Here is a 72,089-nt window from a genome sequence, read left to right as displayed (position 1 = left end):
GTTGCTCTGTTAGTGCCATGCCTGACACTGAACTGCTAAGAATTTTGTTGAATGCCAAAGTTATAACCTGGATGCAATCTCAGGCCAGAGTCTATTGAAACCAATGCTAAGCCACGAGATGCGTGCTTCACAACCAAATTTACTACTCTGAGCTCAATAACAGTGAAAGATTGTGTGTGTCTAGACATGTGCAAAGCTCCATGCCACACACAATTAATTTTTAGTGGATCAGAGATTAAATAGCACAACTCATGCTTTCTTAACATTAAGCGGGTTTCCAAATGTAGTGTCTGTGCCATTCTAAATGGTGGTTGTGGGCCCTGCAGGAGTTATATCACACTTGAAATGAAATCTAAATGATATGTGATAGCCTTGCCTCACAGTGCCAGGAATGAAGACACTGCATATTACAGGATGTTGTTTTACTGTGGCCTTAATTTGCAGATGGCAAAAACTGAATTCAGTTGCAAATTTAAGTACGCCAGTAAATCTCATGTATCCACAACAGTTTTCATCGTTAATGTTAGAATGACCTTTGAGTCATCTGTAAAGTGATGTATCGGGTGAACATTTTGCCTATAATTCTCCAGACACACACTTTACTGTTTTTCTATCCAATGCTTTCAACAGAACAAAACTTTGATTGTTCAAAAACTCTATTTATTTAATAACAGTTACAATTTATGTATGTCTCTTAGCAGCAAAGTAATGCATAGTAACATTTTCATCCTTGTCAAATTGATTGTTATCGGCTTACCTAAATCCTGAAATTCCTTGATGATGTTTGCTTATGTGGCCTATGAAGAAGTATGCACACCTGAGCAGCTTTACAGGGCATCACCATTAATTTCCCAGGTGATGCGTAGTGAGAAACTGACAGCTTCAAGATTACTCCATGATTTAACTTTGGATTACAGCAGTAATACAGTCTCAGCTTTGATTACAGCCGATTCCTTTCATTCTTATTTCCTATTCACCAGTTGAAAGGTGAGAGCCTGTAGGAAAAACAATAAGGGTTCACACCAATGTGATCCAATTTATTAGCAGCTTCCTCAGACAAACATTTCAAGATAGAATATGGTAAAAACCCTCTTCTAAGATGGTTCCAGATGAAAAAAAAATCACCTTGATCACCAGAAAACAAATATCTCCAATCACATAAGAAAGCTTTCAAAAATAATTAGTTTGAAAACTACAAGCACGATTGATATGAATGTGAGAACAAACTATAAACCTTCCAAAGTTAGACACTTGCAGGCTAATTCTCAAATCTGTACACCAAGAAAAGAAAGAAGAAAGGAAGGATTTGCAAGAACTTAATGTTCTTTATGACCACAGGATGTCTCAAAGTGCTTTACAGCTAGTGAACTACATTTGAGATGTTGTCCAAACAGATTGCAGAAAGTTTGGTAACTGCAGTAGAGGTTCAGACTGAGGACATGCAAGACCTCATGCTATCATGGGACAAGTGTTTAAAGCGACCTGCAGGGTACCACAGCTATTCAGGAGCCTGTCCTCTGACAGATTAGCAGGATTGGGAAGACATAATCTAGAAGATGGCCAGTGGCTTCATTGAACATGAACGAGGCTATATTCTCTCTCTGGATGTCAGCATATGTAATCCCAACCACCAGCACTCAGCTATTACCTGACAGCAAATCAGGCCATGTTGCAGTCATTCATTCTGAGGTAGTACAGTCAGAAGATGAGCATTTTTGTCCAAGAGATATTCAAGGTCGTCATCTAAGGCTGTCTGCAGTCTGAGCTTGTGAAAGTTACCAACCGTTTACAAGCAAGCCCATGGTAAAACATTTTATAGGAGCACATGGACTGGCAGAGGTGCTAAAGAATTGTACAAGATTGATTAGTTTTAGCTTTTGAGAAAAATGGCACATGTTCATATATAAATTTGATTTGAAATGTTTAAGTTATGTTGATTTTAATTTACCAATGCAGCCAAGGGTACAATGTACAGGTGCCAAAGGAGGGGTCAGATACGCAGGGCTGTAAATGAATGAGAAAATGGGTTTAAGGTTGTTAATTACAGCTATGAATTATTCTCTCACAGCCCAGGCAGGAAGGGGTTGTATAAGCTGCAATCACAATTCCTCTTCTACATCCTCAAGTTCCTATTCCTCAAGCTCTCACTGATATTTGGTGACAACAGCTGTTCTATCCTGATGGCACAGTTGTGCGGCTCAGTCACTCAACTGAGTGCTGTAGGTCATCTCAACATAATCCAAACCTTGGCATCATTGCATCACTGAGGTAATATTATGCTCTTTCATATCTTGTGTGGCATGGTATTCATGTTATGTGTATGTGCATGGGAACTCAGTGACATTGCCAATGGGCAGCTTTTTCTCCCCAGTAGTCACCTATGTAATAGCTGAAATATAGCTGCTTCAGCCGAATCACAGAATAAAGGCACAATGGCCACTGCTACTGATCTGTATAATTTGCTGCCTAAAGCCACACATTGGCTGAGCAAGGAGGGAATGTAACACCTTTTAATTCTGGCACGTAACACAAGAGGTATGAAGCACATATCATCGGAATGGATGCATTTATATAATTCTCATTCTTTTGTTTCATGAACTCTTCTATCCTGCTGAACTGACCTGAAAGTAAGGAGAATAGATAATGTAGTACAAGTAAGGAGAATAGATAATGTAGTTGCAAGGACAACTGGTGAATTCCAGGATATCCACGGAGTGGTGAGTTGTTCCGGGATAAGATACGGATGCAATTGGATAGGGGATAGTAGGTAATGACGTGAATTTGGTAGGGTACAGCAAGCACATTGTGTCTCATGGTGAAAACCTCTCCAAAAAAAATCCAACACTGACTGACGGTTCAAGTCCCACCACTAAGGCTTTGACAGAAAATCCAGACTATTAAGGAGGGTACCACAGCTATCCAGGAACTTATCCTTTAACAGATTAGTAGAATTGGGAAGACATTAACTATGAGGATGTAAGTGACATTAATGTGTGAGCACTGCATTGTCAGGGATTCTGGCTTTCAGATTATATATGACAAGACTTTGTCCGTTCTGACATGTGGACATAAAAGGATCCCATGGCATGTTTCGAAGAAAAGCAAAGGAATGATCCTCATGTCTATGCCATTAATTAATCCTCAACCAATATCACTGAAAGAGATTCTTTGATCAATGTTGCTGCTTTAGGATTTCGCTCTGCCTAAGTTGTCCACTTTTCTTGTATTGTAACCACACTCAAAGTAACACTTTAAATGATTCTGAATTTATGAAAGATCCTATATAAATTATTCTGCTAAAGCTCATGCCATTCTAACCTACTTCAGCTAATTGGATTGAAGCTCCTTTACCAGTTTTTGTTTATTTCTTGTTCATGTTTCTGTCACATTTTGACCCTGTTAGGACATTTCCTCTTTTCAGATGGGAGACAAAGGATGAGGAAACTTATTCCTGAGCAACTACACTTTTAATTTCAGACACATATTATAAACATAAGATAATCACACATTCATAAATTAACACGAGTAAATCATATATAATACTTGAAAGTAATAAAAATAAAAGAGTCTCTCATTCCTGGATGTCAAATGTATGCTTTCCTTGTGTTTGTCTATTGAGTGATCACAGATTATAATGGAGACATGCAGTGACAGTAAGTTGTGGCAGCAGGAATTAGGCTATTAGTTTAGCAAAAATGGCAACAGTCCCTTTGTCATGTTTTTTTTGGAAGCACAATTCAGCTGAACATCTTAATCTTGCAAATTTTGGTTTGACACTGATTCCTAATGTGTATACTAACTCATGGCATTGGATGTCAAAAGCAAAGATTTCACTGGAAGTGTCTAATAAATATTGCTGCCAACAAAAAATTTAAATATATTTCACTGGCATCGTACGTATTCTGGTTCTCCATTTTATAAACAGTCACAATTGTAACCACAGATCAAGTGTAATTGTTGTCCCATGTGTCAAATGTCATCCAGACTTGTAAGTAATGATTCAATATCAGTGGGAATCTGCACAGTTGTGGATGACCACAAATTTTCAGCATTGATTTACACTATGCATCATTTTATATGCAGACAAAAGGAAAAATCTTATGTATATATCAGAATGTTAGTTAAAAAGATGTGTTCTGTTGGACATCAACAACATGGAAAGTTATATTAATGATAGCTACAGACTTACTACTCAAGTCATGTTCTATATTGTATGTTCCAAGGTTAGAATTATTCTAAGATGAGAGCTTAAACCTATGCTTAATTTGTATTTTAGTGAGAAACAATGGTCTTATTGATGATGGAGGTTCATTATTGCAGATTTTTTTAAAGGACACAAGCATTTTAATTTTTTAAATAAAAACACAATTAATCAAATCACTGAAACTGGGAAACAGAACAAGGTAGTCTAAAGCATTTAACAATGCTTAAAAACCAGTAATTATCCAGTTAATCTAAAGACATATTATAAAAATAAAACAAAGTATTTTCCATGCAGGAATGCTGGATTTCAAGTCAGGAGCTAAAAAGAGGACGTTCACCTTGATGTAATGCTGCAGAGATGCCGATGGATTTGAATTTGTCTTTAGATTAGTTGGATTAGTTACTGTTTTTAATTTATTGTCAAATTTTACACCACATTGCATTAATTGCAAGCAATCAGATACAGTGGAAAGTAAGCAACTTTTCAACTTTACATTAAAGCATTGTGCAAAATCATAAACTTTATCAAAAAGGATGTTGAAAAATGAGAAATGGTGATGAAAATCTGCAACATCACAACTTACTTCATTGCTTTTGGAAACTAAAACAATTTGCATGTCTCTTGAAGATGTTTTGTTTTACATAGAATGACCGCAGGAGCTATCCAAATCTCCCCCCTCCCCACTGCATCCCAAAACCAGCCCAGCTCACCCCCGCCTGCCTAACCTGTTCTTCCTCTCATCTATCCCCTCGTCCCACCTCAAGCCGCACCTCCATTTCCTAACTACTAACCTCATCCCGCCCCCTTGATCTGTCCGTCCTCCCTGGACTGACCTATCCTCTCCCTACCTCTCCACCGAAACTCTCCTCTCCACCTATCTTCTCCTCCATTCCTCTTCGGCCCGCATCCTCCCTCTCCCTATTTATTTCAGAATCCTCTCCCCATCCCCCTTTTCTGATGAAGGGTCTAGGCCCAAAACGTCAGCTTTTGTTCTCCTAAGATGCTGCTTGGCCTGCTGTGTTCATCCAGTTCCACACTTTGTTACCACCATCCTTACATTCTGCTTAGGTTATTCAGCTTTTGAACAAATGGGTAGAGAATGACTGGCTTAAGCTATATCTATAAGTATTTGATTGCAATATAGACCTCGTGAATAGTGCTGGACCCCGATTGATATATTTGACTAAACTCCTGTTTATTTCGACAAAATTGGGCTGGAAATTGCATCAGACATCAGGTCACCTTCCGCCATTTCAGAAACGAAACAGTTGACCAAGTGCTGAAAATCAGCCCAATTGTCTTCCCCACGTATGTTAAAAATCTTCACAATTAAGTATTCAAAAGATGACCAATCATCTTATCTTCTACTATAACCACCAGTGTTTTTGTTCAATTCAAAGTGCATTCAATTTTTGACTGAACAACTCAAAAGATAAATTAAACTTTTTTTTACATGTTTTGACTTTGAAGTCCTATTAAAGTAATTTCAAAAAAATGACCTTGAGAACAAAATGAACTCTTATGGTTTTAGCGACAAAGTTGCACTGTAAAAGGTGAAAGGTGATAGTGATGGGCAATGGAGCACTTCCCACACCAATCAGTCAGTGTCAGCATTATACTAATGTTTATGTATACATTACACACCTTTCAACACACATTACTCAATAATTTGATTATTATGCCATAATCTTTTGACTTTTCTGTTTTTGTCTTCTCTTGACAGATGCAGCAGCAGAAATGACCACACCCTGGTGTTCTCTAACAAAATCATCAACCACTTCCAAACCAGTTGTAACTTCACAGATTCTGATCAGAACTAGTTACTGACACTGTAGTTACCATTTCTCTTGAGCAATTGCATGAGGGACAGATGAAGAAGAAAACAACAGAGAAGGAAATAAGAAATAACAAGGTGTAGAGCTGGATGAACACAGCAGGCCAAGCAGCATCAGAGGAGCAGGAAAGCTGACGTTTTGAGTTCTGGATCCTTCTTCAAAAATGGGGAAGGGGGAAGGGGATTCTGAAATAAATAGAGAGAGAGGGGGAGGCAAATGAAAGGTGGATAGGGAAGCAGATAGGTGGAGAGGAGATGGACAGGTCAAAGAAGAGGGGATGGAGCTAGTAAAGGTGAGTGTAGGTGGGGAGTTAGGATGGGCGTTGGTCAGCCAAGGGAAGGCGGACAGTTCAAGGAGGTGGTGTTGATGCTGGTATGTAGAAGGGAGTGGGGATTGAGGTGAGAGGAGCAGATAGATGGGAGAAAAGACGGACAGGTAAAGGAGGCGGGGACAAGTTGGGCTGGTTTTGGGATGAGGTCAGGATGGGGACAAACTGGGCTGGTTTTGGGATGAGGTCAGGATGGGGACAAACTGGGCTGGTTTTGGGATGAGGTCGGGGTTGGGACAAACTGGGCTGGTTTTGGGATGAGGTCAGGATGGGGACAAACTGGGCTGGTTTTGGGATGAGGTCGGGGTTGGGAAGATTTTGAAGCTTGTGAAGTCCATGTTGATACCATTGGGCTTCAGGGTTCCCAAGTGAAATATGAGGTGCTGTTCCTGCAACCTTCAGGTGGCATTGTTGAGGCACTGGAGGAGGCTCAGGATGGACATGTTGTCCAAGGAGTGGGAGGGGAAGTTAAAGTGGTTTGTGACTGGGACGTGCAGTCATTTGTCGCGAACCAAGCGTAGGAGTTCGACAAAGCAGTCTCAAAGCCTCTGCCTTGTTCCCCCAGTGTAGAGGAGGCCACATCAGGAACAGCAGATACAATATAGCACATTAGCACATGTGCAGGTGAACATCTGTTTCATGTGGAAGGTTTTCTTGGGGCCTGGGATGGGGGCGACGGGGGAGGTGTGGGGGCAAGTGTAGCACTTCCTGCGGTTGCAGGGAAAAGTGCCAGGGGTGGAGGGGGTAGTGGAGAATGTGGAGCGGACAAAGGAGTCACGGATAGAGCGGTCCCTCCGGAAGGCAGCTAAGCGTGGGGAGAGAAAATGTCCTTGGTAGTGGGGTCAGATTGCAGGTGGTGGAAGTGGTAGAGAAGGGAATAAGCTGCTTATAAAGTGTGGACAAGGAGTGGGAGATGGTGTCTCAGCAGGAGAGACTGTTTAGGTCCACTCACGTGTTCCCAGGAGCACTCCTCTTACTTCAAAGTAAGCCCGGAATTATGTGACCATCTCTTTACGAAACACGTGCTAACAGAAATGTTCCACCTCTTCCAAACAGACCTGTAACATTAAAGTAGGATAAAAACAATGCTGTCAGTAGATATGATGGTGACTGTGGCCCTGAACATCAAAGTACTGGGATCCTCCTAGGCTGGAGAAGGTGTCACATGCAACATCTCTCAACTTGCCAAGTACTATGCCATAAAAGAGGTCACCAATATTTTTTCAGGCCAGGAAAGCTGAGTTTATAATGTTCTCATTAACCAGAGATAAACAGGTGGTCCATGCACATAACATCGTGAAAACATTAGCAATTTTGTGTGTGCCAAACCTAAATGGTGCACTATAATGCAACTTCACAAATTCCCTCTCCATAAAAGTGAGGTTAGTTTGCCGTGTTCATTCAAGTAAATGTCTGCTATCGGAAGGGATCTTATGATGCTTTAATTCAGTACTAGTCTGCTGACCAATCAGTATCTGAGCCACTTTGTTGAATGAGAGAGCCATGATTGGGCACCAAGAGCTATCTGCTGACCACCCAGTACTTGAACTGGGTACTCAATCCAACCACACCTTTCTGGGTGAGTGTGTAATCAAAGAGCAGACCAGTGACATGCTGAAGCAATGCTTCCATTTCTCGGACCTCTCTGGAGAAACTCTGCAATACTCAGTACAGCATTTCTCGGACCTCTCTGGAGAAACTCTGCAATACTCACTACAGCATGTATTGTGAATTTCCTTGTCACTATAAAAGCTGATTCCATCATGGGTACAGTGAGCAGCTTCTGAGTGAGAAGAAGGAAATGACGAAGGAAGAGGAGGTGAAGGAAATGGAGAAAGAAAGGAAGTAGTGAGCAGCAGTGGACAAACTGGAGTAGTTGGAGGGGAAAGGGCAAGACAACCTGTAAATGCCTTTATTGATCAAGCTGACCTTGATTGCTTCATTCAACTACTGTTCCCATGTATAGAAGCATAAATTCCCATTGTACAACAAATACCTACTTTACAAACCCCCTGCCATTGACCATCATAATGTAATGTTGGTTGCTGGTAGATTACTGATCTTCAGTCAGTAGTCCTGAGGCATATGTATTTTTATAAACTGAAAGGGACTCAAGAAAGACAAGAAATAAATAAAATGACAACATTTGGAATAGGCTGCCAAATGTTCTTGGGAAATGCAATGTCATTAAGGTGACCAGGCATTGCTGAGCTACCTCCAGGGTTAAATACTGTCTGGAGAGCTCTAATCTTTTGTTTATCTTAATAATATATATCTGCTTAGTTTTTCACATTTTCAACGCAGTCATTTTATTAAAAGTCAAAGAGCTTCCCTTCATCTTCTTAAATGCTCTGTAAAATCTCAGTGATTAGTAATCACGAAGGACACAATTTTATCACGAAACTCAACAGCATTATTGCCAAAAACTCAAACTTGAAAATAATACACACAGTGATTTAAATCATACTGTTATCCCCCTAGTTAGTCAGGCTGAGTTGACTGCAGGCTGATGGGATTTTATCTGACAGAGACTGGTCCACTTTCATTGGACCTCCTCTGGTCGATTGTCTCAAGGGGCCACGCTGAAGAGAATTTTTAGCCAGATTTTGTGCTTCATATAATGGCATCCACTTTCATGCTCAACCCCTCGGAAGCACCATTGGCCATTTCTGATTGGTTTCTGGTAGTACTTCATATTCATACACTCATGGCATGTGGGCATCACTGTCTGGGCCAGTGTTTGTTGTCCCTCACCAAAAGGTCTCGAGGAGGTGAACTCCTTCTTAAACCACTACAGTCCATGTTGTGTAGGACATCAGCTCCTGAGAAATGAAATGTTGTTATTGTAGTGTTTGTACTGAAGTCAACCAGGTGGACATCATAGAATATGAGTTCCCTGATTGACGTTGTTAATCTGGTCCAATCAGGAGGCCCTGGCTGACAGATATAAACATGGGTGTCAGACATCCTGTCCACTCTGAAAGTTGGCTTTGAGGAAACTGGATCAGTGTCAAGGACTTTCCACGTGTAAATGAAGGGTGATTAAGTGATCGTCTTTGTGGAGTCAATACAGTGATGGTGAGAGAAAAGCAGGCTCCTGAAGAAATTCACTCGCAACAGTCATCTTTGAGTTAAGGTAAGTATTTAAGATGTCTTGCCGTTATTGGGAAGGTTGACTTGTACAGTCCTTCTGTTGAAGACTGGGCCTAGTATTTGGAAGGAATGCATTATTTTCTCCAGGCAAATGATGATGGGGGGCAAACAAAAAGCAGTGAGTAATTCCCCTGATAGCTTGTGGACCCACAGCTTTTTCGGTTGTTGAGATCCTAAAATTCCCTGAGGTACCAGAAAGTAAAACTGTTCAATAGTTGACAAATTTAGTTGAGGAATATTACAACCCCAAGCCTCCTCTAATTTTGAGATGCTATTGTCTTTACTTGGCAATTCGAGAACCAGGGGAGACAACTGGCAGGAGCATGAGAATTTGACTTAATCCATAATGAGATCCTGAGAGACCGTTTGGTCTGTGGGATTAACGATGTGACCATGCAAATGTACCTACCAGCTGACCCCCAAGTGGACTTCAAACAAACACGAGATCTGGCTTTATCATTCAAAAACACAGCAAGTGAAGCTAATGAGTTGCAGGGTGTTCCGATAAAAGTGGACACTCTTGCTGTCGGACTGAACTTGGGGACACCACTTAAGTGAAAGCAATTGCATAGCCTCACTCAGGACATATCCTGAACAGTTGGACTCTAGGTCAGCCCACTGCAAAACCCTAAAACAGCCTCTGCAAACAGTTAACATTTTCTTCGGGATCTGTGCTGGCGAGGGATTGTTGTACTCGTTGTCGGTATACAGACTCGAAACAGCAACAGTTTCACTAGACTTAAACTGAGTAAGAGAATTCATAGGCCGGCAGCCAGGGGAGGGCACAGTCTGGAAAATCCACCTATGTATGATTTGGAACAGTTAATTTGCTTCGCAACCTCCAAATCAGAAGCAATCAAAATAAACATCTGGTTAAATTGTCACCCAAGTCTAACGGACGTCAATAGCAGCCTGGCCGCTTCAGTGATTGCAGAAGCAATCTTTAACAATATTCGCTCTGGACTCCAACGCTTAAGCTTGTGAAAACCTCAGCTAGACTGGCAACCTATGCTGGAGAACCTTTACAGATTAAGGATACAACTTTTGATCCAGTTTCTCATGAGAAGCAGCAGCTGGTTCAGATTGTAGGAAAAGCTCAGGCCCAAGCTTGATGGGCTGAAATTGATTGAGAAAGATTCCCCCATACTGGCTCAACATGTTTTGATTTTAAAACAGCTGTTTGAGCAGAGCCATGACAAAATACTCAGAAGTTCTTCAGGACTTTCTCGGGACTATCAAAGGAGCCAAGGCCACCTTGCCTGTTGAGCAGGCAGCAATCCCATGATTCTGCAAGGCCCACCCTGTGCTACTTGCCTTGTGAGCAAGAATAGAGGCTGAGATCAGGAGGCCGGAAAACAAACGAATCATCAATTCAGTCCAGCTTGCTGAATGGGCAGCATTGGTCACACTGATTGTGAAGCCCAATGGGTCAGTTTGCCTTTGAGGGGAATTTGAACAAATTGTAATCCACTTTTCACAGCTGGATAAATATCCAATCCATTGCATAGAGGAATTATATGCAAAGTTGGCATGAGGGGCTGTCATTCACAAAGCTAGACATGAGCCACAAAAACAGAAGTTGCTGGAAAAGCTCAACAGGTCTGGCAGCATCAGTGAAGAAAAAAATCAGAGTTAATGTTTCAGATCTGGTGACCCTTCCTCAGAACAGACATGAACCATTTGTACTTGTAATTGTGATTAGATGAGGACTCCCAGAAATATGCTACAATTAACATTCATAAGGATTTGCACCAATATACAAGACTGCCATTTGGGCTACTGTCAGCCTGTGTTCTTTTTCAGCGATGAGGGAGAACATTTTACAAGGTCTAGCCCAGGTCACCATTTATCCGGATGATGTGTGAATAACAGGGAAGAACAATAAGGAGCACTTAGAGAACTTGGACATACGCCACAGAGACAAAACAATGTGTATTCCAGACACCTCAAATGACCAACTTGGGGTACAGAGTTGACAAGACCATGTTACAACCATTGGATGATAAAGGGAGGGCGATCAAAGGTGCCCTCATCTGTACCTGGGCTTAGTTCTTTCCTTGGGCTAGTGAATTTTGGCAGAAAGTTCATACATAACCTGGGATCCATCCTGGCACCTTAGCAACAACTCTTAAAAAAGAACCTTGGAAATGATTGCATAACCAATCCATAGCTTTCAGGGAAGTGAAGACACAGCTATCATCATCTGAGGTGTTAGCACGATATGGCCCCAAGCAAGATCTGATCTTGACATGTGATGCCTTCCTATATGGCACCAATGTGGTATTAGCTCATAAGTAGCTCCATTGTAAGGAATGGCCAATAGCATATGCATCCAAGGCATTTGCTAGTGCAGAGCACTAATACACCCAGATAGAGAAGGAAGGTTTGGCGGTCATTTTTGGGGTCAGGAATTCCATCAATACCTTTACAGACATAAATTTGTAATACTAATGGACAAAAAACCCCTCCTAAGTCTACTTAAAGAGGGCAAGACAGTGTTGTCCATGCATTCAAGCCAAATTCAGCAGTGGGCTTTTATAATAAGTGTGTATAATTGCAAATTAGAGCATATGCAGATGTATTGAGCTACTTCCCGCTGGCAGATACACAACTGATGATACCACCACTGGAAGAGTCCGTAGTGGTTTTAAATTTTTTGGGCACAGCTGACAATGTTAGACTTTGGATGCAGAAAAGTCCGGCCCTGGCAAAACTGCAGCAGCTAGCAATAATGGGGAAAATCAAAGGAATATGAAAATCAAATTCTGTCACAACCAGAATTGAAACCTTTTTGGACCCAGAGAGACCAGATTGCACTAGAGGACAGTGTATTATTAAGGGAAGCAAGAGTGATTGTCCTGAGCAAACGTTGCCACCAGATATTAGCTGAACTCCACCAGGGTCATTTAGGAATGAAGACTTTGGTGAAAAGTTATGTCTGGTGGCCAGGGTTGGATGCAGACGTAGCTGCACTTGTGCGGGCGGTGCCCAGAGTACCAACAAGGACAAAAATGACCTCCGTAGTTTCTGCTACAAGTCAACTAAACAGGTCCTCCCATGGGCTTGATGTTCTTCATCATTGAGGATGCCCACTCAACGTGGCTGACCGTGCATAGAGTTCATTTGCCAAACACAGGGATGAAGAAGGAAAACCTGCATGTATCTTTTGCAATACATGACTCCCAGACATGTTTGTCACAGATAACAGGCTATCACTTACTATCAGAAAATTTGAGTATTTCCTAAAGTTGAATGGTATTCGTCATATAAGGTCAGCTCTATATCATTCATTATCCAATGATTTGATAGAAAGGACTGTCCAGACTTTGAAGACAGACTTAAAGAAGTAGCCTACAGCTTCACTTGATACCAAACTGTCCCAGTTCCGACTTGATTATAGGACCATCCCTCACGCAACCACAGAGATAGCTCCAGTAGAGTTGCCAATTGGCGAGTAGGCTCACATCAGGTTAAATCTGATCTTGCCGGGTTCTGGTGAAAGGTCACTTGACCCAAAATGTTAACTCTGATTTGTCTCCACAGATGCTGCCAAATATACTGAGCTTTTCCAGCAATCTGTTTTTGTTTCTGATCTTCCTCGCCCTAGTTGGGGTAAAGGGTGAAATGGTATCAGAAACACCAATGGCAGATATAAGTCTCTGCTAAGAGAGAGTGTTTACTTTTGGGGGTAAAGTTTGGTGTAGGGACCATGGGAATGGCCCTGCATGGTTAAGAGGCACAGTCAATGTGAGGTCAAGTCCAGTGACATCCAAAGCTTGGGTAGGTTCAACAGTCCTGATCAAGCATGTGGACCATATAAGAGCTGCAAACTCGCAAATGGTGCAGGAGCAAAATTTACCCAAGCTCCTCGACTGCTTTCCCAACTGCTCAGAACCTGTGAATTCTCTCTCTTCATCAAGCATTGCAAGGACTTCAGAATCTGAGATGGACACTGTGGATGTCACCACCTTGATGCTTTTGCCACCTGAAGGGGAGAATGAATTTCTTCCAAGGTGTTCTGAGCTCAAGACGTGAGCTGCTGTGTGTTGCAAGCCGCCCATATCAGAGGCAGAGTTGGAGGTACCTGACCAGGTGCTAAAACACTCCAGGAGGAGCTACAGAGAAACAACCAGCTTATGTCCTCACACTCAGAGATGGAGGGGTGTAGTGGTTGTGACAAGTCAGCCAGGTGGACTCATAGAATATGAATTCCCTCATTGGGGCTGTTAATCTGATCCAATTTAGGGAGCCCTGGCTGATGGATATAAACAGGAGCATCAGAGGTTCTATTCGCTTTCAGACCAGGCTCTAAGGAAGCTGGATCAGTGTCAAGGTTTTCCAAATACAAATAAATGATTTGTCCATGGGATATCTGCTTCTGTGGCGTCATTACAGTTATGTTTGATATACAATTTTTTTGAGGATGGTTCAGAAGTTAATAACTGAAAGCATTGACAGATATTTTTAAAATTGCAATACACGGGAAATGCAAAGTCAAAAGCTGGATAAAGCACATATTTGAATCATAGCCCTAAAAATATTAAAACTGTACTCCTAGATTTGTAAGGTTAACTCTTAAGCAGTTAAAATTTGATCAAATGGACTGTGCATGTCAAAGTCAGATATATTGATATTAATAATATTTGTGCAGCAGAAGTGAAAGTATATAAAGCAGGAAAATTGTAAAGGAACCTTCGGAACAGAATTACTAACAAGGAATGGATGGAAGAAACATTTCCCATAATCACTAATGATGTGATCAAAAATACCATCAGGGTTCAATAGGCTAGTTATTCTAATGAGCTTGCAGTGGTGTCAAGCAGTTATTGCTTTGTACTGATGCTGACTAGATTTATTATTATTATTTCAAGGCACTTTTATCAACTTTAACAGAGATGGTACTGCCTGAACAATGTTTCAAGATATTTTAGCTTTGCTATTTTAGATTGCTGCAATCTAACTTCAACTGAGTGCAAAACAAAGGGTAGACTATAAAGCTCAGCCCCACCACAACAGTGAACTAGAGGGCAGAGGGGCATATCATTGAGTGTGTGGTGACCTTACTGACTTCCCTACTCTACCCAATTGTGTCAAAGCCAGGAAGGTATGCAGACTCCCTCGCTGCCCAGGCACCATGACTCAACTGAGCTGGAAGGTTAGTTTTCAGACGTTTCGTCACCTTTTTTTTTATTTGAAAAAATATACTTTATTCATAAGATGTACAAAAAATAAAACATATTTATACACCTACCCAGTCATGCAAGTCGCTCCGGGTTACCCAGTGGGTACATACATCAACTAAAGGGGAAAAAAAAACAAAGCAAAGAAAATACCCCAGCAGTCGTCACCCCGCACAGTCCCAGTTCGCCCCCTGGCCAGTTGGGGAAGGCACCAGCTGGGCCCAGTTACCAGATAGGGCCCCTTTTTCTATTCTGGACGAGGGGGCTCATACGGTGGTCTTTCCCCACCGCGCCTTGGCGGCGGCTGCCCCAAGCTTTAGCGCGTTCCTCAGCACGTAGTCCTGGACCTTGGAGTGCGCCAGTCTGCGACATTCGGTCGGGGTCAGTTCTTTCAGCTGGCAGACCAGCAAGTTGCGGGCAGACCAAAGAGTGTCTTTCACCGCATTGATGGTCCTCCAGGTGCAGTTGATGTTGGTCTCGGTGTGCGTCCCGGGAAACAGCCCGTAGAGCACGGAGTCCCGCGTCACGGAGCTGCTCGGGACGAACCTCGACAAATACCACTGCATCCCCCTCCAGACCTCCTGCGCATAGGCACACTCCAGAAGGAGGTGATCGACAGTCTCGCTCCCCCCCGCAGCCACCTCGAGGGCAGCGTGCGGTGACGCAGAGATTCCGGGCATGCATAAAAGATCTCACTGGCAGAGCCCCTCTCACCACCAGCCAAGCAATGTCCTTGTGCTTGTTTGAAAGTTCTGGCGATGAGGCATTCTGCCAAACGACTTTGGCAGTCTGTGTGGGGAACCATACGACGGGATCCACCCTCTCCTTTTCCTGAAGGGTCTCGAGAATACTACGTGCTGACCACTGCCTGACGGCCTTGTGGTCAAAGGTCTTTCGTTTCAAAAATTTGTCCACGAAGGACAGGTGGTACGGGATGGTCCAACTACTTGGAGCATTCCGCGGCAACGAGGCCAGGCCCATCCTTCGCAACACCGGGGACAGGTAGAACCTCGGTAAGTAGTGACACTTGGTGTTTGCGTACTGAGGATCTACGCACAACTTGATGCAGCCGCACACAAAGTTAGCCGTCAGGGCGAGGGTGGCGTTCGGTACGCCCTTTCCCCCATTTCCCAGGTCATTGTACATGGTGTCCCTGCGGACCCCGTCCATCCTCGACCCCCAATGAAGTGGAAGATGGCCCAGGTGACCACAGTGGCGCAGGCCCAGGGAATAGGCCAGGCCCGCACCACATACAACAGTACCGAAAGCCCCTCGCACCTGACAACCAGGTTCTTGCCCGCGATGGAGAGGGACCGGAGCGTCCAGCTTCTGCTTCAGTTTGGTGATACGCTCCTGCCAAGTCTTAGTGCATGCCCCAGCTCCACCAAACCAAACACCCAGCACCTTCAGGTAGTCTGTCCTGACGGTGAAGGGGATGAAGGAGCGGTCGTCCCAGTTCCCGAAGAACATGACCTCGCTCTTACCCCTATTGACTTTGGCACCCGAGGCCAGTTCAAACTGGCCGCAGATGTCCAACAGCCTACTCACCGACCGACGATCGGTGCAGAAGACGGCGATGTCGTCCATGTACAGGGAGGTCTTGACTTGAAGGCCTCCGCTGCCTGGGATAGTCACGCACTTCAGGCTCACGTCCTTCCTGATGGATGCGGCGAAGGGCTCCACACAGCACACGAACAAGGCAGGAGAGAGCGGGCAGCCCTGCTTGACTCCAGATCTGATGGGAAAACTGTCCGATTCCCACCCGTTGATCAAGACTGCGCTAATGATGTTGGTGTAGAGCAGCCGGCTCCAATTGCGGATGCCCTCCCCGAACCCCAATTTGGAGAGGACGTCCCTCATGTAAGCATGAGAGACCCTGTCGAAGGCCTTCTCCTGGTCTAGGCTGACGAGGCAGGTGTCCACCCGCCTGTCCTGTACGTAGGCGATCGTATCCCTGATGAGCGCGAGGCTCTCAGCGATTTTTCTGCCTGGCACAGCACAGGTTTGGTCAGGGTGAATCACCGACTCCAGGGCAGACCTGACCCGGTTGGCTATGACCTTGGCCAGGATTTTGTAGTCCACGTTCAATAGTGAAATGGGACGCCAATTCTTAATTTCTTCCCTCCCCCTTCCTCTTGTAAATGAGGGTGATGATGCCCTTCCTCATGGACTTGCATATTTCCCCTGCCCGAAGCACACTATCGTACACCTCCAGCAGGCCCTGGCCGACCAGGTCCCACAGAGCGGAATACAGCTCAACCGGTAAGCCGTCGCTCCCAGGAGTCTTATTCCTCTCCAAGGACTTGAGGGCTCTGGTCAGCTCGTCCAGGGATATCGGCTGGTCCAGCCACTCCCTCGTGCCATCGTCTAAGACCACCATGATAGACGACAGGAACGACTTGGAGGCCGTGCTGTCCATGGGCTTCGTGTCGTACTAACGGCATAGAAGGATCTGCTGATCCTCAAAATGTCGGGCCGAGACGACGTCACCGAGCCGTCGTCCTCCTTCAGCCGGCTAAGCGCAGAGCTCTCTTTGTGCACCTTCAGAAAGAAGAAACGCGAGCACATCTCGTCCTGCTCCATGGAGCGGACCCTGGACCGGAAGATTATCCTGGAGGCCTCCGTGGCGAAGAGCGAGGCTTGCTGGCCCCTCACCTCGCGGAGGTCATCCGTGACATCGACCCCCATCAACTGCAGAAGGAGCAGGTTCTACACCCTTTTCTGGAGTCGCGACAGCTTTCCCCGCCTCTCTCTCACCTTCCGAACACCCTTGAGGACAAAGAACCTCTTGATGTTCTCCTTCACCGTCTCCCACCAGTCGCCCGGAGACTCAAAGAGGGGTTTCACGGTTCTCCAACCGGCGTACTCCCTCTTAAGCTCCTCGACGTTCTCTGGGGTCAACAGAGTTGTGTTGAGCTTCCATGTCCCCTTGCCGGCCGGCTGGTCGTCCTGTAAGTGACAGTCGGCCAGCAGGAGGCAGTGGTCAGAGAAGAACACCGGCTCGATGCCGGTGGACCTGACCGAGAACGCCCGTGACACAAACAGGAAGTCTATCCTTGAGTGAATAGACCCGTCTGGCCGCGACCAGGTGTACCTCCGCTGTGCTCCGTCTGCAGAGGTGCTAAAGATGTCGAGCAGCTTGGCGTCCTTCACCGTGCCCATCAGGAATCTGGACGTGACGTCTAGTTGACTCCCTCCATCCGCTGTCCCCACGCCGGATCTTCCGTCTGCATCGATGACACAGTTGAAGTCTCCGCCTAGGATGACCGGCCTGGACGTAGCCAGCAGGGGTTGAAGCCGCTGCAGGACGGCCAACTGCTCACTCCGTACCGCTGGGGCGTACACGTTGATCAGCCTCAGGGGAGCGTTCCTGTAGGTGACGTCAGCCACTAGGAGGTGCCCCCCCACCACCTCCTGAACTTGAGAGATGGTGAAGTTGCGCCCCTGCAGCAGAATAGCCAGGCCCGAGGAGCGACAGTCGTTACCCCCCGACCAGATCGAAGGCCCATAGGTCCAGGCGCCGAACCATTTCCCGTACCTGCTGAGGTGCGGTATCCCGCACTCCTGCAGAAACAGGAGGTCCGCCTTGATGGTGGTCAGGTAGGCCAACGTGGACACACATCTTGCAGTGGACTTGACGCTGCGCACGTTAATACTCGCAACTCGTACCCCCATTGTGGGCAGTGACTGCAGTACCCTCCCCAAGTCCAAGGTCCAGCCCCTCCATCTGTCCCTTCGTGCCCATTGCCTGGGCTAACTGCTGGATGCTCTCCAGGCTCAGGAAACCGTCCGTGCTGCCTTCCAGGTGGCATCCCCCCGTTGGGGGTACAGAGGCAGGAGAGTCCAGCTCTGGGTCAGGCTGGGGACACGCTGTTTCCTCCTTCCTGCCTGGAAGTTCCGGGGGACCCTCCAGTGCCCCAGCGGCACGTGACTGGGTGTCAGAGGGAGCCTCAGGACGCCTCCCGTCACCTGGAAGTGGGGTGCTGCTTTCCTTCTCCCATGAGATCTTTAGCTTCTGCTTTGGGCGGGCCCTCTCTGAATCTCCCTCGTTGGAAGAGCTCTTATAGCCCCCCTGTAGCTGCTTCTTCCCGCCTGATGGTTGCGGTTCCAGGGCCCGCCGACGCACCTTCCTCCTCACTTTCCGGAACGTCGTCCAATCCCCTGGGTGGCCTGTTGCCGCCTCCATCGACTCTGGGTTGTCGGGTGGGAGAGGAGCCTGCCGGGGCACTTTGCTGGCCTCGGGGCCCATCCTACTGGGCCGGGCCCTCCTGCACGACCTGGCCCTCCTGCACATTAGTGGGGTCCTTGCAGGGCCCTGATGCCTTCCTCTCCTCCGGGGGGGCTGGCCCCGCATTGCCCCTGCCAGCGACCTGGGCGTAGGTGGTCCCACACCGCGGGCATGCCCTATAGAGGTGACCCGCTTCCCCGCAAAGGTTGCAGCTTTTCTCTTGTGGGCAATCCTTTGCAAGGTGTCCCTCCTCCCTGCAGTTCCTGCAGATGGTGGCTTTGCAGTCGGCCGCCACGTGACCTGGCCTACCACAGGCATGGCAGACTTTAGGTTGCCCTGCATAGGTCAGGTAGCCCTTGCTCCCGCCGATCGCGAAGCTGGATGGTGGGTGTACGATGTTCCCATCCGCGCCCATCCTCAGTGTCACCTTGACCTGCCTCTTACTGGTCTAGATGCCAAAGGGGTCCATGATGTCGGTTAGGTCCCCATCCACCTTCACGTACCTTCCAAGGAAGGTCAGGACATCAACTGCTGGCACATGCGGGTTGTACATGTGTACAGTCACCATACGGCTCCTCTGTGCTGCCATCACGAACAGCGGGACAGCGGTCAATACAGAGAGGGGGCCCTCACCTCCTTTCTCCTTGAAAACCTCCAGGAAGCGCTCGCAAAGCTTGGCACTCCTGAAGGTCACATCATAAAAACCTCCTCTGGGGAAATCCTGCAGGCAGTAAATGTCTGCAGCAGCGAACCCACAACAGTCCAACAGGACCATCTTCACAAAGAAGGTGCGGTCCACAGGTGCATCTTCATCCACCTTCTTCACAGAAACACGGATGGTGTTCCGGACCCCCTGACCTGGGGCACGAGCACTTGCCGCAGCCATCGTTGCAGGTTGGCTGCTCCCCTGAACCAGCGTTCGGCCGAAGCCAGCATTAAGATCCACTGGTCACAAGGGTGCACAGCCAACCCGACGTCTTTCTTCCACCTCCAACACAGTCGCGCTCTCCTCTTCTCGGTCCACAGAAGAGTCGGTCTTTATTTTGTTCCAGATGTAAGCTGGTTCACTGAGCTGGAAGGTTTGTTCCTAGACGTTTTGCCACCATTCTAGGTAACATCAACAGTGAGCCACTGATGAAGCACTGGTGTTATGTCCTGCTTTCTATTTATCTGTTTAGGTTTCCTTGGGTTGGTGATGTCATTTGCTGCATTGGTGATGTCATTTCCTGTTCTTTTTCTCAGAGGATGGTAGATGGGCTCCAAATCAATGTGTTTGTTGATGGAGTTCCAGTTGGAATGCCATGCTTCTAGGAATTCTCGTGCGTGTCTCTGCTTGGCTTGTCCTAGGATGGATGTGTTGTCCCAATCAAAGTGGTGTCCTTCCTCATCTGTATGTAAGGATACGAGTGAAAGTGGGTCATGTCGTTTTGTGGCTAGTTGATGTTCATGTATCCTGGTGGCTAGCTTTCTGCCTGTTTGTCCAATGTAGTGTTCATCACAGCTCTTGCAAGGTATTTTGTAGATGACGTTCATTTTGCTTGTTGTCTGTATAGATAGTCCATCTACCATCCTCTGAGAAAAAGAACAGGAAATGACATCACCAATGCAGGAAACTACATCACCAACCCAAGGAAACCTAAACAGATAAATAGAAAGCGGGACATAACACCAGCACTTCACCAGAGGCTCACTGATGATATTACCTAGAATGGTGACGAAACACCTGAAAACTAACCTTCCAGCTCAACGAGCAAACTCACATCCAGGACCTCAATCTGAGCTACAAATCTTCTCAAAACTTGCTACCATTACTCAACCAATGGATAGTGGAATTGTTGGCTAATGGGAAGCTTGAAAAGCCAATCCTTGTCAAGTTTATTCGGGCCCTCAGTGTGGATCCCTCATTCAAAGGTGCTTTATTCCTCAATTCAACAGACCTTAATCCCAGAGAAGGCCCTACAGCGGGAACATAAGTATCTATTGGTTATTTAACACAGCATTCCCAAAGACAGGAGATGTGGAATTGTTTCCTGGATGAAACCCTCCACTCTGATATGTTAAAAAGACTCTGGCAGTTAAATAATGAATCAGAAACCCAGTTTTGCAGAGAAACACCTCTCCATGCAGCTCTTTATCAGCATTAATGTTCAACTGGCATTTAGTTGATATTTTCTCAGTCCAAAGATGTCACCCTGGCAGCAATAAAACTTGAGATTCTTGGCCCAGTGTCAGTCGAGTCAGGAAACGATTTGTGATGGCAGCATAAGACAAATTAAATGCTAGCAGCATTGAGCACAGGATCACTAATGTTTGCTATAAACTGAATGAATATTGATTTGCCCATCTTGGTACTAGCCTGAATTTTGTGGTCAGCAGCAAAGACATTCTGTTATTCATCATGCCGACAGCTGCCCGAAAATTATTGGTCGGCTGCTGAGTAACAATGTACACGTGCGTGAGATCATTTTCAGCACGTGCCCTCTGTAGGGCATGTTGGTGTAAGAAGGGCATGCATGTCCCTTCAACCACTCAGAATGCAAAATCCTCAGTAAGGCACACAAATCATGCCCTCAACAGACCCAGGTTATCTTGGTGTGGAGGTGGAGTTTTAGTTCAGAAACCTCCCGCCATGAAGACATTCGTGAATCTTATATTTGTCAAAATGTGCCCCAACATGCACCTGATGAACAGGTTTGGCTATGAAATGAGTGGGGAGTATTCAAAAGCACGTTACAGCTCCTGACAGGGAGACTGCAGATACTGCTGCGTGTCGGAGGGCATCCAATCACACTTTTGAGCTGTGGTCAGGATGGGGTGAGACAGAAGGATTTTGTTCATGCACAAGCTCCCACTCCTGAACTCAAGGCTGGGTGCCTGATCCTGATGAATGTGCCTGATCACTGCCAGTGTGGCATTGCTGATTGCAGGCAGTTGTGGGCGGTGTGGGGGGAGTGTTCCTGATGGGATTGAAGGTCAGTTCCAATCGAAAGGAAGAAAGTAAGTTTGAAGAGTTTGGGGAAATATCCATGCTCTTTCTGACGCACAAGCATTAAAGTTGGGATCCTTACTGTTCCCTAAACTCTCCACACCTTTCTACAGCTGATTGGTAGCTAATGAAGGAACATAGCCAGCCAGTGTTACACCTGCAAACAGGTTACATTAGAAGCTGCCAGGATTATTCCAATGTTTACATTTCAAATGGGTCACTGCTGAACCCATTTACCTTACCCCAACACCTCCACTTTTAAAGCAACAAATGGGAGGATTGGAGTTAACTTCAGACATGGTTTAATATCTTACCCAATGTTATTGGTGATGGTTAATATTGCTGATTTAATCTCAGACGTGAATCAGAATATTTCATCTATTGCAACAAGTAACAAGATAAGGTGAGGTAAATGAAGATAAGCTTAAGATAAAAGATTAAAAAAGCAGCAAAGAAATTAATTCCAATTATTTTTAAAAATGCAATGTTAATTAAATACTAAAGTAGGTGTTAATTAGTTTAAATGGCCATCAACCATGTGTGCAGCTTGTCCTCTGCTGCTACTAATTGTCAGTGGCAGAGAGAGTGGACCTTTGTGGATGTGTTTCCAATCAAGCAGGCTCTTTGTCTGAGATGGTGTCAGCTTCTTGAGTGCTGTTGGAGCTGCACCCATCCAGGCAAGTGGGGAATATTCATCATGCTCCTTATTTGTTTTGGAAATGGTAGACAAGCTTTGGGGACTCAAGTGGTGATTTACACACAGAAGGATTCCTAGATTTTAGTCTGCTTTTATAGCTGCAGTACTATATGGTTAGTCCAGTTCAGCTTCTGGTCAACGGTAACCCCCAGGATGGTAATTGTGGGTCATTTAGTGATCATAGCACCATTGACCATCAAGATATGATGGCTAAATTCTCTCTTGTTCAAGATGGTCATTGCCAGGTACTTGTGTGGCATGAATATTGCTTGCTACTTGTCACCCCAAGCCTGGATATTAACCGGGTCTTTCCGTGCTTGGACATGAAGCACTTCAGTACATAAGGAGTTATGAATAATGCTAAATATTGTGCAATTCTTCAGTGAACATCCTGACTTCGCTCATTGTAATGGAAGGAGGATCATCGCTAAAGCAGCTGAAGATGGTTGGGCCTAAGACTCCTACAGAGACATCCTGGAGTTGCAATAACTGACCTCTCACAATCACAAACATCTTCCTTTGTGCTATGTATGACTGCAAACAGGGTAGAGTTTTCCTCAAGTCCTATTGACTGCAGTTTTGCTAGGGCTCCTTGACGACACATTCATTCAAATTTAGCCTTAACATTAAAGGCAGTCACTCACCTCCCTTCTGGAATTCAGCTTTTGTGTTCATGTTTGGACTAAGGCTGTAAAGATGTTAGGAACTGAATGGCCCTGGAAAATTCAAACTGGATGGTTGAATTTGCTATTGCGGTGCCTAGGTTACAGCATATCGTCAGAGATAATGGGAACTGCAGATGCTGGAGATTCCAAGATAATAAAATGTGAGGCTGGATGAACACAGCAGGCCAAGCAGCATCCCAGGAGCACAAAAGCTGACGTTTCGGGCCTAGACCCTTCATCAGAGAGGGGGATGGGGGGAGGGAACTGGAATAAATAGGGAGAGAGGGGGAGGCGGACCGAAGATGGAGAGTAAAGAAGATAGGTGGAGAAGGTGTAGGTGGGGAGGTAGGGAGGGGATAGGTCAGTCCAGGGAAGACGGACAGGTCAAGGAGGTGGGATGAGGTTAGTAGGTAGCTGGGGGTGCGGCTTGGGGTGGGAGGAAGGGATGGGTGAGAGGAAGAACCGGTTAGGGAGGCAGAGACAGGTTGGACTGGTTTTGGGATGCAGTGGGTGGGGGGGAAGAGCTGGGCTGGTTGTGTGGTGCAGTGGGGGAGGGGATGAACTGGGCTGGTTTAGGGATGCAGTGGGGGAAGGGGAGATTTTGAAACTGGTGAAGTCCACATTGATACCATATGGCTGCAGGGTTCCCAGGCGGAATATGAGTTGCTGTTCGTTGCAGGAACAGCAACTCATATTCCGCCTGGGAACCCTGCAGCCATATGGTATCAATGTGGACTTCACCAGTTTCAAAATCTCCCCTTCCCCCACTGCATCCCTAAACCAGCCCAGTTCATCCCCTCCCCCCACTGCACCACACAACCAGCCCAGCTCTTCCCCCCCACCCACTGCATCCCAAAACCAGTCCAACCTGTCTCTGCCTCCCTAACCGGTTCTTCCTCTCACCCATCCCTTCCTCCCACCCCAAGCCGCACCCCCAGCTACCTACTAACCTCATCCCACCTCCTTGACCTGTCCGTCTTCCCTGGACTGACCTATCCCCTCCCTACCTCCCCACCTACACCTTCTCCACCTATCTTCTTTACTCTCCATCTTCGGTCCGCCTCCCCCTCTCTCCCTATTTATTCCAGTTCCCTCCCCCCATCCCCCTCTCTGATGAAGGGTCTAGGCCCGAAACGTCAGCTTTTGTGCTCCTGGGATGCTGCTTGGCCTGCTGTGTTCATCCAGCCTCACATTTTATTATCTTACAGCATATAGTCAGTCTGCTTTATTCCTTTGTATTCTTCTAGCAGTATTAAATACACCAAGCAACTAGGTCATTTCAGAGCAAACTATATTGCTGTGCATCTAGAGTCACATGTGAGTCAGACCAGCTAAAACAGCAGAATTCCTTCCCCAAAGGGCATCAGTAAAACATTTTGATTTTTAGAGCAATCGACAATGGTTTCAAGGTTGAAGTTAGAATTTAATTCCAGATATTTCTCAGTAAATGCAATTTCCTCCATCTGCCATGGTGAGATTTGACACCAGAATCCCATAATGTTTGAATTCAAGTCGCCAGAACATTTGCTTGGATCTGGGGATTATGAGCCCTGTAAAAACAGCACAACAGCTAACTTCCCCATACATTCACACTGAAACACACGCACACAGACACACACACACACACACACACACACACACACACACATGTTGGTATGTGGTGTAGCACATTGATGGCATTGTCATAGTAACATTGTATACTTTATTTTGCTGTTCAAGTGATCCCAGCCTGTGAAGGTAGCCTAACACCATTCTACAACAGTTAGACAAGAATTAGCCTGTGAGATTTTGCTGTAGCATCATATGACAGAATTTCTTTTGCAACTTCACCAGCTACAGCCTTTCTATGCAGACAATCTTACCTCTGCACTTATTGAAAAAAAACATTTTTCTATTATATCCTTCCTTACACACATATTACTTGACATTGCACATCAAAAGATAACAAGAATAGAGTGTTAGATGACTGTTCTGTTTCTGTTACTGAATGCTAAAGGGCTTGGTCTTGTAAATCTTTGGCAGTATAATTACGAAGTATAACAGTTATATATGGATAAAACACAAAGAAATAATCCGTCTTCCCTGGACTGACCTATCCCCTCCCTACCTCCCCACCTACACCTTCTCCACCTATCTTCTTTACTCTCCATCTTCGGTCCGCCTCCCCCTCTCTCCCTATTTATTCCAGTTCCCTCCCCCCATCCCCCTCTCTGATGAAGGGTCTAGGCCCGAAACGTCAGCTTTTGTGCTCCTGAGATGCTGCTTGGCCTGCTGTGTTCATCCAGCCTCACATTTTATTATCAAGAAATCACAACAGTAAGGATTCTCATTAATTCCTTGTGTTAATAGGGGCTTTAACAGGAACACATTCTCTTCCATTCCCTAAATATTAACAAAACAACACAGTCAATGTAGAGGTTTTAAAAATCTTTGGCTTTGTAGACAAAGCAATTAATACCGCTAAATTGTGAAGAAAGAAGGGCAAAATCAAATGTCAGTTATAGATAATCTGTCAAAGCAAAGAGAGATATTTAAAACAGGATAAAACCTATAATGACCAATGCTTCACTTTCTACTGTGGTTTGGGTGAGGTTCTGAACAATGAGATACTCCAGATAGAAAGCTGGATAGGATGCAGAATGCTGGGATCATTAATCAGTGATTAACTGGTTTCCGTTTCTTCCAATGCATACTACATGCAAATCACTGACATAAGTAAAGCCAGCATGCAGCCCAGTGCCAAACCCACTGCCAGTTGGAGTACAGTTCAGCAGGGTCACTGAGTTCACATGAGGTTAACACTACTCCATGCCAGAATGGGAAATCTCTTAAAGGGAAGTACAGGCAGCCAGGAATCCATCCAGAAAGCCATCCCACTTTCAGCTCATCCCATTTCCTTCTTCCAATTTACAAGCTGCAGAAGGTGAAATATGCATATTTTGCTTTCTCCTGCTTTTGTCACTCTTCTGCCTTTCTTCTTTCAGATAGCCAAAACAGACAGCAGACCAGGCAGTGACATGGATTGCTAATCCCAAGAGGAAGAAGAGACTAATGATGATGAAACACTACTATTCAATTGCACATTCGCAGCCACCAGCTCAGATCTTGAAACTGTCCATAATTCAGAAGGAAGCACAAAGGCAGATCTGCCGATAATAAGAGATCAGACCTGAGTGAGCTGCAGATGGGCCAGGGGAAGCTATTATGCAGGTGTCAGCTCCTTGGAGGGTGTAATCAGGCAGAAGTTCTTCTACAGACAATGCAAATGAGTGCTTTGATGTAGTTACATACTGGAAAGGTTAAAGAGAGGGCACAATGAAATTCTTCGTGAATTGGCTGCCAGAAAGTCTGCGGTCAGCATCTAGAAGCATAAAGAAGTGTGGGACTAATTTAACAATTGCATTTTGTACAGACCATGGAGCTATTCCTTTCTGGAGTGAAAGTGGTGGCCAACTCTATAAGAGCACGCCAGCCAGATGTTTCAGCTTCTATTGCAGCAGAGTGCTTGAATACTGTAGTAGCAGTCTAAACTGAGATCACACAATCTCAAATTTTTGCCTTGTAGGCTCAGACTGCTGCCAACAGACCTGCAGATGCTAATTTCCGATTTGTTCCTGGCGTCACTCAGCAATCAGTTGTCCAACAGATTATTAGAATTGCTGAAGTGCCGTCCTGAGGGAGTAGTGGAGTGTGCACCTCTTTTCTAAAATTGCACACAGGAATTGTGATGGAGGATGGAGGATGGAGATAGGAAATAATCCTGAAAGACCCTGGGTGGATAAGGTTTCCTGCTGAAAGCCCTCTGCTCATCTGTGAACAGCTTGTCCTCCTGCTGTGGCCTGCCTCCACTCTTTAATCTCCCAATCATGAGGGATGGTAGCTGCAGCATGCACAATTGAGATCAACAGATCTGAGCAGAACCCTTAAAATGAGAATGAAGGCCTTCCCAGAAACAGCACAATAACTCATTAAATTCACCAACATTAAAGGGTACTAGTAAATTCACAGTACAACACACAGCCAACAGAAATCAAACAGCAAATAATTTGAATGATTCGATTAAAAGATGGAAGTATCCATCCTGGTGATAATCTGTATGTGTTTAATGATGCTTCAATTTCATCAGATTCGTTTTGCATTTAACTAACACCACAAATTTTCAAGGATCGATGGAACCTTTAACTGGGCAAAGGGTTGAAATACTCATGTTCAGTTCTACCCTGATACCTATTAGCAAGCCATCTAAGTTTCTCTCTCATATTACCTGCTGTATTATTGTACCACATTCCAACTGTCACGTTCCTGTCAACGATATGAAGTGCTGTTTTCTGGCATATGCTCAGTGAAAAAGAGTTATTAGTTCCAGAATGCATCATCCCACAAAAAACTGGAAAATGTCAAACAACTGTCACACTAGCAAGGCCGTTGTGTTGGCAAAGGCAGACTCATGTGACTATGTCTTTGATGGCTATGGAAGATTTGTACCAGAGATAGTGTTAGAAAAAATCTACAACCACGTGTGCTGAAGTGGTTAGTTTTAAATGTTGATTTTGTAAATCTACGGTATATAATAAACAAAGAATTGTGCTACTTTTATTTGAGACACCTCAATGAATATTTTCTGGTTAATAAGTACAAATTTAATTTCACTTTCTTCGGAAAGTCTTGAATTTCCATTTTCAAGTAGTGTAACTTGCAAACTGGTTAATTTTACATCTACAGAGGTGACAGAATTAATTTTCTGAATCTGTACTCTATACTGTAATTAGCATTTTTGGAAATAAAAAAACAGGAGAAAGTTCATCTCCTTAATCACTTCTCTTTGGATGAGTAATTCCTGTGGGCTTTTCATGATTGGTCTTTAACAAGGTCTGAGTACTTATGAGATAATTAGCTTTCTATCATTTCATAAATACATTCAATGAAAGGAGGACTGAGACAGGAGTTGTGTGCACAGTAATAAGAAGACTTTGAGCAACACAAAAAAAGACAAGAGGAGTCTGCTGCTTCCATTATCTGTTGAGCCTCTTTATTTTCATTTAGCTTTTACAATTAAACTTTCCTCACAAAAGAAAATACAATCCCTGATGGAACTCTCTACTTTGAGTAGAACAAAAACAGTTGAGAAAATCAGAGAAATTGTCACACATCAAGCATATAATTTGAAAACTCTGGGACTGAACAGTATGACATATCAAATTGTTGGTCTTGCACTAGCTATAATACTGTTTTTTTTAAATCTTAATGAAAGAGTATAACCACACATAGCAGGTGCACTTCAAACATACAAATCCTGTGAGAAACATGCAACAACAGAAAGATCATAAACACCTTAATTTAATTTTCCTCACAGTATCAGCCAGAAAGTATGTCTAACTCTGTAGCAACTCATAAGAACAGAGCATTATTTATATATGCCATATTACAGTTTCAAGAATTACATGCTTAACTTTCTTGGAAGGCCTGTGCAGCAGTGTAATTTAGTTTATACTTAGAACGTTGTTAAAGGTGTCATAATGAACTCCTGGGTATAAAGGCAGAATTCAATATTAAAAACCAAAATGTTTCTGTCTCTTGGTGGAACCAGTACAACCAGTGGTGTTAATATTTATCTAATACAGCATACATTTTATAACCTGTTTATGCCAGTTTGCTCCAAGAATATCATATCTAACTCTTGATTACTTATTTTCTGTATTTTCATTCTATATTTAAAATGTTTAAATCATTGTGTTTGTTCTCTTCTGGAGCTCCCCAGACATCAAACACATTCCTCCACCTTGACCTAGTGACTATTCCTTTGTGATAGAGTAGGAAACATTACAGGTTATTAATTTGCAAGTGATGAGGGAGATGGGAAGATTAGGTTTTCTGTATTTATTTTATGTGAGTCAAGTTGTGGCAGTCAGATCTTGAAAGGAATTGCTTCTCCAGTCTGTGATTATGACAAGACTATTTCTTGTGTGGTAACCTGATGTGTAACTTTTGGGTAAGTTTAGATCTGGTCATGGTATCCAATGAGAACGATCTGTTGTTTTCAATGCTATGAAGTTGCCCAAAATTTATTTATGTGGTGGAATTATCTTCGTCTTAGGGATATGCAGGGAGGTGAGCAACAATACACAGACAAAAATTAACATCTCAATTTACCTCATTTTTCAAGAACTGCAACTTCCCCTCCACAGTGGTCAAAAATGCCTTCGACCATGTCTCTCACGTTTCCCGCAACTTATCCTCAAAATCCCTCCCCACAATAACAACCAAAACAGCATCCCCCTCGTCCTCACATACCACCTCACCAACCTCCGGATCCATCATCCTCCGACACTTCCACCATCTGCAATCTGACCCCACTACTAAAGACATTTTCCCCTGCCCACCCTTATCTGCTTTCCACAGAGATCACTCTCTCCGTGATTCCCTCGTCCACTCCACACTCCCCAGCAGCCCCACCACCCCTGGCACTCTTCCCTGCAACCACAAAGTGCTATTCCTGCCCCTGCACATCCCCCCTCACCCCCATTCCAGGCCCTAAGAAGACCTTCCACCTCAACAGATCTTCACCTGACATCTGCTATTGTGGTACACTGTATCCGCTGTTCCCATTGTGGCCTCCTCTACATCGGGGAAACCAAGCAGCGGCTTGAAGAGCACTTTGTGGAACACCTATGCTTGGTTTGCAACAAACAACTGCACCTCCCAGTCACGAACGATTTCAACTCCCCCTCCCTAACCTTGGATGACGTTTCCATCATGGACCTCCTGCAGTGCCGCGACGATGCCACCCAAAGGTTCCAGGAACAGTACCTTATATTTTGCTTGGGGACCCTGCATCCCAATGGTATCAATGTGGGCTTCACAGGATTCAAAATCTCTTCTCCCCTGACTGCATCCCAAAACCAGCCCAGCTCGTACCTGCCTCCCTAACCTGTCCTCCCACCTATCCACTCCTCCCACCTCAAGCCCCAACACCATCTCCTACCTACCAGCCTCATCCTGCCTCCTTGACCTGCCCATCCTCCCTGGGCTGACATATCCCCTCCCTAACTCCTCACCTACACTTACCTTCACTGGCTCCAACCCCACCTCCGTGACCTGTCGGTCTCCTCTCCACCTATCTTCTCCTTTATCCATCTTCTTTCTGCCTCCCCCTCGCTCCCTATTTATTTCAGAAAAACCTTCTCTTCCCCCATTTCTGAAGAAGGCTCTATATGTGAAACATCAGCTTTCCTGCTCCTCTGATGCTGCTTGGCCTGCTCTTTTCATCCAATTCTAAACCTTGTCATCTCAGATTCTCCAGCATCGGTGGTTCCTACTACCTGTATCTCAATTTATAAAGTTGCTTATGTTCTAAATTTTCCTGTTGATTTCAAGTGAAAGCAATTGTGAATAGGAACCCAAATGTTTTGACTGAACTTGAATTTGTATCATCCATAACCAACAGCACAGGGGAGGCATTTCTGATATTGCATTTGATGTAAAGTATGACCTGGCCACAGTTCACCAAGAACATTCAGTCATGATCGTCCCACCTCTACATCATTTTGAGGCACCTTAAAAGAGGACATTCTCCCCTCATTTTCTCGAGATTTATTTTACCAAGAGACAAACCTCCTGTTTCAATCTAAGTGTGTTGCTTCTTAGATTCTGCTTGAAACACACGACATATCAACCCAGTTAGAGTAGTAATGATTTTACTGGCATTTTAAGTATTGTATGGTTGCATATCTTGCTCAGCCTTTCTGTTTCTGAAACAGTTTAATTTGTAAATAAACCAGAGTTTAGTCTGTTCACAATGATCTGAAGTTATTGTATTTTCTATAATTTTTCCGAAAACTCAAGAAAGTGATACGTGCGCTTTGCACTCTCCAGTGAGGAAAGTAATGTGATTAGGAGGAATTAGTTGTTAACCCCAGGCTATATGAACCAAGATCTGGTATGTACAAAGGCAGTTGATTAGCTAAATTTGTTGTGCAAACTACTGTTTAGTTGTATCCTCAGAGGCTTTGGATAGAAGTCCAAACTATAATTACGAGAAAAGCTCTCCACAAGTTGGACTCATTCTAGTACAAGGAAGCTGGTTGTAGTTATTGAGGGTTATTCTTCTCAGTCCCAGGACATCTCTGCAGGAGTTCCTCAGGATAATGACCTTCCTTCCATTATAAGGTCAGAATTAGGGATGTTTGCTGATTATTGCACAATGTTCAGCATCATTCCCAGTCTTTGGTTATTGAAGAAGCCTTCTCTCTATGTGGAGCAAGATATAGGGGACGTCCAAGTATGGGTTGACAAGTGGCATGTAACATTTATTCTATTAAAGTGTCAAGCAAAAACTATCTCCAACAAGAGAGAATCCAGCCATTGCTATTTGATATTAAATGGAATTATCCTTAACATTTTGAGGTTACCATTAACCAAAACTGAAACTGAAGTGGATCAGCAATATACATACTGTGGCTACAAGAGCAGGTCAGAAGCTAAAGGGACCTGTGGTATATCTATAAAGCACAAGCCAGGCATGTAATGGAATACTGTCCACTTACCTGAGTGAGTTCAGCTTCAAAAACACTCAAGAAGCTTGGCCTTTTCAAGGATAAAGCAGCTTGCCTGATTGGCATGCCATTCACCGCATTCACCATTGACTTGTTCTCCCAATAGCACAGAGCAACAGCAGTGTGCACCATCTTCAAAATGCTTCACAGCAAATCACCCAGGCTCCTTCGACAGCTTCTTCTAGACTCACAAACACTATCAACTCAGAGGATAAGGGCAGTAGATACATGGGAACACCACTGCCTGCATGATCCTCTCCAAGTTACAGACCCTCCAGTATTGGGGACATTATCATTGTCCATTCAAAGTGACTGGGTCAAAATCCTATAACATCCCTCTTCACATCACCGCACTGCACTTCATTACCACCTTCTTGAAAGCAACTGCCAATTGGCAATAATGCTGGGCTAACCAGTGATGCCCACATTCCCTTGAATAAATAAGAACAAAATCACTGGTTTGAGACCAGATGTTTTTGTGGCTTTCATTCTGGAGAATGGAAATAAATGCAGGGCTCTAGCTCTTGAGGCAATAGGCTTCTTTGTTTGTAGTTATATTTGTAATATCTCTGTTGCCTAGACAACACTCATCATTTGTCTGCATGAGCCAACATGGACATGCCAAAGCCTTTCATCAAAACAAAGTGCGCGTGAGTTTTGGTTGAGCTTTGCCACATGGGAAACCTTCTGAAGCTGTAGAAGCATCAATTTGTTGAATTTCACATGGTCTCCATAATCAACATTGAAAATGTGAGAGTCCTTAAACACTCTTTCTTGGAATTACATTTGATTCTATCCAACATAAAACGTCAGGGGCAAAGGTGATAGACAGTTAACCTTAGATAGAACTTAGAGCTAGAAAATTCCCCCTGCCCAGAGGTGTGTCAGTAGAGGTCAATTAAACATATCGTGAAAAAATAAATGATTGCCTGAATCCAGTTCAAAATTATATTGAAGCAGGGTTTTTTTGTTAGAACTCATATTTATAGCACTTATCACCTGATTGCTTCCATCGAAGATTTTATGCAAAATACCTTGGTTCTAATGAGTCATTTCAGTCCAATAGTTCATCCCACATAAAATGGGATTGGTGTTCTCCAACTCCTGCATAATTTGATGAGTTCAATGTCCTCGTTTTTGTTCCAAAGTGAGTTGCCACAGCTGCTGTTAAGGGAAGTGCTGTGTAATCACATTTAGTTAAATTAAACATGCTGACCCTTTACCTCACAATTGTAAACAGTTTATGCATGATTAGTATTCAGTCTAAAAAAATGGAAACAAAATGCTTGAATTGAAATATCCTTTTAATCAATTTGAGGTGGCTTCATTATTAGATCACAGGTAAATGTGAATGCAATAATTCTGTCAGGGTCACTACAGATGCTTCTTTTGCATGAATGATTATCACCCTAATTGTTACTAAGGTTTAATCCTGATTACACCCAACTGCATCATATATATAGGAATGAAGAATTCAAGCACGATAAAACACATTAAAATGAATTTTACATTATACAGAAAAGGAATAATTCTTCAATCTTGAATTAAAGACTCAAAATTACGTCCAGATTTTGTATGTGACATGAACAATCATAACAACAACATTTAGATATTGCAGCTTAAAACCACCACCCCCACTCCCCCCAGCCCCCATCCCATCTTTTTCCTCTCTGGGGCACCTTTGGGCTTTTCCATAATGTTAAAATAGTAGAATTTGGTTGCATACAGCAGCTCAGTAATTCTTATATATTAAAAAGAGTTAAATCTGCAGATTTTTCAGATACTCAAGTTGCAACTTTACCAGCTAACAAAAGGACATCAACAAGAGAATGGTAATGAAGAAATAGAACTACAGCTTGAATTAAGAGCCAGCACCATTAATCCTCAAGGCTGCATGCTGATGGAACAGAATAACTTCCAAAATGGTCTTCAGCCCTGAGAACAAGGTCGTAAAATGTTGTTGTCAATTCTCAATGCCACAGTGGAGCACAAATAAACATGTCATTGCATTTTATTAACTCAACATACATGTTCTATGGCTTCGGTATTCTGTAGAAGATAAAAAGTTAGGGCATAGAGTTTAAGGGCAGGGAGATTATGCTGGAACTGTGCAAAACGTTGGTTGGATCATAGCTAGAGTACTGTGTGCAGTTCTGGGATCCACATTACAGGAGGAATGTGATTGCACTGGAGACTGTGCAGAGGAGATTTACCAGGATGCCTGATTTTCTGGGCTGGAGAGCTTCACTTATGAAGAGAGATTGGACAGACGGGGATTGTTTTCCTTGGAGCAGAGCAGAGGAGAGGACATGATTGAGATGTATAAAACTGTAAAGGGCACAGATAGGATAGACAAGAGGATATTTTCCGCCCCCCCACCTACCTCACTGGATGGCTGAATGACTGGGGACATCGATTTAAGTCGGGGGCAGGAGGTTTAGATGGACTGTGAGGAAATTTTTTCACCCAGCAGCTAGTAGGAATCTGTAACTCACTACCTGTAAGGGTTGCAGAGCAGCAACACTCATAAGATTTAAGAGTCATTTCAATGGGCATTTCTGATGCCAAGGCATATGAGGTTTTGCTCATTGTTGGCAAATGGGATTAGAATGAGCAAACTTGATGCGTTGAAGGGCCTTTTTCTGTGTTGGAGACCTCCATGGCTCTATGACATACTAATGGGCTTACATGCATGTAAAGGTGATTACGAACTTCAGCACTGTTGCATTCATATTGTATGGGAAGACCAGCCTGAATAGTTGCAAATGTTCAGTGTTGTGCTTGATAAGTTGTTAAAATAAAAAAAGAGACAACCGATTCTTAAATAGAGGGCATCAAAATAACTGAACCAAATTATCTGTTAACTACGTCCATCCCCTCCCACTCACCCTCCACTCATATTGTAACCTTGCAAATATTTTCAAAAACTCACAAGGTGCCAGGTTACAGAAAAACATCAACAAGGGAATGGTAGTGAAGACACAGCAACATTGCCTGACTTACATTTGGAGCCACGATCATTAGTACTAAAGGCTGCAGGCTGATGGAATAATTTTGACTCAGGCAGAAAACCCCCCAGAATATACTTTCAGCCTTGAGAACAGGGTCTCAAAACGCTGTTATCAATTCTCAATGTCACAATGGAGCACAAACAAACACTGCATTTTTTTTTCAAACTCGACTCAAATGGTCCATACAGAGTTATTGTTTTGAGGAAGGGTCATCACTCCCAAAAAGTTAACTCTGATTTCTCTCCGCAGATGTTGCCGGACCTGCTGAGCTTTTCCAGCAACTTCTGTTTTTGTTTCTGATTTAGCATCCGCAGTTCTTTCAGTAGTTACATATGATCTGTATGTTTAGTATCATGTAGAAGACAAATATTCAAGAAATTTTGGCTTTGGATCTTTTAGGAGAATCATAGAGTATAGAGACATACAGCACAGAAACAGACCCTTCAGTCCAACCAGTGCACATCGAACATAATCCCAAACCAAACTAGTCCCATCTGCCTGCTCCAGGCCCATGTCCCTCCAAACCTTTCCTATTCATACATCCATCCAAGTATGTTTTAAATGCTGTAATTGTACCCTCGTCCACACTTCATCAAGAAGTCCATTCTACACGCGAACCACCCTTTGTGTAAAAATTTTGCCCTTTATGTCTTTTTTAAATCTCTCTCCTCTCACCGTAAAAATGAGCCCCCTAGTCTTGAAATTACCCATCTTAGGGAAAAGATAATTACTATCAACTCTATCTATACTTCTCATTATTTTATAAACTTCTATTGGATCACCTCTCACCCTCTTACACTCCAGGGAAAAGTGTGTCAGCCTACCCAGACTTTCCTTATAACTTAAATCTTCTATACCCAGCATTATCCTGGTAAATCTCTCCGGAACCCTCTCCAGCTTGATAATATCCTTCCTACAACTGGAGCGACCAGAACTGGACATAGCATTCCAAAAGAGGCCTTACCAATGTCCTGTACAACCTCAACATAATGTCCCAACTCCTATCCTCAAAGAACTGAGCAACAACGGCAAGCATGCTAAACACCTTTTTAACCACCCTGTCTACATGTGACGCAAAATTTCAAGAATTATGTACCTGCTTGCCAAAGTCCCTCTGTTCCACAACACTACTGAAGGCACTACCATCAACTGTATAAGTCGTATCCTTGTTTGTTGTACCAAAATGCAATACCTCACTTGTCCAGATTGAACTCCATTCTGAAATTCTTAAATTGTGGAGGAAAACTATTTTGTATACAATAGTTAGCAGAATTAACATTACGTTCTTCATCTATGCAAATGGGATTGACTGAAAGTAACATCCAAGACCAGTGATTTTCTGGTATGTCAACTGTCAAACTACATTTTACATTTTTGTGGACTTCTTTGCAAAACTCAAATTAAAGCATCCTCTTCCAGGTCAGCATTTGAGTGAGTCATGATAGGAGGAATTATTGAAATTGTGTTGAAAGTTTTCTTCACAATCAATGCTGTTCTGCCTTCATTGCAAAGCAGAACATGATGATTCATGTTTTCTACGAATGGAAAGCAACAGAGTCTTTAGGGCATGAGTCAGCTCACATAACCAGAGGCAAGATGCCTTCATGCTGCCTGCTTTGATTCTCATCATTAACCAATGAAACAGGAAAATGTCAACATCTCTTAGGAAATGGCCATTTTACCAAAATACCACATCAACATCTGTTAATTTCAAAAAAGATTTAAAAATTGATGACATATTTTGAAGGTACATCTAGCAAGATTACTTGAGATACTTTGTAATCAATTAGCACTCATACTTAAATTGTCCTTTCTCAACCAAAAGAACTGTGGATGCTGTAAATCAGAAACAAAAACACAAGTTGCTGGAAAAGCTCAGCAGGACCTTTCCTCAGAACTAGACCCAGTTCTGATATTTTTCTTCACAGATGCTGCCAGACCTGCTGAGCTTTTCCAGCAATTTCTGTTTTTGTCCTTTTCAAACATTCTAAATGAACATCTTTCGGTCAATCTGCATTGTATTGCATGAATTAATACAATAAACAATGAAGTATAGCTAGTCTTATTTTGTGTGCACAAGGATTCCAATGTGCAAATACAAACAGAAGTTTTATACTGTTACTCCAAAATTAAACATAGACTGGACACAGAATTGTGTGTTCTTCACTTCTTCATTTCTGTTAAGTTTAACTTATTGTGTGCTAAATTTTTTTTAAATCAATGGAACACCACTGCAAGTGGGTCGTTTGAGTTTTTGAATAATAACACAGAGAATTTCAGTATTTGTATTTAAGTTTTACTTTCTGCCTTGGTTCTCACAAAGGGAATTTATGCAGTTGTTTTATCCTCCAACTACATAGTACTCCAGCCTATTTTTGCAAGCCTCTTTGCTAATCCCAGCCGAAAAGAACAATGACTCAGGCTACTGCCTCAATCCTACAGAGCATTCAATTTAACATGCACAAGGAAGCATGGTTTTTACATTGTTTGAAAGGCAACTAATCTAATTTGCATTTAGAGAGCAGCAGGTTCAGTCTTGTAAGTACATGGTACCAATGATGTGATCAGAAATAGATGCAGCTGAACTACTGAATTTTGTTCTTCGAACAGCATTATCACCAAATTCTTCGACTATATTTTTAGTGCAAATTTAAGCAATTACTTGCACTGTGTGTTTTTGGGAAATAACATCCTGGGCAATTTTACCACATTGTATATTTGCCATGATCCCTAAGTAACCTGCATAAATGTTGTAAATTGGAACTTATTGGTTGTCTCCCTTCACATTGATTGGGCCCTTGTGACAAGGCACCAGAAATGACCCAGTTCATCAATGTCTGCCATTGTATTCATGCTGATATTGAATCATTCAAGTAAACATGCTCAAATGATGAGATAAGGTTTTCCAGCTTGGACACCAGATAATTGAGTGAGCACGCGTTTTGTATTACTTACAAATGCGAAGTTCGCAAATAACATTGTGGAAGGGAAATTCTGTACCAGGTTAAAGTATCAAGAATTAATTATTGATACCAGAGCCATGTTTGTGAACTTTGTCAGCTACTGTGCACAAACCTAAGTTCAAAAAATGAAAGAAATGTATGCTGCATAGGATTGACTCAAGGTCTGATTTATATATGCATCTGTATTATCTGTGTCTCAGTTGTAGTACTTGCACTTCTTGCATCAGAAGGTTGTGGATTCAAGTTATGCTCTAGAAATTTAACCAATAATTCAGGCTGATATTCCAAGCAGTACAGTGTTGATGACGCACAGGCAGAAGTTGCTGCATTTTAGAGATGGCCCCTTCCCTTTCCGGTGAATGTATAAGATATTAATTTGAACTAGAGCGGGGGAGTTCTTCCTGATGTCCTGGCCAATATTTATCCCTCAACAAACATCACTAAAGCAGGTTTTCTGATCATTTTAGTGCCGCTATTTATGGAACATGGTATGCTTAAGTTGGTGATTGGATTTGTTAAATTATAGCTGTGACTGAACTTAAGGTTTCATTAGCAATAACACACCTTACAGCTAAATCAAAAGGTGTAGGAGAAATTCTTGAAGAAGATTCATACTGAAATCTGTTTTCATTGATGCTAACAGACCTGTTGAGGTTCTCTTATGCTTTCAGTTTTTATTTCATTTGCAGTATTTTATTTTTACCTAAGCACCTTGAAGCATTTTGTGTTAATGGAAAACATTTTATAAATGCATTATTTTGTCAATGGATTTTAAAAATACATACCTTGGAGTAATTTATAAGGACACACTGAACATGGAGCAAGATGAGAAAACATCCTTGTCGCACATTCAAGTAGATTTGTTGTCAAGTACTGAACTTCTCTCCCATTATTGCCCCGTAAAAGTTTTTTTTAATCAAGCCCAGGCATCTAGCCCTATTTTGCAAACCATTCTCTCTCTCATCTCCTTCAGCACCAGTGATACATTTCACAGTCTCCACCACAATGAGACATTGTCTCCTCCTCCACTTTTGAGAAAGAAGACACAAGTTCCTCAGAGGCAGCAACAGCAAATCTGCAACAAAATTAGTAATTACTAGAGAAACTCAGCAGTTCTGGCAGCATCTATGAAGAGAAAACAGAATTAATGTTTCAAATGAAGTAACTGTTCTCCTGCACTCAGCAAATCTGCCCCCCGCAACTTCTACCAGCTCAGATATTGACATCTCAGTGGGTACTTTAGCTAGAGTATGTTCGGGAGCACATTTTGGCAACCACATCACTGTCATATCCCTGCAGCTGATCAAGGAAGAAATGCCTCAGGTTGCTGGCACTGTAACAGGCCCAGCACACCCAGTGTCTGCCTTATATATGCACAGACCTGCATTCCATTGCTTCATGCTCAACTCAAATGGCAAGACAATAGGGGAGAAAAGAGCCATTACCTCACTCCAGGTGTCCTTCCTCACAAGGAGTAAGCATGGTGCCTGTAGGCACTCAGCCAGAGGAGGAAACATACAGGCACCCCAGAAAACTCTTCTCCGAAGATGCCCAGCTGTCCACCTTCATGCTGCCTGCAATTCCCAATTCTATGGGATTTCAAACCAAGGAGGGTGAGATTACATCTGGCACACACGCAGATGCCTGGGGTCGCTCAGGGTCACGTTCACAAAAGGCCAAAAAATTCTACTTTAGATCAGGCCCCATCCATCCCATGTGTGGAAACTAGGACTGCATCTTAATGAGACGGGACAGAAAGGAAAAAGAAAACCCTATAAGGGTACATAAGTGACATGGGTAACATTTCATTGTAAGTACATTATTACATTGTCAAACTATGTCCACTTTTCATCATCAGCTGTGTGAGCAAATGATATTATAGTTGCAACACCAAGCATGACTGTATGTATGGAGGAGTGTCACCCACGCTAGAACGTGATATATTAACGCTGTTTGAAGGACAGCTATCTTTCCACAGTGCCCAAAACAACATGAAACTTTGTCCTGGTTGAATGAGGGAGTATAGGATGTTGTGAAGGTGTCCATCCAGTTGTAATATTAAAGACATAATAGGAACTGCAGAAGCTGGAGAATCTGAGATAACAAAGTGTCGAGCTGGATGAACACAGCAGGCCAAGTAGCATCTTAGGAGCAGCAAACTTCTATTATATACTATGATCCACATAGAAAAATCAAACCATTAAATTACACTTGCAGTTTGGATTTGACAGAGAAAGTTGATCTAGTGGTATGATTTACAATCAGTGAACAATGAACCATTCAATTCAGTTCTATTGAATGAGGTTACAAAGAAGTCCTGCCTGCAATGCTTTGTGCCAATGCTGCTACACTGTCGATGCTGAGGTGTTATTCTGTCTGAAGATTGTCCCTGTGACTTACTGAGCACAATGCTGCAACTCCCATAGATCCTCATTGACCAAGCCTTAGCCTCCTGTTGTCTGGAGCAGAGATTCCAAGGGTGGCCCACATGAAAACCTGACACAGAGGGGACATCTTATGTTCCTTCAATAAAGAAGCTCACTGGATGTGGTTGGGATTGCACATTTCAGGATTTTTGGTTGACAAAACTGGCCTATGCCTAAGGTCCACATGCAGAAATATATGAACAAATATCTTTCACCCGTACTGTGAGATTGTCTCCTTAGTGCATTGGTCATTGAAGGGTTTCATATCTCACAAAAGTAGAGCCACCACCCTGCCCTAAAACATTTTTTTTATTCTGCCCACTCTGGGTGTAATGGCAGCTATTTCCTTCCTAATTGCATACTTGTTTTGGATGAAGATGGGAAAAAAGAAAATCACAGGTTATACCACTCAGAGTGAAACACGCTCTTTTAGTCTGATTCGCACCACTCCCAAACATTCATGCTCCTTTCTGCATTCCATTCACAGTCCATCAAATCAGTTTTGATCTTCCCCACATTCCCATCTAACCTATTAATTTGACTGATCGTCTTCTGACTTTTCCCCCTGAACTCCAGGTATACACAGTGTAGTCATACCAAACGGGTCATGCACTGATGTGTAACAAACACAGGGTCATGGTGACCTTTGACAACCGTCCCTGTTGTAATATCTTGTGCCTTCCCATACTCTGTTGTCTCCCATTCACTTATTGAATTATCCCCCTTCAGCATTACTCTCCTTTCTGCATCCCAACATGCATTTCTCCAGTCTCCCAAGCAAACAGTGATCCCTGATAATACCCTTCAGATCGACTGCAAACCCCTCCTCTACCCCATCACCCACTGATCACTGACCTCTTGACGAGAGTCAAGCACCAGGCCGAATGCCCATGCCCAAGCCCCTGGACTGTAATTGGATAATGTCCTTGACCTGACAAAAGACAGTCCCAGTAGTTTAAAATAAGGACTTTGAGAGCAGGCCATTAATTGAAGCACATGCAATGTGTTTGTCGTGTAAGCTGCTGGCATATGCTGGAGATGTGACATTGATGTACCATAGAGCCACACAGCAACATGTCTATCCCCTTGATTGACCACTGCTGACAACCACGTCAAGCTGCCCAATTCTGTCTGTGCAAGACAGAAGTTCTTACTGAGGAACACAAAGCACAAAAAAGGGCAAGATGAGGTAAAAAGATTCTGTATTCATCCAAGTAGGTCCAAAGTGAATGAATGGGTGGGTGCTGTCCCTATGTGCAAAGTGTCCTGGCAACAACTATAATTAAAATTGCCAAAGCATTCCAAGTACAGGATTGAAGTGGAGAACTGTGTTTTAAGTGGGTCAGTGATGTGCTATGTGAAATAGTGAAGCTGGTCTGCATCTTATGCTGACCTCCATGAAGGTAGAGAGAATTGCAGCCAGTTACTGCCTCTGGAGTAAGCCCTGCAATGTTTGGGATTGCTGGCTAGGGTGGAACCTGGAGGAGCAGAGAGCTGGAGCCACCAGTTCCCCACTCTGAATGCATGTTGGTAATTGTCACTGTCTGATTGCTATCTGGTATCTGGAAGAAAAGGAAATTGCATATAAATAAGGTGACATTAGGTACAAATTAAATTTAACAGCATGCAAATAGGCTTCTTTCTAACAAGATTCGCATTTTGCTGATCAAACTGTGGGTTGAAAATTGGACTCCTTTTCCCTTCATGTTGAGAATTTCATTTTTCCAATTGTGCCACATTTTCCAAACTGACCTGCCATTAAAAAGCAGGGCCAAATTCTGTTTACTCTGTGCAATCCCGTCTTGGTTTTACAATATCTATGAAATCTCCACTTAACCTTCTCTGAGGATATCTTTTCTCATATAAGGTGATTGGAAATACATACAATATCCCTTGTACGTTCTCATCAGTGTTGTGTACAACTGAAATAAGACTCTTGTGCTTAAATCCTCTTGTAACGAAGGCTGGTGTATCATTTGCGGTCTGAATTGTGTGCTTCAATGTTAACTTTCAGTGACTTATGAGCAAGAACACCAAGGTACCTTTGCAGAGTACCATTTTCCAAATTCTGACCATTTAAGAAATTCTCTGAACCTCTGTTTCTGCTACCAACATATGTTGATATTCATGCATATGCAAATTATTTTCAATTTGCTATATTCTTGCCCACTCACTCAGCCCGTCTAAATCTCCTTGAAGCCTCTTCACATCCTCTTCACAACTGCCACAACAAAGTCCTGAAGAAGGGTAATACCCAACATCTCCTTTCCTCCAGATGCTGCCTGGCTTGCTGTATTCTTACGACCTCCTGTTTTTCTACCACTCAGTCATGTATCATTTGTAAATTTGGAAATATTACATATCCAACATCCAAGTCTGACCCTGAAAACATTTCTCTGTGGCCAAGCTTTTGGTAACTTTAATATTTCCTTATGTGGCTCAGTATAAAATTTTTATAACATTTCCGTCAAGCACCTCGGGATGCTTTACTTTGTTAAAAGGTACCATATAAGTTGAAGTTATTGCTCTGAAGATGGAAAATGGCTACTATTAGCAACAGACTGCATGTGGCATAAAACTTCAGTTTTGGATTAGTTGGCCAAACATCTGCACACCATGGTCTTACTGCAAAAAGAAATCAAATTGGTAATATGATCAACACCAGGGATAAATTTGCTTAAACTGATTTGGAGGAAGCTATGACTCATCCAGAGCATTACATTAAACAGGCTATTGCACGGTAGTACATCACCTCAGAATCAATGAATGTTGATGTACACCAGGGAGAAATTAGGCCTTCATAAAATTATGATGCTTGTATTTAATGGCACAAGTTTTGAAGTTGAACAGCGTTCTTTGTGAAGGGATTAGCAAGTTAGAGGGACCTTGACTCATTACTAACCACATTAAGTGCAGTGATTCATTGATAGAGCGTGGGAGAATATAAACAAGGAAGAAGAATTTAGGTAAAACAAATTGCCTCATTACCACTGATGCCCAGTTTCAGACGAGTGAGAATAAAACTCCAATTTCTGCTGAGATCTGCCCTTAAATTAGTCTCATGCCTATCTTGGAAATAAAATAAGCAGATTTGTAAATTTTCTACAGCAGATTTCTTTACATTTGCACAGTTCCATGAAGCAAAGTGAAATTAAATGTACACTTGCATAGCCAATTATCAGCTAGAGTGTGCATGAGTCTAAAGTGCAAATATAATTAGCTCTCCAGATTTGCAGAAATCCTACTCTGTACTTCATACTCACTAATGCCATTAATTTTTTCGTTCAGCATTTGTTCAGCAAATGCTTTTGCAACGCATCGGTGGCATCAATTCTCTCATTAATCTATGCAGTACAGCAATTAATAATTGTAAAATGAAGCTTTAAAGGGTATGGTGATTAACACACACTGAAAGAATACTTTGCTATCGGGCCTTTCTTATATTTTTGGATAAATGTTTTGAATTACTGAAATGATGTCTAAAACTATAATGTAACACATGTTACATGTTGCAATTTACATGCTGGCACAGAGAATTTAATCATCTCAGTCTTTCCGTGAAATATAACAGTACATTCAGATCATATACTGGTTAAAAGGAAATCAAATGCTTTGAATACGTGACTCATGTATAAATTTATAAACATGCATCTCTGTTAATGCTCTAATGTTAGGGAACAGGAAAGGTCTGGATTTACATAATGCATGACACTCCAAAGTACTTTATAGTCAACAAATTACTGTTGGCAAACTGGCCATGAATCATTGAATACTTCCATTTGGGCATGGCAAGGAATTAGAAAGGCAAATAATATTTTGGCTTTTCTTGCAAGAGGGTTAAAAGATGCCTTGCTTCGATTTATATGGAAATATATCAAGATTACATGTATTGTGTGCAGCTTTGACCCCTTTATCTAATGAAAGATATACTTTCCACACAGGAGGTTTAGCGAAGGTTCACAGGATGCATTTATGGGACGGCAGGTCTTTCCTACTAGAAGAGATTGAGAAGACTGAGCCTGTAATTTTAAGAATTTGGAAGGACGAGAGATGAGAGATGAGAGATTAAATTCTTAAAAGGGACAGAGAAGGTCACTGCAAAGAAAATCTTTTCTGGCTGGGGTGGGTGGAGATTAGCACAGTTGTCACTCTGCATCACAAACCACCTAACTAGTCAACTGAGCTCAACAAAGGTCATCCTGTATTCCTGCACTGAGGGAGTCCTTGTGGCTGCTGTATCAAAATGTTTACCTTCTGAAACTTCTTCTCATGCTAAACCTGAAATAACTTTACAGAGACCGATATCTTGTCACCTCACTTACATGTGGAGAGTCCTTGACATTAATCCAGAGCTAGGCCTTAGAGCAAACACTTTAAGTTGACACTACTGTTTATATCTTTCATCCAGGGCTCCCTGATTGGACCAGGTTAACAGGCCCAATCAGGGAACTTATATTCTGTGAAGTCTACCTGTCTGACAGAGTTAAAATCACTACAAAACCAAAGTTTAAACTTTTCCAGGAAAGCACATAATTTTCTACCTATTCAGTATTGGCAGTGGCAGTTCAATTTGGGCAATTTTCTCTGTTTATTGCCTATCTAACCCCTTCAGAATTAAAAGAAAATCTCTGTTATGTCAGAGATAATGGGAACTGCAGATGCTGGAGATTCCAAGATAATAAAATGTGAGGCTGGGTGAACACAGCAGGCCAAGCAGCATCTCAGGAGCACAAAAGCTGACGTTTCGGGCCTAGACCCTTCATCAGAGAGGGGGATGGGGGGAGGGAACTGGAATAAATAGGGAGAGAGGGGGACATGTCCATCATGGGCCTCCTGCACTGCCACAATGATGCCACCCGAAGGTTGCAGGAACAGCAACTCATATTCCGCCTGGGAACCCTGCAGCCATATGGTATCAATGTGGAGAGAGATAATGGGAACTGCAGATGCTGGAGATTCCAAGATAATAAAATGTGAGGCTGGATGAACACAGCAGGCCAAGCAGCATCTCAAGAGCACAAAAGCTGACGTTTCGGGCCTAGACCCTTCATCAGAGAGGGGGATGGGGGGAGGGAACTGGAATAAATAGGGAGAGAGGGGGAGGCGGACCGAAGATGGAGAGTAAAGAAGATAGGTGGAGAGAGTGTAGGTGGGGCGGTAGGGAGGGGATAGGTCAGTCCAGGGAAGACGGACAGGTCGAGGAGGTGGGATGAGGTTAGGAGGTAGCGGGGGGTGCGGCTTGGGGTGGGAGGAAGGGATGGGTGAGAGGAAGAACCGGTTAGGGAGGCAGAGACAGGTTGGACTGGTTTTGGGATGCAGTGGGTGGGGGGGGAAGAGCTGGGCTGGTTGTGTGGTGCAGTGGGGGGAGGGGACGAACTGGGCTGGTTGAGGGATGCAGTAGGGGAAGGGGAGATTTTGAAACTGGTGAAGTCCACATTGATACCATTAGGCTGCAGGGTTCCCAGGCGGAATATGAGTTGCTGTTCCTGCAACCTTCGGGTGGCATCATTGTGGCAGTGCAGGAGGCCCATGATGGACATGTCATCAAGAGAATGGGAGGGGGAGTGGAAATGGTTTGCGACTGGGAGGTGCAGTTGTTTTTTGCGAACTGAGCGGAGGTGTTCTGCAAAGCGGTCCCCAAGCCTCCGCTTGGTTTCCCCAATGTAGAGGAAGCCGCACCGGGTACAGTGGATGCAGTATACCACATTGGCAGATGTGCAGGTGAACCTCTGCTTGATGTGGAATGTCATCTTGGGGCCTGGGATGGGGGTGAGGGAGGAGGTGTGGGGACAAGTGTAGCATTTCCTGTGGTTGCAGGGGAAGGTGCCGGGTGTGGTGGGGTTGGAGGGCAGTGTGGAGCGAACAAGGGAGTCACGGAGAGAGTGGTCTCTCCGGAAAGCAGACAGGGGAGGGGATGGAAAAATGTCTTGGGTGGTGGGGTCGGATTGTAAATGGCGGAAGTGTCGGAGGATAATGCGTTGTATCCGGAGGTTGGTAGGGTGGTGTGTGAGAACGAGGGGGATCCTCTTGGGGCGGTTGTGGCGGGGGCGGGGTGTGAGGGATGTGTCGCGGGAAATGCGGGAGACGCGGTCAAGGGCGTTCTCGATCACCGTGGGGGGAAAGTTGCGGTCCTTAAAGAACTTGGACATCTGGGATGTGCGGGAGTGGAATGTCTTGTCGTTGGAGCAGATGCGGCGGAGGCGGAGGAATTGGGAATAGGGGATGGAATTTTTGCAGGAGGGTGGGTGGGAGGAGGTGTATTCTAGGTAGCTGTGGGAGTCGGTGGGCTTGAAATGGACATCAGTTACAAGCTGGTTGCCTGAGATGGAGACTGAGAGGTCCAGGAAGGTGAGTGATGTGCTGGAGATGGCCCAGGTGAACTGAAGGTTGGGGTGGAAGGTGTTGGTGAAGTGGATGAACCGTTCGAGCTCCTCTGGGGAGCAAGAGGCGGCGCCGATACAGTCATCAATGTACCGGAGGAAGAGGTCGACCCATCGTCTCAGCCTGCTCCTGCCCCACCGAACTCATCTCCACCTATCTGGACTCCATTTTCTCCCCTTTGGTCCAGGAACTCCCCACCTACGTCCGTGACACCACCCACGCCCTCCACCTCCTCCAGGACTTCCAATTCCCTGGCCCCCAACACCTCATATTCACCATGGACGTCCAGTCCCTGTACACCTGCATTCCGCATGGAGATGGCCTCAAGGCCCTCCGCTTCTTCCTGTCCCGCAGGCCCGACCAGTCCCCCTCCACCGACACTCTCATCCGCCTAGCTGAACTCGTCCTCACACTCAACAACTTCTCTTTTGACTCCTCCCACTTCCTACAGACTAAGGGGGTGGCCATGGGCACCCGCATGGGCCCCAGCTATGCCTGCCTCTTTGTAGGTTACGTGGAACAGTCCCTCTTCCGCACCTACACAGGCCCCAAACCCCACCTCTTCCTCCGGTACATTGATGACTGTATCGGCGCCGCCTCTTGCTCCCCAGAGGAGCTCGAACAGTTCATCCACTTCACCAACACCTTCCACCCCAACCTTCAGTTCACCTGGGCCATCTCAAGCACATCACTCACCTTCCTGGACCTCTCAGTCTCCATCTCAGGCAACCAGCTTGTAACTGATGTCCATTTCAAGCCCACCGACTCCCACAGCTACCTAGAATACACCTCCTCCCACCCACCCTCCTGCAAAAATTCCATCCCCTATTCCCAATTCCTCCGCCTCCGCCGCATCTGCTCCCACGACAAGACATTCCACTCCCGCACATCCCAGATGTCCAAGTTCTTTAAGGACCGCAACTTTCCCCCCACGGTGATCGAGAACGCCCTTGACCGCGTCTCCCGCATTTCCCACGACACATCCCTCACACCCCGCCCCCGCCACAACCGCCCCAAGAGGATTCCCCTCGTTCTCACACACCACCCTACCAACCTCCGGATACAACGCATTATCCTCCGACACTTCCGCCATTTACAATCCGACCCCACCACCCAAGACATTTTTCCATCCCCTCCCCTGTCTGCTTTCCGGAGAGACCACTCTCTCCGTGACTCCCTTGTTCGCTCCACACTGCCCTCCAACCCCACCACACCCGGCACCTTCCCCTGCAACCGCAGGAAATGCTACACTTGTCCCCACACCTCCTCCCTCACCCCCATCCCAGGCCCCAAGATGACATTCCACATCAAGCAGAGGTTCACCTGCACATCTGCCAATGTGGTATACTGCATCCACTGTACCCGGTGCGGCTTCCTCTACATTGGGGAAACCAAGCGGAGGCTTGGGGACCGCTTTGCAGAACACCTCCGCTCAGTTCGCAAAAAACAACTGCACCTCCCAGTCGCAAACTATTTCCACTCCCCCTCCCATTCTCTTGATGACATGTCCATCATGGGCCTCCTGCACTGCCACAATGATGCCACCCGAAGGTTGCAGGAACAGCAACTCATATTCCGCCTGGGAACCCTGCAGCCTAATGGTATCAATGTGGACTTCACCAGTTTCAAAATCTCCCCTTCCCCTACTGCATCCCTCAACCAGCCCAGTTCGTCCCCTCCCCCCACTGCACCACACAACCAGCCCAGCTCTTCCCCCCCACCCACTGCATCCCAAAACCAGTCCAACCTGTCTCTGCCTCCCTAACCGGTTCTTCCTCTCACCCATCCCTTCCTCCCACCCCAAGCCGCACCCCCCGCTACCTACTAACCTCATCCCACCTCCTTGACCTGTCCGTCTTCCCTGGACTGACCTATCCCCTCCCTACCTCCCCACCTACACTCTCTCCACCTATCTTCTTTACTCTCCATCTTCGGTCCGCCTCCCCCTCTCTCCCTATTTATTCCAGTTCCCTCCCCCCATCCCCCTCTCTGATGATGGGTCTAGGCCCGAAACGTCAGCTTTTGTGCTCCTGAGATGCTGCTTGGCCTGCTGTGTTCATCCAGCCTCACATTTTATTATCTCTGTTATGTCAATCTTCTTTCCTAAAGAGAAAATAAACTCAGCTGTTAAATTTGCCATGCTCTGTACATCCACACAACTCTGATACCTTACTTGCGAATACTCTTTGCTTCCTCTGCAGTTTTTTTTCTCATAATAATATGACAATCAGAACCACACACCAAGTTAGTCGAATAAAGGTATGATACCAGTTTAGCACAACTTGGTTCTATTTCAATTTCATCCCTTTAGAAATAAAAGGTTTTGCTGACCCTGCTTTTTGCTTAATGTCTTTACTAACCAATGGTTCAACTCATTTCTTTTGGTGTATTTGTATTCTGGGATCCCTTTGTTCCTCTACATAACCTAGACTTATACCTTTCAAATGATAAGGGAGATCCCTATTCCTATCACATTGCACCACTCCAGAGTTCTACGTGATAATTTATTTTGTCAATTATTTTCTGAATATGTAAGTTCTTTAATATCTTCCTGTAATTTGTTGCAGTGCGCCTCAGTTTTGCCTACTTCTACCTCCAATTTAGTGCTATCTGTACATCTAGACATTGCATTTTGGATTCCAAAGCCCAAATTGTGCTGTAAGGTATGAATACTTCTCATTTCTGTCACTCTGAATAACCCCCTCTTATTCTCAGTCTCTGTTTTCTGTCTTGAAGAGAGCTAGCATTTTATTCTGCCAAATATTGTCCTAACATGAACAGGAGGGCAAAATTCCAGGGAGATAGAAGTGACTACCCTTGTCAAAGTAGCATTTTCATGACAACAGCACAACTACAAGTAAAATTAAAGTAAATGGGAATCAAGAGAAACACTCCATTCACTAGATTTATACTTAACAGAACAGAATATGGTTGTGTTGTAGAAAATTAATCATCCCAGAACAAGCATCTCCATTGCAAAAATCCTTCAGGGCAATGTTCTAGATCCAACCATCTTAAGTTGCTACATCAGTGATGTTTCCTCCATTAAATGTGTTGATGTTTGCTGATAGAGTCATAGAGTAATACAGCATGGCTACAGGCCCTTCAGCCCAAACAGGTCTATGTTGACTATGGTGCCCACTCAGCTACTTCCAATTGCCCTCATTTGGTTCTTATCCCTCTAAACCCTTCTCACCCTTGTAGCTAAGATAACAAGTTGTGAAGCTGGATGAACACAGCAGGCCAAGCAACATCTCAGGAGCACAAAAGCTGACGTTTTGAGCCCAGACCCTTAATCAGAGAGGGGGATGAGGAGAGGGTTCTGAAATAAATAGGGAGAGAGGGGGAGGCGGACCAAAGATGGATAGAGGAGAAGATAGGTGGAGAGAATCTCTATCTCCTCTATCCATCTTTGGTCCGCCTCCCCCTCTCTCCCCATCCCCCTCTCTGAAGAAGGGTCTAGGCCCAAAACGGCAGCTTTTGTGCTCCTGAGATGTTGCTTGGCCTGATGTGTTCATCCAGCTTCACACTTTGTCATCTTGGATTCTCCAGCACCTGCAGTTCCCATTATCTCTCATCCTTGTAGCTCTTCAACTTTTTTTTTTAAATGTTGCTATTGTGTTATACAGAGTTCAATTCCATTCATAGCTCCTCAGATAATGAAGCAGCCCATGCCTTTGTGCAGCAAGGTCTAGATAATATTAATCCTTGATGATTGACAGTGATTATTACCAATATGAAAGAGTTAGACTGTCTCTTTTTGGCATTCAATTGTATTAGTCTCCGATCAACAACATTGAGGGGATCACAACTGATCAGAAACCTAATTGGGCAAACTAATAAAACACTGTTTCCAAGGACAGATCTGAAGTTGGATTTACCGCACTGAAGAACTCACATGTTAATTTCCCAAAATATGCTCTCCATCTTCAAGACATGAGCCAGGAATATAATGGGATATCTTTCAATTGCATGGAAACACTCAAAAGATTCACCTTCACTCAGGATAACACAGTTTGCTGGTTTGCAACCCATCCACCCACTGCCTTAGTAGGTCGCAGTGTGTACCATCTATAAAATCTATTACAGCAACTTATTAAAACTTCTTTCACTTTCCAAACTCAATCAGCTAAGAAAATAAAGGCAGCAAATTGGAACTACACAGTGGGATTAATGCTGTAACCATGACAAGTGACTACTAGCTGAAGGCCAACAAGATTTCAAACAGGCACTAAAACTGGCTTTGTCATTAGAAAATGCAGCACGTGGAGCATGGGAAATATAGGGGCTTCCCAATGGAAGTTCACCCCCTTTCCAGCCCATCTGAGCTTGGGGAACACCACTTGAGTGTAGGCAATCACAGAACCTCACGCAGGGCATCGCCTGAGCAGAGGGACTGGTCCACAGCAGACCCCCACAACAAAGCCGAGCCTTGGCCAATTGTTCAGGATCTGGGCCGGCAAGCCATTGCAGTTGTTGCCGGTGTGAGGAGCTGAGATGTCACAGGAGTACTACAAGGTCTGACTTGAGTAAGAAAACTTGCAGGCTGGTACCCAGGAGAGTGTACACACTGAAATGACCCCAACATGTGGCACAATTAAATTGCTGAACGGCATTCAAATCTGAGCTAATTAAGATTAATGTTTGGTTAAAATGGTCACCCAGTTTTCATGGAGGTTGAAACCAGCGCAGCTGTATCTGTGGTTGCAGAATCTGTCTTTAGCAAGGTTCACTTGGGACTCCGACCCTCAGGTTTGTGCAATACCTCAGCCAGACTGAGAACATACACTGGGGAACTGTTGCAGGTTAAGGGAATGCATTTGGTTCTGGTCTCCTGTGAGAAGCAGTTGGTGCAGTTACCACTGATGGTAGCAAGAAGCTCGGGCCCAAACCTATTGGGGCAGAATTGGGTAAGAAAGGTTCACCTTGATTGGCTCTACTGGTTCAATCAGAAAATAGCTGCTTTGGTGAAGTCCTAGTGAAATACCCAGGAGTTTTTCAGGATGTGCTTATGACTATCAAAAGGAGCCAAAACCACTTTACATATTGCGCAGACTATTTTGCAAGGCCTACCTTGTGCCACTTGCTGTGCAGTTATTTCAAACACTGTCTCCAACTTCCCCTCCTGCTTACATACCACCCTGACATAGAAGCCGAAAACTTCTCCTTCATTTTTCACTGGGCTAAAATCCTGGAATTTGGTTACCAGCAGAACTGTGGAAGTTCTTCACGATTTGGGTTGCTGCTGTTCATGAAAGAGGTTCCAATGCTACCAGCTTCTCAACGGCAATTAGGGATAATAAGTAAATTAACAATTTTAAGATCCTGTGAATAAATGTAAACAATCACTGTATTACCTACGCTTATGCACATTGTGTGACTTGATACACCACACTTATGCTTACATACACAAACTGTCAATCTGAATCATGGAAACTTGGTAAGCAACGTAATATTTCATGATTCTTATTAAAATGCCTATTAGCCATGCATTCTGTGTCTATACTGAAATTATAAAAATGCTCGCTATTTTCATTCTTTGTACTAGCAAGGAACATGGTCCATTTCAAACCTGTTTGAAAAAATTTAATAGGCAACAGCATACAAATCAAACCTACACTGTAAATTGTTTCAAAAAATTGGTTACAATAGCAATGTTGATCAAAGCTGTTCTTCGCTCTGGAATTATTTCCTTTCCAAAATTAAATGACACTTGCCACTTGGTTCTATACAGTATTATGTTTTTTTTAAACCAAGAGTCAATATTCTTAGATTCCAAGATAACGAAGTGTGGAGCTGGATGAACACAGCAGGCCAAGTAGCATCTTAGGAGCACAAAAGCTGATGTTTTGGGCCTAGGCCCTTCATCAGGAAAAAGACCTTCATCTTTTCTGCTCCTAAGATGCTGCTTGGCCTGCTGTGTTCATCCAGCTCCACACTTTGTTATCTTGGATTATCCAGCATCTGCAGTTTCCATTTTCTCTGATCACAATTCTCAGATTCCATATTGGATTATTTGTAGAAGTGTGAAATTTACCTGTTCAGACAAGAAAACTCTGAGGGTGAATCTCAAGCCTGTGTTAAGGCCAAATTATGATTAGAGACACGGCAGTTTGTCTCTGTATATTGAAACTACATTCGAGAATCCTACGTGCAGTGCTGTGCAGTTGCTCTGAGAGGAAGTGTGCAAATACAGACATCTTGCGAGGCCATGATCAGATTCCGTTATGGTATCTGCAAAAGTCAGTTTTGTTTACGGTTATCATCTTGCTTCAGACATGGCACGCCACTTAAATGAGGAAGTTATTCTAGTCCAATATGAGAAAGAGCATTCATAAGAAAAAGGTAGAAAATTGGTATTTTTTGAGGGACAGACATTCTAATATTAATGAACACTGAATAGTAAGTGTCATCTGAATGGAAGTATTCAGTTAGGAGGCAAGCTTTCAATTCAGACAATTATCTTTTATGTGGGACACCAGTCACGTTCTTTGAAGAAGAGAACACCTGCAGTTAACAGCCCAGGAGCCATCAATTTGTTCATTGCAGCCGTTGCAGCAATCTATAGAGAACAAAGGCCCATGAAAAGAAACATTGTGAACAAGTGGGAACTTCTGCTAAATTCAAGCCTCAGCTTAGGGATAGATCGTTATTTTTAAAATCATTGTGGATAAATTGAAGGACTATGTTTCAGCTCCAAGTTTAAAATAGATGTTGGGAAATTTTGGAATTTGGCAATCATGTAAGATTATATGCTCTAATTTAAAATAAATTATGATTAAATTGTGGTGAGTTGCATAAACAATGTGATTACATTTATAGGATCTCACTAATTTATTGGGCATATGCAACAGTGATAATGCCATTATGTACTTTGGGCCTGGGTGGGTTGAGAGAAAATGTGACTGATGCATCATTTTTAGGTGCATTATTACCTTGCACCAGGCCTTGCTGAAAAAATACAAAAATCTTTATGTTGCCTTCTCATTTGAATAATCCAAGAATGGAGCCCAGCATCGAGTTGACTGTCGATAACTTAAAAGGTGGCCCTGCGCGATGAATGGTAAGTACATGTTTCAGGTAACCCTCTCCTCTTAAAGGCTACCTCATATTCGGAAAGTGAAGCTGTGTTCATTACAAGAAAACTGATGCTCTCTGTTGCAGGAAATGTCTGGAAGAGTTAAAGGTTGAGGAGTGCCCTTATACAGGTTTACAAATCCAGGAGGGGCATAGATAATGTAAATAGCAAAAGTCTTTTCCCTGGGGTAGGGGAGTTCAAAACTGGAGGGTATAGGTTAAGATGAGAGGAGAAAGATTTAAAAGGGACTTGGAGGGCAATTTTTTTTTACACAGACGGTGGTTTGTATGTGAACAAACTGCTTGAGGAAGTGCTAGAAGCAGGTATAGTTCCAACATTTAAAAGAATTTTGGATAGGTACATGAGCAGAAAATGTTTAGAGGGATATGGGCCAAATGCAGGCAAATGGAACTCGTTTAGTTTGGGAAACCTGGTCAACATGGATGATTTGGACAAGAGGGCCTGTTTCCATGCTTTATGACTCTATAAATTTCAGCACAAATGGAGGGAAAGTGAACTCCAGTTTTTCTGATGCACCATTGGCAGCATTACCTCACAAACTCATAAGGAAGAGATGAGCAAAGTTTCTGCCGGGGTCCAGCTACACTAAAAAAGCAAAGCCTGTAAGAAAATGGGGCAGGTAGACAATGAAGTCAATTCCGAGGCAGTCATTCTAAGCTCAAAGACTAATGGCCTCATATAAATGGCAAAGGTCAATGAATACAACATTTAAGGACACCACCATCACAGCACCCACCCATCAGCAGTCACAAGACATCAGGCTTAACATTTCAGATACTCCAACTCACCCTTACAGGCCCAACTATTGCTCACTGCTGCCACAAACCTTCAGTGGTTCAGCTATGGCATGTACATTACCCTAATGTCCTCAGACATTTTTCTTCTGCCTTCAGTAACAAGATGGCCCAGTTACAGGAGGCGGCAGTATAGAATGAGAAGGGGAACAGCGCACGGGTATATCTGCATCACCTGAATTCTCTGTAGGCCGAATTTTCTCGGTCCTTAAGCTACAAGGCAGAGTTAGGTCATTAGGAAAACATGACAACTCCAGAAAGATGAGAAAAAGAAAGGTCTTTTTTCAACCAGGTTTTAAACAGCAAGAATTTCAGGTAGCACCCACATATCACTCTCATTGTTGTTTCAAGGTTTCTAATATCATTTGAACACATTTCCATCAATTACAATCTTGTTAATTCTCGGTAAACGTTCACATATGTGGATGCAGTCCTCTTGGATAAAGCCTACTAGATTATTGTTATAATATGAATGATGAATTACCAGCCAGATTAGATGATATTACCTCTAATTGTAAATACTTTAAATAAATGACTTCGAAACATTCCTGAGCAGCAACAATTCTTTCATTTTTTTTGAAACAGTGTTACCATTTGGCTTTCACTGTTTGGAATACAATTTAAAAACACAAAGCATGGAAAAAGATAAGCCATCAAAATCACTCTCAAAATTATCCAGTCTGCTTGAGGAGATCTGTGTATTATGTGAATACAAATTTAAACAGGAAGTGGAAAAAGATGTCAGTGTCAGTGTTATACATTCTAGTTTCCAAAACATAAGATTGCTGTATTTGAATGAGTATTTAGTAGAATTGGAGGCCTGATAAATTAGCATATTTACAAGCAGATTTGGGAACCATTACTTCTCAGTGAAGATGGGCAGAAAGTTAAGGTGAGACTTATTTACTTACCGTTGGGCCTCTGCCCTATTGCATTCCATGCGTTTCATCCTGAGACAATGGTTGGCATTTTCATGTTTGGGTTTCCAGTTTTGTGTCATTAATGGAGGAAGGCCAACGAAACAATATTACTAGCCACAACTCTCATGAGATGCATCTCTGGTGGCCACATCAAAGCACATTTCACAACAGCAAATATAAAATCACTTCTGTATGATATCTACTGGCATTTAGCAGTCAAACTCCTTGAAGGGAATTGGATCCACAGAAGAAAGAACACACAATAATGCAACATTATCACACTTTGCAGCACTAATCTTACCAATTGACACAGGGTCAAATTATTGACATACTTTACTGCTTTCAGCATGTAACATAGAGTTGGATTTTCCCAACCCTGCGGTAATACAGTTGAAGGTGGCGAAGCTGGGAGAATAGGGAGGGGCCTCATCAGGACATATTCCCAGCATTTGGAAGGTTTCCTCAGACTGGGCTGGGAAGAGGGCTTAGGAATGGAAGAAGTCCCTGTCATTATCACAAGTTCAGCATTCTCCAGAGAAGCTCTCCTGAGTATTTCTGTGAGGAGTTCAAAACATACAACCATCCTCATCCCTTGCGTCTCTGCCAAAAGCAGAAACAAACGAACAGATTGCTCTTTCCAAATTCACAAGTGGAGCCCCATGTAAAGGTGGCTGAGGATGAGCCTTTATATCATGTGTAGACCTGAGTAGGTTACTGAGATGGCTTCTTGCTGTATCTTTATACTGTTTTTCTTTCTGAGTACTAATAATGATGCCTGAAACTAGATGTGGTTTCCTCCTGTTTTAGCAATGGCAGGGCAAGCAAAGAGGTACAAAGAGGTGACAGAGTTCAAGGCAAAATGGACAAATCTCTGGCCAGATGTGCACCCATCATTAGCAATGAAAGCTTACATGTTCCAGGGCAGAGTGTTTGTACAGGTGACTCGGACTGAATCACACGTCACATCTTTGTTCCTGGGTCAGAAGGGCTTGGTTGAAATATTCCTGAATAAAACAATCCTGGTTATTCATGGACTTCTGATATGACCTTCAAGTCCTGTGCTATTCCCAGCCACTTGCTTATACAACAGAGTGCCTTAATGCTCTGCATCCTTCACCTCTAGTTCCTCTTCTTCCTCCTCTCTCACCTTCTGCTCTTCCCTCAATGAACTGTCTCTTTCCAAGGCCTCACTATCCTGAACATACTCACCTTTCCAGAGAGCAACATTATGGAGAATTGCCAGCCACCAAGATGAACAAGTCACTCGGTAGGCATATTGCAAGAGCCACCTATCCTGTCCAGCTCTTGCACCTTAAAAAAAACTGACCTTCTCAATGGTGCTCCTGGTGAGTACCTGGCTTTTTGTCTGGGCCTCTGGTAAACCATCTTTTCAAGAGATCTCTCTGGTCCTGCTAGAATTCATCTATAGTCTCTGAGGGATAGATTGTAGAGCTGTTGCAACATGTATTTCCTCTAATGAAGGAAAAATTGCTGTTGCCAGGAAAGTAAACCACTGCAGAACACACAGAAGAAGCCCTTTTGTGATCACAGATCAGATGAACACCAAGAACTGGAAGCCCTCGCAGTTAACAAATCTGAATGGGAGGTCATTGGATACCTTGATAGTTATATGGATGCAATTAATGATTCCCCATCAAAAATAACTGCCTAGATGCAGGGTAAGGAAGAAGAGAAATTATTTGGCAAAGTTGACATCATCATCAAAATAGCCTTCGTAACTTCTAAATTGAACTCAATATACACATGATACCTTCTCAAAGATAAACAGGAACAAGAAATAAATAAACAACCAAGACTCATAAAATTGAACATTTCTGGAACAGATTTCAAAAGATATGAATAATTTGTAAACATATACAAAGGTTAGGTCCTTGCAACTTAAAAAATGCATCACATATTTAACTACATTGACTGACAGCTAAAATGTATGATTAAAGTTGGATTAAAAGCCACTTTGTCTACTTAAGGTAACATCCAGTTAACAGGAATAAAAAATGGTCAATGTTTCAGTGCTAAGGTGTACTTTTCTGAAATTAAATAGGCACTACACATCAGCAGAATGATTTAGGACTAATAAAACATATAGTTATAAACAGAGTAGGAAAAGATCTGAAATAGATACATTCAACTAATTGAGTCTGGCTCTGAGCGTGAAAGCTTTTCTAATGAATGATGAAGAGGGTAATTCATGAAAGTGCCGGTTAGGCTCAATGATATAAATATATATAGAAATGGTAAGCACCTCTCATTCAAAATAAAACAGCAGGTCACAGTTAGATTCAAACTTTTTAAGAACATTTTTGTTTCCTTGTGCATTTCATGATCTCAATGCCATTTCTTTCAAAGGAAAAACAACTATCTTTAATGACAGGTTTCAAATTGTAAGTAATAAACTAGCTTGTTTTAAATGTAGACTCAAGGAATTGTCAAAAATATTATGAAACAGAATTAAACACCACACAGTTTAGATCATGAAAAGGTAAATTTTGTTATTATTTGGATGCAGATCATCATCAAATGCACATTTTTGGCAATAATGGTATCTAATTAACCGCATCTCTCATTTTGAAGATAGTACATCATAATTAATTATTAAAATAGAACTGTAAAAATGAGATTTCATTCTCTATTTTAAATTGTTATTGGCTGTAGGAAAGCCAACATTATGTGAACAGCCATCACTGAATTTGAAATAATTTGTCTTTGATCAGAAACTCAACAGAACTAACCACAAAAGTTATTGGTGTTGCTCCATCATGTACATAGTATGTAAAGGTGGCACCATAAGAATACACCTAGATCCAATGTGCCTAAATGTCTCATTGAAATGGTCTCCGCACAAAATGTTAAAATGGGAAGAATTCAATCTTATTTTCTGCACAGAGTTCCTTTCCTAACTAAATGCAAAGCATGGCTATACGTCCATCCATCTCAGAGAAGAATCCCAAGAGTTCACACATTTTGGATGATATTATTTCCAATGTTTACAATTTGAGCTATCAGTAAACCAAGACCTATTCCAGCAACATATGGATAGGATTATAGGCAATGTACCTGGCTGTGTTTGCATAGCTGTTTCTATTGTGTTCAGAAATCTGATAAAGGCAGAGCATGATCACAACTTTTACATCCAGATGGCAGCAGCCCAACAGCATGGATTGGCATTTAGCAGCACAAAGTGCCAGATCAACGACTGCAGGATCAATTTTTTTAGGTCCATTTACTTTACTGTTCGAGGGTGGTCTGACCATCTAGGGGGAGTTCCTGAGAACAGTCATTCATTTTGTCTGTAGAGACACAGACATAGTATTTCACAGCAAGTCAATTTCAAGGGCAAAAAAGTCTTAATGCCAAAAACACTCTGCCACGATATTGTTTCCATGATACCCCAGGGACACGTGGGTATTATACAGCTTGTACATGAATCTGGGCAAGCTGACACTGATGAATCAGGATATCCAATGCCTTGTGACAATATGTGAGGCATGTCAAACATATCAACCGTAGCAGTGAGCTGAGGTTGGGGGTTGGGATGTTTGGGGAAATGAGGTGCGTCTATTTCCACATAATTTTCCTTGGACAAAAATAACTACAGACTCAGTGCGTGGAGAAAATGGCATCCGTGTGATCAATGACTTCTCCAAATTTCCCATTGTTTGATGGCTTAACAATACAGCGAGTACAACCATCACTGAAACAATGAACACCATGTTTGCTTATTTGGTGTACCAAAGCAGATATTATCTGATATCAGACTGTAGTTCACTGGCAAACTATGTGCACCAAGTGGAGACTGTTGCACTGTCACCACCCTTTGCATACTCAGATGGACTAAAAGAGCATGTAGTATATGCCATCAAATCCATGCCTTGCAAGTCTCAAACAACAAAACAGTATTTTTGCATTGCATACCTACATTTTTGTGCAACTGCATTCTTAAGGGACCACAACTCCAGCACAGCCTATGCTTGGAAGGCAAGTGCAAACAAATTGTCCAACAATTTGGAAATGCAAGGTCTTCTGCTTCTAAAGGAGAATTAAGGAGACGCATGACCAGTGAACAAGTAATGAACTACCACAACTACACACTGGGCTGAGTGTGAGTCAGAAATTCAGTCGTAAATATTTGGATGCCAAAGGTTTCTAAGATATACAACCAGCTCAGGTCATATGAAGTCATTACCAAAGATATTACATTGCAATGGAGCAGAAGCCAGCTCAGACCATTGTACGTAACACGATTCAGTCAATCATTCATTCATACAGACATCGAAGATGAAATCTCTTACAATGATCATTATGCAATGATGCTGACCTCTCCAGATGGGTCCATAATCATTTTGTAAGATGAGCTGGTAAACCTCCAAAATATTACATCAAAGTTTGAGTTATTAATTTTAACTGTCTTTTACATGTCTGAATAATTGTTGAATTGACACGTACTTGTGTACAACACATATCTGTTTAGGGTTTGCTTTGTTTAGTAAAAGGCAGGTATGAGCTATACATTCAAAGGACATGCTCATCATGTCAATTCAATATCACATTGTGTAACCAAGTGATACAAAACTTTTAGGCTCCATATCACTTGCACATGACAAACTGAGGAAATGTGCCACAATGTACCTAGATTACTTAGCTTCAGTCCAGACATGCAAGTGCTCATGATTGTGACATACCTGTAAATACCAAGAGCTGTAATAAAAAATTCATTGAATTCTTCAGTATTACATTGCTCTCATCTCATATTTATGTTACAGGAGTTAACGGCTCAAGTGGCAGATGACCAATTTTCCTATCAAATCAAAGTATATACCCATGCGTCACCACCTCTGGTCAGCCTGCTGGTGAGACAGCACACCCAAGGATGGCAATGGTGATATCTGGGACATAATGTGTAAAGTATGATTCAGCGAGCATGCCAGGCTGTTGCTTGACTAATTTCTGGGACAGCCCTCAATTTTGTTACAAGTTCTGGCTGTTAGTAAGAAGGTCAGAACCAACAGAGTGAGGATTGAGGTGCAGGTGTTGTTGTTGGACTAGGGTGGACAAGGTCAAAAATCACAAGACACCAGGCTATAGTCCAACAGGCTTATTTCAAAACATTAGCTTCCATAGCTCTGCTCCTTCTTTGGGTAAAGTATGGAAGAGGAGGTATACTGATACAAAATTTATAAGCAGAAAGGTAACAAACGTAAAAATGGCTTGCTGACCACCTCCTGTTGTATCATTAATCAGTTAGAAAGGAGATGTGGATTTCTATTGATTAAAATGCATATCACAGAATTTCTTTCAAGTCATTGCCCCAAGATAATTAAAGCTTTGTCAGTGTATACAAGAGGTGACATCTCAGGTCAAATAATTTAGGTGTGGGGCCTTTTTTAGAACCTGTGTGTTTTAACCTGGATTTTATTTTTTTTGAACAAAATAGAATTTATCTGCCTTTGTCATATTCAATGTCTTGGTCACTGCTGGTTGGTCCATCCAATTTCAGTCAGTTTAGACTTTGTGCTTTGATAAACTGAATGGTCTTCTTGGCCTTTAAGAATCAACCAGATTTCTATCTGTTTGGAATCACATGTAGGCCAGGCAAGAATGGCAGATTTTCTTTCCTGAAGGACAGTAGTGAACCAGGAGAGTTTTTTTTCCTCAATAATCAACAATGGTTACATGGTCACTTTGGCACTTTGACAGCTACCAGTAGAGGGAATTTGAGGGTGCTACATAGAGACAGAGGGGATTAAAGATTCTCACACAGCCAGAGGTGAGTCTGGATGTTTCATGCATAGCCAGAGGAGACTCTGGAGTGTGTCACACAGAGCTAGAGGAGGGTCCCACGGGTTTCATACAGATTCAAAGTAGACCCTCATGTGAATTATGCAGCAGAGGAGAGGCTGGAGTATGTCATACAGAGTCATAGAGTCATTGTCATACAGAACAGAAACAGACCATTTGGTCTAACTAGGCCACACTGGCCATGTTCCCAAACCAAACTAGTCCCATTTTCCTGTGTTTAGCCCATATCCTTTCAAGCCTTTCCTATTCATGTACTTATCCAAATGCCTCGTAAATGTTGTAACCGTACGTGCATCCAACACTTTCTCCAGCAGTTAATTCCAGATATGTAACACTTTCCTCGTGTCCTTTTCAAATCTTTCTCCTTTCACCTTAAAAATATGCTCCCTAGGTTTGAACTCCCCATGCTGAGGAAAAGGCCTTTGCTATTCACCTTATCCATGCCCTTCATGATTTTATAAGTCTTTACAAGTTTCAACCTCTTACACGCCAGTGAAAAAATTCCCAGCCTATCCAGCCACTCCTTATGATTCAAACCTTCCATTCCCATCCACACCCTGAGGCCCCACAATTTCTTCCCTATCTTCCCACAATGTCCTGGGACACAGTTAATCAGGTCCTGGACGTTTACCCACCTTTATGTCTTCTAAGACGTCTAGCACTTGCTCTTCTGTAATGTGAGCTGTTTTCAAAATGTCAATATTTATTTCCCCAAGTTCCCTAGCCTCTATTTCTTTCTCCACAGTAATAAAAAACTGATATGAGCTATTCATTTAGTATCTTTCCCATCTCCTGAGGTTCGACACATAGACAACCTCTTTAACGGACCCTATTCTCTCCCTAGTTGCTTTTTTCTTCTTAATGTCCTTTTAGAATCTTTTTGGATTATCCTTAACCTTATCGGCCAAGGCTAACTCATTTCCCCTTTCTACTTTCCTGTTTTCCCTCTTAGGAATGCCTCCACACTCTTCATACTCTTCAAGAGATTCATTTGATCCCAATTGTCTATAGCTAACATAGGACTCTTTCTTATTCTTCTTATTCACCAACTGCTCAATATCTTTACTCATCCATTGTTCCCTTATCAGCATCACCCTTCAATCTAACAGGAACATATTGCCTCTGAACTCTTGTTATGACACTTCTGAAACCTCCCACTTGTCAGTCATCACTTTAACTGCAAATAGTCTACTCTAATCAAATTTTGAAACTTTCTGTCTTACACCATTAAAATTTGCCTTACTCCAGTTAGCAACTTAAACTTGTATGGAAAGCTTATCCTTTTCCATTACTATTTTAAAACTAATAGAATTGAGTTTACCAATCCCAAAGTGTTCAGTCACAAACAGTTCAGTCACTTGTCCTGCTTTAGTTCCCAAGAGAAGGTCAGGCTTTGATCCTTTTCTAATAGGTACATTTACACTGTGATTAGAAAAAATTATCTTGAACACACTTAACAAATTTGTCATCATCTAAGCTCTTAACACTATGGCAGTCCCAGTCAATGTTTGAAAAATTAAAATTTCCGACTGTTACAACCCTATTATTCTTACAAATATCTGAGATTTCTCTATATATTTGTTCCTCAATTTCCCTCTGACTATTGGGGTCCTATATTACAATCCCATCAAGATGATCATCCCTTTCTTATTTCTAAGTTCTATCCATAAGCTTCACTGGATGATCCCTTAGAAATATCCTCTCTAAGTGTAGAAGTCATGACCAGAGGAGAGTCTGGAGTGTGTCACGAAGAGCCAGAGGAGTGTGGCAGATGTCTGTGTCAGGGACAGTCAGAATCATCTGACATGAAGCTGGTGGTGAATTGTGGGAACAGTTGGTGAATGAGCAATTGGAGTTCTGTTCACTGGTACCACATTCTGATGACACAATCATAGATGGACAGAATCTGTTAGTTGTTTCTTCTTTTCCTTTTCCTTATCTTGCTGATCTTCTTTGACTATGGATTTAGTTGAGGAAAGTTGGGAGGTGGTTCAAGTCTAGCACAGGTGCTGGCGTGTCACTGCTTGTGGTAAGCAGTTGTTTCTATGTGATGTCCCTTTTTTCTACCCCCTTGTCTACAGTTTCCAGACATACACCGCGGAATGGGCACTGATCTCATGATGGCAGGCTCATGCTATATTCAACATTTGTGTGAGGCCTTCCTACCAGGAGACCAAATGGTGTCAGAAGTGGTCTCTTCCTGCCAGTGCTGGTAATAAAGCAGTGACAGAAAAAGGACTCACCAGCCACAGAAGGCTCAGAACAAACCCTGGCAGATTTTCAGTAATCTACAATGGAGATGGGCCCCTTCTTCACAGACATCCTATTGCAAAAAGGGGACCTTACAGGAAGCTAACCACTGCCCTTGTTTCCGGAACCTCGATATCTTCTCTCCCTCATTGTTAATCGTTTTCCTGTGACCCAATCTTGTCTACAATCACCTCTATCTGGGGGGACAGAAGGGGGAAAAAAATCAATAAAACCTGTGAATAATGCATACTGTCTCACTTGTTTTGTATGCCACAGAATAGTCCTCCAGTATGACCTGTATGTTCATTTTTAAACAATTGTGCTTTTTACTTTTACTGTTCTTTTCCCTCTGGGAATCAGAAACGATCCTCCTGGTAGGTCATATTGTAGTTATGGCAGCAGTCTTGACACGCAGTGGCCCTGTGGGTCCTGGAGAGCTGACAAACTTTAAATGGCTAGCAGTTCATTGGGAGGAGGCATTTCTGTTGCACTGACTATTCAGAGAAAGCTTGCATGCTGCCCATGCAAGTGCCTGATTCAAATTGAGTAGCATGGATTCGAGACAAAAGACATGGTTCTCTCGCTGATCCTTAACAAATGGGCAAGACAACCATCAGCTACATTAAATCATCCCAAACTGTATTTCTTCTTGTGAGTCAATCTATACAGCAATAGTTTATGATCTATCCTGAAGGTTATGTTTGGAACTTCAAAATATTTATTTGTAAAGCTACAAGTTGACAGAACTCAATGCTGAGATTATATGTTTTTACATTACGTAACTGAAAGAAAAATCTTCCCTTCATTTTCAGCCTCAAATGAAGCTTGTTGACAACATCGATAAACATTGCACTATCTTTCAAAAATCATCAGATAAATCAATGACAGAGTTAATAATGTTTATTCTGTAAGCACCAGACCAGAGTAAACTAACATGAGTCAACACTTACAGTTAAGATTTTAAAACAATTTTTCAAAATAATTGACCTGCACCAACAAAAGTTGTGCTTTCCATTTCAGTCAATGGTTCCCCTGAAACCATTTTACTTAGGGGTTTTACTTACACTGAGCAAATTTATCTTTTCTTCAATAATTGGTTTGTACACTTTGTTTTATGTCACATATTGTGCTGCTCCTTTATCTGAGCGTAAAAGGCTTTGGTTATGTCAGAGAGCAAACTGTAGGACATATATAAACCAATAATCACACACATCACTCAGTTCACTTCCTTTCCAAAGGTCTTTAGAAAAGACTTAACTGTTTGCTCCTTTATGAGTATTTAAAGCAATGAGAAAAATCATTCCAAAAATGTTACCTTTCAAAACCTATAAATTAGGTGAAATATTCCCAGGAAACTTTTAAAAGCAGCAAAATTAAACGGTTTTAGATAATATCATAAAGAGTGTCAGGTGCTTTATTTACAACATAAACCTCAATGTGGTGTTCCTCCAAAATGTCATCTCAAAATTGAAGTAATTTGCATTTGTGACAAGCGTGAGTTTCTGATCATTTGCTTCGAGATTAATCCAAGCTCACTTAGCTAAATTAACCATGTGTTTCACACACAACAGTCCACAAAAGTATGAAGTCAATAAGACATCAATGTGTGAGTGGCTTTGATTATATCCTTATAGACATTTCGTATACCGCTGTTCTCTGCTGTGCAGTTGCTTTATTTTGTTTCTAACAGGCAGTAACACATGCACAAGATTTCAAATATAATGACTAAGCATCTCTCACTCATAGCTGAAGTATGCAGAATTGTGTTTCCCTAATTCTTTGCCATTCTGACTCCATTTTGAAGCTTAAAAATGCCATGACCACTTTGTGAGAACTGAGAGAGCAATGACTTGTCAGAGTTGGAGCCCAGCCAATATAACTGAGTCAGAGTTTCATGTCCCAAAATTGTTTGATCTTTCAAAAATTATTTCATCTGTGAGCAAGATTTTCTGTTATCCTTTTGTTTACAAGAGGAAAGATCGCATTGAAACGTCATTCACCAAGTGCTGATTTGCAGTTTGTGGTTTAATTCAAAATGACTGTTTCAATAATTTCTCAGTTGGTTCAATCAGGCACTTGCAAAACACAGTTTAAATGGGTAATTAGAACAACACCGACAACTTACTTGTGTTACAACCCAAATGGAAAATTGCGTAAATGCATAGAAACTAGGAGCTGTCGTAGGCTGTTCAGCCCTTTGAGCCTGCTCTGCCAGCTAATACGATAATGGCTGATCTTAGTACCATGTTCCTGCTTTCTCCCACACCATTTTGATCCCTTTAGCCCGAAGGAAAATATCACCTTCTTGAAAACTTTTAATGCCTTATCCTTACCTTCTTACTGTGGCAGAGAATTCCACAGGATCAACACTCTCTGGGTGAAGAAATTTCTCCTCATCAGTCCTAAATGGCCAGTGAATATGATCCTAACTAATCTAGTCTTGTCCTCGTACATAAATCCTGCCATCAAAGTAAACTGACTGGCAAACCTTCTGTTGTCAGAACATCCTTTCTCAGAGAAGAAGGCTATAACTGCACAAGACTCCAGGTGCGGTCTCACCAAGGCCCTGTTCAATTTCACCAAGACATCCTTGCTCCTAAATCCTCAAATTGTCTTGCAATCATGCTTACATACCATTTGCCACTGACTGAACCTGCATGCTTATTTTCAGCAACTTGTGTCGAAGGACACTCAGGTGTCATCACACATCCCCTCTTTCCCAATCTATCGCCATTCAGGTAATAATCTGCCATCCTGTTTTTGCCATGAAGTTAGATAACCTCACCTTTATCCACCTTTATCTTCCTTGCATTTGCCCACCCACTCAATTTGTCTAATTCCTTAAATTTTACAATGGACTCCAGCATTTTCCCCACTGCTGAGATCAGGCTCACTGGTTTATAATTTTTAACCTGCGTTTATTAAAAAGTGGGGTTACATTAGCTACCTTTCAATCCATAGAAACTGTTCCAGGAGCCTAACAATCTTGAAAGATGACCACTAATGCACCCACTATTTCTAAGGTCGCTTCCTTAAATACTCCAAGGTATAAACAATTGCACTCTGGGAACTTAATTAGTCTTTAATCCCATCAATTTCTTCAACACAAATTTTCCTACTAATACTGATCTCCTTCAGCTCCTGCCTCTCAATATAGCCTGTGTTCCCCACTGTGTTTTAATATGTTATTTGTGTCTCTGCCTGTATCGTCTGTCAGCCATGTCTAACAAACATTGAGGCCCCATCATTTAGCAATCTGGGTCACAAAACAATGTAAGTGAACAAGTCCATGAGTACTGCACAAAATCCATTCACTCTAAAGCAAAGCCTCAAAAACTATCTTTAAAATGAAATCACCATGGCTACAGAAATAGCTACAAGTTAATTAGTAACTTCAAACACAAATCTAAGCAGTCAGCAGATCTAAAACCAACAAGCTAAACTCATGACAAATAATATTAAAAAGGTTTATTGTTTACATCACTCCTCCCCCCAAAGAAGAATGAAAATACATCTTAAGGAGGTATTCACATTATTCATCAAAAGTCATCCTACCACAAAGTCTACAACATGCTAACACTAATTACGTTAACATTAACTTTACACCGAGTTACACTCTAATCATTGTTACATACTGTACAGTCACTGGCATGTGTGCTCATAACACATCCACAATGACGTTTTCTTTTCTGTGTTGATGATTTTCAAATTATACATTTGGAGATTCCAGCTCAATTCATGCAATCGTAAGTTCTTGTTCCAAATCTTTTCTAAGAAAATGGAAGTATTACGGTTCATATAAATAGCAGTCTAACCCACATTATTGGTGATGCATATGTAAAAAATGATGTAGAGCGAGGGCAAGACTCAATGTCAGTTTTTCAATAGTTGAATGTGTTTGTTATAATGCAGCCAGTTTCTTTGAAAAGTAACTGATTGGCCAACCAGTCACCATCTCATCATCATGTAATAAAACAGTACCTTCATGACTGTCATTGGCATCAATAGCCAGTTTCAATGATTTCACATAAATCAGAGTGGTCAAAACTGATAGTGTTGTCAGGACAGCTTTTAAAGACAAATTGATACTCTTGCTTCCAATCAAATTTTCTGCCTTGTCTCCACAACAGGGCTGAAGTTCAGAACAAACTTGTGAAAGAAGCCACTCATGCCAAAATAATGTAAAATTTCATGTTTTATCATAGGTATGGAAAAACCCAAAGTGGCGTCTACTTTTGTTTCTCAGTGCTACTTAACCTTACCCACAGTATGGACAAAATAAGTTCCCTTGGTCTTGGTAAAGTTACGCCACCATATTTTTAACTGGATTGGCTTTCACGAACTGATCAAACAGTTCAGTGAAATGTTCTTCCCAGGTTTGCCTTAGAAAATAAGTAAATCATAAATGTAAGCAGTATAATTACTAAGGCCTTTGATTATTTTATTGGCTAATGTTGAAACATTTTTCATTGCAAACAAAATGACTTTTGACTGATAAATTCCATTTGCATCATGAGAACTGATATTTCTTTAGCTTTAAAGGAAAAAGCTAATAACTCTTTAGCAAGTCAATTTTTGTGGCAAACCAGACATAGCCCTCAGCTATAGGTATTTTCCTTCAGCTTAAATAAAACAAGTCTGAGAACTCTCTAACAAGCCATTACATATCATGCTGGATTGCAAAACAATCCAGAATAAACTAAAGTCCAGTATACGAGACAGGACTCATTCACTCTAAAGCTAGGCCTCAAGAACTGTTTTAAAAGAAATCACCTGGTCAAGCACTACAAGTTGAAGTTGCAGATTGCTTCAGAAATGGCATATATCTGGGATCTAAACATGGCACCACGTGGCATCAATGCCAGATGGTACCAGCAGACGTAAGCACTTCCACCTCTCTGGTTGTGCAATTCCCACAGAAGGCACTGATGTTCATAAATTAATGAGGTGAAAAGCAGGACACTGCATGAGAATAGTCACTCTGATGCATGGTAGACAAGGCACCATGAATCTCACTTGACAAAATACTTTAATGAAAATGTTAAGCTATATATATATATTATGTATAACATACACCTTAGATCACATTACCAATAAAGCATCTACTGCCATAAAAAGAAATATGGTTTCTCCCCATCAGTCCCTCCAACGGTTCCTGCTTTGATTGAGTGCTGCAGGATCCCATATCTGAGGAAGCTAAAGGAGATTTCCTTTTTGTTTGGTCAACATTGTAATCTTTTTCCAATACTGATGTGAAGTTTTGGCCAATGTGTTTGGCATGGATTGACATTGTGGTGTCCCACATGGGCCCACATGTTGTAATCAAGACAACACACCTCACATGCAAGGGGTCATCACTTTGTTGAGTGAAAGGGTAATAAATCATGAGACCCAAAAATGGTGATGCTATGGAATTGTGTTTCATGATACCCCTTCATCAAAAATTAAGGAGGCCTGAATTTTGTAAGATATTGAAACTAGTTGTGTGCTGAAATCATCATAATTCTACAATCCTTTCATTATTTTAAATATTATGTTAATAATTGTCTCAAACTATGTCATTAATTACATTCAAGTGTTTTGTGTCAGGATCAGCCACAATGATTGCTTCTTTCCAGGAATGCAATTATTTGTCCATTAAAGTAATCATTCAGGTAAATCTTCTCTGCACTCTCTCCAGGATTCTCATCTTTCTTCTGTTGTCGTGAGCAGAACTAGATGCAACCAGAACTTCATAGAAGTTCAGTACAGTTTCTTTACTTCTGCACTCAACATCTATATTTATGAAGTGCAAGATCTGATATGCTTTGTTAACTACCTTCACAATATGTCTTACCACCACCAAACATCTATTTACATCTATCAATAGGTCTCTCTATCCCTCCATACTCTTCAGATCTGCATTAGTAATTCTATATTGTTCTTGCTAACTCTTCTGTCAAAATATACCATCCTATACTAATCTGGTTTAAATTCCATTTGAATCTTTGTATCCATCCTGCATAAGATGTTGCAGTCAATTTGCATTATCTTCACTGCTTGTCACCAGCTAAGTTTGGTATTATCAGCAATTGTTGAAATATTATTCAGTACTACAAAGTCCAAGTCACTTATACAGGTCAAATGAGATAGACTCTCCATCACTGATCCTTGAGGGACACTGCCGTTTACCATTCTTCAGTCTGAAAAATAACACTCACTGCTGTCTGGCTCTCAACCACATTTTGTTCAAGTGACACTAATCACCCTATTTCTTTGGCCTAAACTTTTTTAACCTTTTTATATGGCACTTCAAATATTTCCTTAAAATCCATTTGGCTACTTGATTGTATTCCTTTCAATGGTCTCTATTATTTAACCTGATTGAGTTTTTTGAAGAAGTAACAATGAGGATTCATGAGGGGAGAACAGTCAGTGATTTATATGGACTCCAGTAAAGCGTTCAAAAAGGTTCCACATGGTATACTGCTTAACAAGATTAGATCACACTGAATACAGGGAGAACTGGCTATTTGGATACAGAACTGGCTCAAAAGGTAGAGGACAGAGGGTGTGGTGGAGGGTTACTTTTCAGACCGGAGGCCTGTGATCAGTGGTGTGCCACAAGGATCAGTACTGGGTCAACTGCTTTTGTCATTTATATAAATGATTTGGATGTAAACATAGGAGATATGATTAGTAAGTTTCCAGCTGACTCTAAAGTTGGAGGTGTAGTGGACAGTGAAGAAGGTTACCTCAGGGTGCAACGGGATCTTGACTAGATGGTGTAATGGGCCGAAGAGTGGCACATGGAGTTCAATTTAGATAAATGTGAGGTGTTGTTTTTGGAAAGGCAAATTAGGACAGGACTCATACACTTTATGGTAAGGTTCTGGGGAATGTTGCTGACCAAAGAGACCTTGAAGTGCAGGTTCTTGCTCCTTGAAAGCGGAGTCACAGTTAGATAGGATAGTGAAGAAGGCATTTGGTATGCTTGCCTTTACTGGTCAGTGCATTCAGTATAGGAGTTGGGAGGTCATATTGTAGCTGTGCAGGACATTGGCCAGCCACTTTTGAAGTATTGCATGAAATTCAGGTCTCCCTGCCATTGGAGGGATGTTGTGAAACCTGAAAGGGTTCAGAAAAGATTTACAGCAATGTTTCCAGGGTCAGAGGGTTTGAGGTATAGTGAGAGGCTTAATAGCCTGGAGCTATTTTCCATAGAGCATCAAAGGCTGAGGGGTGACCTTATGGAGATGTAACAAATCATGAGGGGCATGAATAGAGAAATGGGGAAGGTCTTTTCCCCAGGGTGGGGGAGTCCAAAGCTAGAGGGCATAACATTAAGGTGAGAGGGGAAAGATATAACTTGTTGGCATTTACTTGCTCTATTCTTTCTCCCTTTAATCTCCTCTGCATGTGCCCTCGTGTCTGGTCCTTTAAAGACTTATCTTTTTGGACAAGCTTTGGTCACTCCTTACGAATCTTTCCATGCATGGGTCATAGTCCTGTCCCTGCAACTTCCACTCGTCAAATCCTTGGGACACTTCACTTTATGAACAATGTAGCATATGAATGCAAGCAATGTTCGAATTAGCCAGATTGCTATGTACTGTCTGCCCATAAATCAGTTGAACGTTTAAGACAATATTCCCTTACTGTTGGTATCATATGGTAAACTCTTGTCAACAATATATTTTGTTGAATGCAATGCAGATTTTCTGATTTCAGACAGGGTTAAATCATTTGAAAGAAAAATTTAAAGCTTCTGGATTTCTAAATATATGATGATTCCAGCTGAAGCTTCTAAGTTGCTAGCAAATCCAAGCTTCTTTGCCCAGTCTGTAGTGATTGGATTCCAGAGGAACCAGCGTCCTCTCAACCTATAGATTCAATCACTACTGGGGAGTGGACCGCACAGTCATCCTTCCTTCCAGCATCCTTCCTGGGGGCACGGAGGTCCCTTAGACACTTTGGTCGGTGGTTGAGCTTATTGATCTTGTACTGCTGCCTCCAACTCCTCCAAGCCCCAACAAGATACCCACAATTTCAGGAAACCACCAGTGGTTGATAGCTTTTCTCAAATCTCCAGGCAAATATCCAGGTGTTTGCAAGTAATGGCATCATCTTCCTGGATGGTGCCTTCCTCCAAGTGACTTTCCTGCCTCCAAAACGCAGAAGATAACAAGACTACAATGGAGACATAACTCAAACTCTGCCATGCATGTAAAAGAGTGGGAGGTAGTCATGTGGTAGTGATATCACTGAACTAGTAATCTAGAACCCCAGACAAATGTTCTGGGGACATAGATTTGAATCCCACGAGTGTTCGTGAAATTTGAATTCAACTGAAATCTGAAATAAGAGCTTGTCCTTTGGTGACCAAGTAACCTCAATTGATTGTTATAAAATCGTAAGTTTTTCATGGAAGGAAATCTGCCATCCTTACCCTGATCTGGCCTACACACATTACTCCAGACTCACAGCAATGTGGTTAATTCCTAGCTGCCCTCTGGGCAATTAGGTATGTGCACTAAGTGCTGTCCTAGCCAGATGAAGAATCATCGATAACCATTTAGCATGCAGCTCTATCCCCTTGGAACAAAGCTGCCAGTCTATTG

The sequence above is a fragment of the Stegostoma tigrinum genome, chromosome 14 (assembly GCF_030684315.1).
Source record: "Stegostoma tigrinum isolate sSteTig4 chromosome 14, sSteTig4.hap1, whole genome shotgun sequence".
Lineage (NCBI taxonomy): Eukaryota > Metazoa > Chordata > Chondrichthyes > Orectolobiformes > Stegostomatidae > Stegostoma > Stegostoma tigrinum.
Note: the sequence above shows the minus strand (reverse complement) of the source record.